The sequence below is a fragment of the Physella acuta genome, unplaced genomic scaffold, assembly GCF_028476545.2.
Source record: "Physella acuta isolate Inbredline_101_S28 unplaced genomic scaffold, ASM2847654v3 ptg001378l, whole genome shotgun sequence".
Classification (NCBI taxonomy): Eukaryota; Metazoa; Mollusca; class Gastropoda; family Physidae; genus Physella; species Physella acuta.
The window spans coordinates 120,001-177,290 of record NW_026732893.1 but is presented as its reverse complement, the minus strand read 5'-3'; the positions used below and the strand labels follow the sequence as shown (position 1 = coordinate 177,290).

Below are 57,290 nucleotides of genomic sequence, written 5' to 3'. Positions count from 1 at the left end.
AATAATTAATGCCGAGCCAATGTTAGATTTCAATGGCTAAGGTCTGCCAAAACACGCGCTAAAGTGATTTTTAATTGACATTTTTAATTTGTAGACATTTATACTTCTACCAACACAGACAAGGATTAGACATTACAAATACATTTAAAAAGACCCTCAATGATCTATACTAGGTAACTACCTCAGCTAATGATTTCGGGGTTGAGTGATTTTTCAATATTGGTGATGCTAGGGACATCGATATGAGGGTACGGCTAATCGGCAAGCACTACAATAAATCACTCGACAGGTGTGTATGACACAAAACGCGTTCTAGAACATCAGACGACATTTTGTTCTAGATTTGTTTCCGTTCGCGCACGTGTCCGTATACAGTCGTACACAATACTCGTACACAATACTCGTACACAATACTCGTACACAATACTCGTACACAATACTTTAACACAATACTCGCACACCATACTCGTACACTAAAGTCGTACACAATACTGGTACACAAAAGTCGTACTCAATACTGTTTGAGTTACACGGGACTTGGCCAAGCTAACGGCGTAGCTGACCTCTAACCCCTGCTGTCCACGGTAAGCTAATCAACAAGACAATCAAAGCTCGTCTAATTCGCGCGTGGTCGCCTTCGGGTGTTTTTATCTCCCACCCCACGGAGACAACCCCATGTTCCACCCCCTCCCTCCCCCCTCCCCGTCACGCTTTAGTTTCCTCTTTTCTTCCATCGCGGTTCTCTAACTGCGTGACGTACAAATGTCCCCCCCCCCCCCTCCCCACCTGTTGACCCAAGTCCACTACTAGTCCAGGTGGTCAAAACCTACACCCCCACCCACCCCCTACACCCCCACCCGCGTCTACCTTCACCCACCCCCAACTTCAAATTTTGACGTATCTATTCACACTATTTTTGTATAAGTCTCGCCTAAAAAAAAAAACCTACCCTATTTAGTAAAAATGAATTCCCGTTTCTATATTTAACCACGCCATTTTCCGAATCTCCCCCGCCCCCCGCCTAGACGCTGACCCGCCGGACAAAGCCGTGGCTCAAGTGCTGAGAGTTATGCATTGTTCCGCTGACCAGATGACCACAGATGACCACATTAGAGGCATATAGGTAGCTCAAGTGGCCGAGGTACGTACGCTCAAGCCTGCTTCACCCGGGGCCACTCGGCTACTTGAGGACGAGACATGACACTTGAATTGGCATTGTCCGGTGCCAACAATCAGGCCTGTCATGTCACACGCATCAACGCTTTAATCCAATCATTCAAACGTTTTGTGACGTGTTGGAATCTTTAGAAATTTCTGTCAAAATGTTGATGTAAAAAAAAAATTGAAAATAAAAATAGGATTAAGATGGTACGCTACAGTCTGACTGGACAGGGGTTGTCTATACGCATCTTGTCTTGTCGTGGGGGGGGGGGGGGGGGGGGGGGGGTGGGGGGGGGGGGTGGACACGTTACGTAAAACTTAAATCAGTGAAGACGAGACTGACGCAAGGACAATCAATTCATCCGGGCAATCACAACAATCATCAGCTAAAGAATTCTTGCGTGATATTAATCATTGGGACGGTAAAAATACTTAACGTCAGTCATTTAATCTGTTCACTATTTATTTTTAATTTTTTTCTATATATTGGGGTTAGAGTTAATTTTGTATGTCTTGGTATTTGAGGTTTTTTTTCTAACTATGTATAAAGCTAACAAGAAAATACATGTCCATTTAATAGTAGCCGAAATGATCATCGCTACACGAATCAGCCAAATACTGATGAATCAGTAACGTCATTTCTGTAGCATTTTAAATGTTTCATCAACCCCAACCCACCCATCACGTAGTTTTAAATGTTAACTGCTCAGTCGATTTGCGAGTTATGTATTCAACATCTATACACACACATGATTTAAACGTGCAACATATTTTAAGTAGTTTTTTTTTTTCTTTATAAATATATGTAGTAACTTCATTTGTTTACTTTTGTTTTTTACTCCCAAGAAATACACAAAAAGTGCTACAATTTACAACACTTTTGAGACATTTTATCTAAAATATATATTATCTAAGTCTTAAAATCGAAGCATCTGGTATGTAAATATATTTGTATTGTATTTTAAATATTTATTTACCCGTGTGACTTAATCTTTTAATCGTCTCGATTACTCTCCCCTTGAAGTACCAGTACGAGTTTGACTGTATGTAAGACTGACACGATGACTTTATTTCATGCCATCCAACAATGCCATCTCAAGATCCCGACCCCCAATTTGAGGCGTATCAACTTAACAGCGGATTAACCCAAACATTTGACCGGTGTCGCCCCTGGGATGAAAGCTTAAACCCTGGTCGATAATCTCTTCATCAGTAGATTTGTTTTGTCGCCCGGCTCTCCAGGACTTACAAGAGTGTTTCTAATCTACACCGAAACATAAAAAAATGAAAAAAATCTATTCAGTCGTGTCGTGACCTACCCGATACTTGACCCACACCTACACCTCCCCTCTCGACCAGAACAGGACATTCCACAGTGGTCAATGATTTGACGCACGCGCTAGGCTATTCAAAGGCCAGGTGTCAAATTGACCGCAGTGACCAACACCTAGGGTGTGTGGTCAACAATAGACGCGAGTTAATGGTCGGATTGAATGAATGATGTTGGTCTAGGGCGGTCCAGGCACTCGCTGTTAGGGCCCGAGTTGAAATGGTTGGAAACAAAAATGCCTTGATTTTTTTTTCGTTGGTTCTGTGACACGTGAAGGGAATGTGGATGGGGGTGTTTTTTATGTTAGGTTTATGTACATACATATATGTGGTCTGAGTGTTTTTTATGTTAGGTTTATGTACATACATATATGTGGTCTGAGTGTTTTTTATGTTAGGTTTATGTACATACATATATGTGGTCTGAGTGTTTTTTATGTTAGGTTTATGTATATACAGATATGTGGTCAGAATGTTTTTATGTTAGATTTATGTACATACATATATATGGTCAGAGTGTTTTTTATGTTAGGTTTATGTATATACACATATGTGGTCAGTGTTTTTTATGTTAGATTTATGTACATACATATATGTGGTTAGGGTGTTTTGTTCATATGATTTATGTAAGGTTTATGTAGGGGTGGCTTACATACATATGATGGTATGTCTATATGTGGTCAGAGTGTTGTGTACATATTCTTTATGTTAGGTTTATGAACATGCTAATATGTCGTGTTGGCCTTGTGTTCATGTCCTTTTTGTTAGGTTTATCTGCATACATATATGCGGTTTGTACTGATTGTTAGATGAATGCAGTGGCGTAGCGAGGTCGGGTGTCACCCGGTGCGGCACTTAATGGTGTCACCTCCCCCCCTCCCCAGAGGCGTAGCGACCCTTCCCGGGGACAAACTTTCAAATTTTTGATTTGCACCCCCCCCTCAAGTTTTCGATTAGCACCCCCCCCTCAAACTTTCGATTTGCACCCCACCCCCCTCAACTTTTCTCCATATATTTTGCTATTTTTTGCCTTGGTGTCACCCCCCTAAATGGGTCACCCGGTGCGGTCCGCAACCCCGCCCCCCCCCCCCCGCTCGCTACGCCCCTGGATGAATGTTAGATACCGAGATTCTGCTCTGGAATTCGGCAGTTGTATACCGTATAGCATCTAGACTCTAGACTTTTTTTTAAAATGTTCATGAACCTAACCAAGGCTATTTTGATATGTATAGTAAAATTTACATAAAGTATATAAATTAGAAGAAAAATGCGAAATATATCTGGGAAAATTTCTGTATAAATTTAATTTTAAGAGTACAAAAGTGCAAAGTTTACACCCCTCCCCCAGTGTTTCTTCCAGACTTTTTTCTCCGGGGGGGGGCACTTGACAATTCCGGGGGGGGGGGGGGGGGCGGTAGACTTTCTTCGGTGGGGGGGGGGGCGGACACTGTTAAAAGTATTTATTTTTTCCTATATAAATTAAATAAATTTCAAAATTTCATATCGTTCGGGGGGGGGGGGGGGGCGGTAAACATTTTTCGTGGGGGCTTTGCCCCCCCCCCCCCGGGAAGAGATGCCTGGAAGAAACTCAGCCCTCCCCCAACTCCCTGTTGGAACCAAGGCAATAACCTCCAATCACCCTAGTAGAGTGACGCAGTGGCGTAGCGAGGTCGGGTGTCACCCGGTGCGGCACTTAATGGTGTCACCCCCCCCCCCCCCCCCAGAGGCGTTGCAACCCTTCCCGGGGACAAACTTTCAAGTTTTCGATTTGCACCCCCCCCCCCTCAAACTTTCGATTTGCACCCCCCCTCAAGTTTTTCTATATATATTTTGCTATTTTTTGCCTTGGTGTCACCCCCCCTAAATGGTGTCACCCGGTGCGGTCCGCACCCCCGCCCCCCCCCCCCCCCCCTCGCTACGCCCCTGGCGTGACGTCATTTATGGACGACGCCTTGGTGTCATGGTTTAAGTAGGTCTAGAACCAGTGCTAGAGTTGAATATAAGAGTCAAGGTTGGGATAAATGTAGACATGCCAGCAGCAACGCACTAGTTGCCTGCTAATGTTTTGCGACTCTGGAACCAGCGTACAGGCAATATTGTACTCAGTGGTCGATTATGTGTTGGTGAAATGAAGAAATAGTCTACAAGATATGGAACAACAAAGATTACAAAGATGTTTGTGGGTGGAAGGCTATGATGTGTGATGTATATGGGGGGAAGGCTATGATGTGTGATGTTTGCGGGTGGAGAGCTAGTGATGTGTGATGATATGGGTGGAAGGCTATGATGTGTGATGTTGTGGGTGGAGGTCTATGATGTATGATGTTATTGGGTGGAGGTCTATGATGTGTGATGTTTGTGGGTGGGGGTCTGTGATGTGTGATGTTTGTAGGAGGGGGTCTGTGATGTGCGATGTTTGTGGGTTGAGGGCTTTGATGTGTGATGTTGTGGGTTGAGGGCTATGATATTTGATAATTGTAGGTAGAAGGCAACGATGTTTGTGGGTGGATGGCAAGGATGGGTGATGTTTATGATAGGTCAATGATGTGTGATGTTTGTGAATGAAGATCTATGATGTACTGGTATATGTTTGTTTTAACCCATCTGTGCCTCTATGTTACGACTACCAATGTATGTATATGTTTGTGCTTTAGCTGGTAGCTATTTGTTTACTTTTCCGGGCTTTGTAGCGATACACCTGTGTCTACATATTGTAGTCGTGACCAGGTTTGATGTTAGGGCAGAATCACTGATGGGTTTTTTTTAATTGTTGTTTTTTAATATATATATATATATATATATATATATATATATATATATATATATATATATATATATATATATATATATATATATATATATATATATATATATATATATCAAATATATATTTTTTAAAAATATTAACATTTTAAAAAATATATTTTTTATTTTAATATACACCACATCAATAATTAAGATGTGTAAATAAAAAACATATTAGTGCAGTAACTACCCTTAAAGTTTTCCCCGCCGAATAAATAAGATACCAAGTGTCTAGGATGTACACAATTTGTGGTCTACCTCATACAGCCATAGGAAGTTGATGGCAATAGTCAGACCGTATGTGTATGGTATGGTCTTATGAGACAGTCATAGACAAGACACTTCTTACTGTCTTAAGTTATTGACCTCAGACTGTATGTGCACGTTATGGGATTATGAGACAGTCGTAGACAAGACACGTCTTACTGTCTTAAGTTATTGACGTCAGACTGTATGTGTACGTTATGGTCTTATGAGACAGTCGTAGACACGTCGTACTGTCTTAAGTTATTGACGTCAGACCTTATGTGTATGATATGGGTTTATGAGACAGTCGTAGACAAGACACGTCTTACTGTCTTAAGTTATTGACGTCATACAGTATGTGTATGATATGGGCTTATGAGACAGTCGTAGACAAGACACGTCTTACTGTCTTAAGTTATTGACGTCAGTGCAAGTTATGGGATTCTAAATTGTTTTTAATTGTTGCTAGTTTATCATTCCCTCATACCAAGGCGTAAAATTTAGGTTTTTGTGGAGAAAAAATGCACAATGAAAATTTCAATATGAATTTGGGCGGCACTTTTTAAAATTCCCCCGGGTCTCTTAGGCACAGCTAGTCCACCCCTGATGTTGGTGATATAACACAAATATAAACAAATCATTGCATAATACCGTGTCTTCCAGCGTATATCACTAGGCGCACAAGAAGACCCCGATCGTTTCCTGTAGAAATATAAAGTGTGGGATATATTCGCCATATAATATAAAGTGTGGGATATATTCGCCATATAATATAAAGTGTGGAATAATTCGCCGTATATCACAACACCCGGCGTAGGCCTATAAGACGAAGCCCGACTTTAAAAAGAATTACATGGGCGAAAGAGTCGTGTCGTGTATACACAATAAAATACTCTAAATTAAATTAATAATTTAATTTAATGTAGGAAACTACTGTTGCGCCTAGTTTTAAAATATCGAATGACTTAGTAAAACTTCTACTAAAGAATTAAATAATTTAATTTCTAAATATTTTCATTTCTCAATATTTTAATGTTAAGCTTAAAGCATAAAAACCGGTTTAAAATAAATACACGCATTACTTGTAGATCTAATATATGTCAAACTGAACTCAAAATGAATGCAGTCTTTGTTTTAAACATTGAAGCTTATCTTACACAATTTTTCTCCGTCTGGATATTTAATTTTTTAACATGCTGAAACGTAATGTTAAGATTTTCAAAAGTGGGCTTTCAACGAAGTGGGTTTTCTGCGAAGTAAAGATGAAGAAAAAAAAAGGGAGGGGGGGGTTGTAACTTTCTTTCATTGCGCGTAGTACATTTGACGAGCGCTAATTATTAGTGAGAGAAAGAGATGTGAATGATTTGGTAAATAAAATGCTGCTAAGTCTCGGGGTATTTTGAATAACAGCGTGAAGAACGCTTAGGGTACGGCACGCTGATCGCGGATTGGCCCCCGTGAACATCACTCAACGTTGTCTCGCATCAGCCGAGCCAGACGTAGCGCGCGCGGGATGCGGCGGGTGGAAAGTGGGCGGGGCCTCAACCCAGGTCGATACGTCTTCTCGTCCACTGCGCCGGCGCGTCACGTGGAAGGCGAGCCTACCGCTGTTGTGATATAGGGGTGGCTTGGTCCGGGGAATGGGCGGAATTGCAGACGTTTTCCTTGTATAGGCGAATCTTGGAATCTTCCTAAAAAGGGTGGATTCCTACTCGTTGTTTCATCCTGAGGAACCATTTAACTGTCGTTGAAGGCTTTTGTGGCCACTGGCTTGTGGGCTGTAGGACATTTCTGTACGTCGAGTGCAATCGAAGAAGAGGCTCCTAACTCAACCTTACCCAGGCGTTGGTAAGTCCCGCACGATTGACTCTTAACCAGAACCTATCGTTGGAGCATCCAGCCACAAGGACTTGACAGAGAGCCTTCTGCTTTTTTAAAGTTTCTGTTTTAGAGCGACTTTGGTTTCATTTGTTTTTAGTTGAAAAGGACAATGATGTGTGTTCAATGAAGAGGATTTTTAGCTTTATTTTTTTTGTCATACGTGTCCAATGCTCATCAAATCCTAACACGGCTAGGGTTAAATCTCTGGATAACTGCCTTGAGTTAGGTGGATTCAAATTTTACGTCAACAATCTAAACCTTTACTAAGCAGGTAATTCATTTTTTTTTAATACCTCAAAACATCACTATTTATTAATTAAAATACGCTAATTATGAATACTATTTTACAATTTTCTTACATCGCAGGAGTTATATAGAATAGTTTATTAATCAGACTAATTAATTATTTTAAAAACTCCATTCGCTACTTTTTATAATAATTACGATGCTCTAATTTTGATTTACGTCGTTTTAAGAAAATAAGTTACGTCTAATAAATACTTCCGTATAGCTTAATTAAACCTTAACTTGAGTTTAGGATTAGTCCGGGTTGTAGATGACACAACCACAGCAACCCCCGACCTAAGCTCCCGGGACTTATATCTGTGTATCAGTCGTTAATCTCCTGCCTAGCCAAGCAGAAATGGCGGCCAACTAGCTTAAGCTACATCTTATCAAACCGGTTTACGAAAGCCCGGCGTTAATTATTTAAGTCTTAATCAACCACCGCCATGCGCAACAATACTAATTTTATAGGCGAGAATAGTTTAGTAGGCGAATCGGGATTAAATGAAGTAAAAACTACGCAATTAAACTATTATTTAGATGGATGAGATAACTAGCCTAAAAAGCTAATTAATCAGTTTTATGAATTAATAATACTAGATTTTATAATTATGTCATTATTTGTTAATTTATAGTTTAAATTACAATATAAATAAAGCTGTTCAATATATATTTACATTTTACCGTGTTGTATGCGGTGAAAAACTAACTCTACGTAAACGCGTATCTTTATATTTAGTGAGGTATAGAAGAATCAAATAGACGCGAGGAAGGGGTCTTGAGACGAACCGGTTTTCATAAGCCGCGGTATAAGCCTAGTCTTAGAGTAGCGCATTCAAGTCTTTCACAGCCCAGTATAGTAGGCTATACACAACACAATACACGATTTTTAGTACTTAAATGTTATCCGACAAATGATTTTAAAATATATTTTTTCTAGACTCATTATCATAACCATAGTCGTAATTAGTGACCTAATCCCTAACATTCCTTAATTAATTATAATTCTTTTATTAACCATAACAGCGAGCTTTGCTGGTAGGATTAAAAAATAAGATCTTTGTTACGTTTGTGAATAATTCCCCACCGGTAAAGATAGAAGTAGAGAATTGTATTCTTACTTTTAGCAGGGCTGTCCTTGAATATGACAGAATTGAAATCATATTCATATACTGTCCAAGTATGCATTATTTATGCTGTTCACTCATGCAGTTTATGATTGGAGATGATTATAAATAATTCACATTGGTTTGGGTTAATGATAATATATCGCGGTTTAATGCGCGTCATCGATGCGTAACTTTTAAACACAGAAGGACGAGGGGGGGGGGGGGTAGTAGTGTAACGTACACGCTCTGCCTGAGGTGACAGGTGTGTCACAGGTGTGCTAACACACCTCGATAAGCACCAAAATAACAAACACGCCCTCCGCGACACGCCAACGTCACCAAACACATGCCGTTACGGTGCCGGAAATGTATTCTTATTATTTTTTTGTTTTCTTTTGAACATCCAGTCGCCGTATGCCGGCAATTTTCTAATAACACCCCCCCCCCCCCTCAAACACGTCTACCTCTAACCCGTGGACCGAAACGTACACACGCGCATACAGACGGACCGGGCACACACGAGTATATACAATAGATCAAAGGGTTGAGAGTGATCGGCTAGGATTATGAAAACATAACCGTTTGTTGAGGTTAGATATGGTTCAATGTCTGGGGTATAGACACACACAAACACACGCGCACACACACACACAGACAGACACACACACAACCGTTACTTTAGAGTTGTGATTAGACATGGTTCAAAGTCTGGGGTACAAACACACACACAAACACACACACACACACACACAAACACGTTACTTTAGAGTTGTGGTAAGAACATACCCCGTCAGTTTGATTGAAGTGGGTACAGTGGTGGTTTAACCTAACCGGTAGACTAGCCTATATTTTCATAGTTTTCTTTAAACCTAACCGGTAGACTAGCCTGTATAGTACAGAATAATGTTTACACATAATCGGTAGCCTATCCCATGCTCTTATTGTTGTATATATTAATATTGTGTATACTACAGTGTCAATGAATGTGTATGTTATGAGTTGTATAGGGGTGAATAAAAGTGACAACACACAAACACCAAAACACAAACACGTAAACGCATATGTAAAACTAAGAAAGAACTCATTAAATTTAAGAAAAACGAATTGACTGACCCGCGGGTCAAAATCGGGTTGTGGGTTGGTCTCATCCGAATATAAGGTTCATTTCTTTAGGTGTTTATTATAAACATACGTATCTTATCAATAAATAAATATATGTTTAGTTTTCTATTATAAAACATGTGTATCTTATCAATAAATATATGTGTAGGTTTTCTATTATAAAGCACAAGTATCAAGACTCTAAACATTGGTGTAGGTTTTCTATTCTAAAACAGAATTATCAAAAAACTAGATATATGTGTAGGTTTCCTAATTTATATAATTGTACTTTAAACTTTACCTAATTAGTAACAATTTATTAAAATAAAGTCCGTAACATTTCTGGACAAAAATAATTCAATAAACAAAATTAAACCAAAACATTGTGGTCCATTATGCAAACACATTGAGTGTTTTCTAAGAATCTTTAATTTTTCATTCAATCAAAACTCAGTGCTTTAATGGTAATTTTTTAAATGTTTATTTTTTACATTTTATTATATTAAAACTCTATTATAAGATAATATCAAATTTCTGAACATACTGTTACATATATAATACAACATAACAAACCTACAGTTTGCTTTTCGCTTACCTGAAGTATATAGTTTTGAGTACCAGATTAAGGTTAGTTTATACAGAAGTATAGTATATGATGCTTGACTAAAGCATCGATTACAGTTAAACTCAATACATTGGTTTTCTTTGATTAACACACGTGAGCTCACAAATGGGTAGTTGGTGTACTCACCGTACTACCCTTACCTGTAAGATAACGTACATTTTATTCCCTGTAACTGGCACCCGAGTATGTCCACACAATATATTTCCACACACGTACCGCGCTCTGCAGATCTGCTGCTAATTGTGTTAAAAATAGACACTCTAGTCATATCAGTTGATATGTGTGGCCTTCGGTTTATACTAAATGGACTATACAACTTTATTTAAAAATGTAAACCTTGTTTCGGCTAAGGACAATGTGGCGAAACAAAAGATTTGTTTGCCAAAATATTATAACCAAATCAATGTAGTGAAAGTTGTAAAATGTTTTATTTCCCCATCTGGATCCGAACCCAGTACACAGCTGATTTAACACTGATCTATCACTCAACCGTTTTTCTAGAACAATCTCACAGACTGATAGCCGCTGTTGGCTACCCTGGCAAGTAAATGCTATCTGAGTTAGGTAGCCCGCTTGTGGCTACCCAGACAGGTAGATGCAGGTACCCACTCCCCTCCCCAGTGAAAGAACATTCGCTATGTTTACATTCATTTACCCGTCACAAGCCTAGATGCAACCATTTACACCGGAATGTACTCACTATATCACAGATAGTTTGGTAGTTACCAGAATTCTACTACCATCTGTTATGTGAAAACAACGATTAGTGTTATGGCCAGATTTGGCGGGGCGGTGTGGTCGACAGTAGAGCGCACGATAGCTAACCCAAAAGATTCAAGTTCAAATTGGGGGACCGAGTCCGTAGCAATTTGACTCCATCCAGGTCTGGCGAGTACCTCACATAGAACTCACCCCGTGAAGTAGGTGAGCAGAAAGCTGCACTCTTTTCACAAATTATTCACGTGTAAAGATCCCCGACGAAGATACTAAAGTGAAAAGTGGGACCATTGTATACACTACTGTTTCCACTTCTAAAAGAACATGGCTACGTATTTGGACCTTACTATCCCTTTGTCTGCCGACAGCTGAACTATTCTTGGACCGTCAGGTCTGAAAGTATAACTTTACATTGTGGTAGGACTTGGGTTAGGGTCAGGGATTGGATCTGAATGTATAACTTTACCGGATGATAGGACTTGGTTTAGGGTCAGTGATTTGGGTCTGAAGGTGTAACTAAACCCAATGGTAGGACTTGAGTTAGTGTGAGGGAATGGGTTCGCGTTGACACTGTAGAATTAGGTATCATTTTGTTATCCTTTTTTTAAAAATCAAAACAGACCCCATTAATGTGTCGGGACACCAATATGAAAATTCCCTCTGAAATAGTTTTAAGTAAACAAATGTTGTGAAAACAAATGATTGATATAAACAACGTCACTGTGTAGTCTAGGCTAGAAACAAAACAAATCAGCTGTATGCCGGCGTCATTTGGTAAGTTTGAACAATCTTTGGGCAGTAGAGAAATCTCCGATGCCTTGTGAACCAACTTTCTCAATAGTTTCACATTGGTAAAATATATATCAAGTTTTTGATGTCATATTGGTACCATATAGCTTTTGATGTCAAATTTATACCATATACATCTAGTTTTTAATATCACATCATTTTTAAAATAAATTCCTAGCCTTTCAGTTTCTCACTCAATTTCGATGGGTATTTGAGTCCACCCAGCTCTAACGGATACCTGGCTAGAGATTGGGGCTCTGTAGATAATGATGAGCTATCAGTGAATATAAAATTTCTTCAACCGATCTTCAAATCTGACATAGTACTCTTTTAAAAACAATAGCATACAATGTAAACAAAATATAATAACTTTTAAAAAAGAAAAATTACAAATTAAAACAAGCAATAAAAATACTATTTTAAAAAATAAATTACAATTAAAAAAATAAATATAAATACAATATTAAAAAAAAACTTACATTAAATATATATACTATACTAAAAATAAATTACAAATCAAAACAAGCGAAATTTGATTCAATGATAAAAACAAATAGATAATCTACACCCCACCTCGCTTGGAGAACCTATCTCTGTTACAAACTGCCAAAGTAAATCTACTTAAAATTTAGCACCATTTAGTTTTTTTTTTTAAAATAATAATCATTAAAACAAATATTTATCGAAATTTAAAAATAGACTGTTTTAATCAATAGTGAATTAAATATTTTAAAATAAAAATTTCTGTATAATTTACTAAATATTAAAAAATACTATCAGCAGTTTAAAGAAACAAAATATCAGTGAAATTAATCTCCAACAAGACTAATTATCCAAACCACCAATATTTAAAATAAATACCCAGCACCCACAATACTAAGCTCCGGTGTTATGTAATTGAAATAAATCCCCAATTAACTTAAAAGATTAATTACTATTCAATCCTTCGTCTTAAAACTGACACTTACAAGCAAGGAGCCGGGCGGTAATTGAAATCAATTGCCTGTTTGCTCAGAAAATGATGAGAAAACCGCTGGTGCCGAGATTCCTTTCCTGAGGTTCTGTCTAATCGCTGGAGAAATTCTCCTGGGGCCGCTGGGAGTATTCAATGCAATCGGTTCAAATTTCTCTCAATTTCTTCCGTTTATTTATTTTTTTTTTGTTTGGTGTGGTTGTTTCCCTTGTCGAAGTAAAATAAAATGATTGGTTTTCTCTATGGTGTTTGGGGAAAAATGTTTTGTTTTAGTAAACGTTGATTAGGGTGTGGTTTTGTTTATAAAAATGTGAAAACGCGCAGGTGCGGTAGGAGATTAATTACATTAACCCCGAAACCGTAATTAGGGTAATTAACATTTTGGTTTCAGTATATTGTAAATAAACGGCTTGTGAATTTTTGGAATATGTGAAACTTTAAAATTTCATAATATAATCTAGTTTCACATTAATTACTTTTAAATTCGATCTATTAAGTTCTTCTATATGATAACTAAAGTAATTTTACTGGAACAAAGATTTATAATCACAGTTCAATATATTGGTTACATATAGGCCTTTATAGGCATTGAAAGTTTCTTTCAAACTCTCTCACTCTCTCTACATAACGCTGCCCCCTTCGTTCAATTCAGGCTAAATTTCTTGCCAATATTTAGAACATCGATTCGGATTGTAAAACTAATTAATTTCGTTCTTGTAATTCAATTAAAAGTTTTATTGAACCCGACATTACAAGAATTTTTTTTTTCTTTGGATGGACGATGAATGTGTTATTTCTTAATGTAATATTAAAAAAAAAAAAGAAAACAACTACAATTCCAGTTTTCTAAGATAATTTTGTTCAGCTCACCAAAAACAAAATCAAAGTCACCGGGAAGAAAAAATGTTTGGTTTTGTGAATGTGCTCAGTGTGTGTGTCTAACTTGAGATCCAATGTCGCCGTGTGTTGCTGTGTGGTATATGTGTGTGTATGTGTGTGTGTCTGTGTGTGTGGATGTGTGTGCATATGTGTGTGTGTGTGTGTTAATTAGCTACGAAACCGGAAAAAGTTAATTCCCCGCTGTAAATAAACTCGTCAAACTAACCTTTAAATCAAACTCGGATCATTACGGTATGCTTTAGTTTATTCAAATAACTAAACCTAAACTAATAACGGATAGAGATAGATTAAACTCAGTACTTGTTCTTGCTACCTACTACCACAAATGATTAGGATAAGGTTTACGGTGTAAACTACTACTACTAACTTAACTTGAACCTTACATCACACTTAACGCTAATGTTTCTACATTATAAATATAAACATTATGCTTATACTTTTTAAATTTTTTGTTTTTGTGTTACTGAATACATGTTTTTTTAAGGCGGTTGTAAAATTAGATTAAATTTTATATTTCACCTAATTAAAATAACCCAGAGTATAAGAAATGTCAACATATGTCAATATGACAACATATCTTGCATAGTTTGGTTTTCTCGGTGTGACATGTGTTTGAACTCGCGCATGTTGTTGTCACACCGTGGAACAACAGCCGACACGTTATCGCCTCGGACTAACCCGAACCCCGGCCACTTATCATGCTAATCCAACGCGCTATCGTTTTAGCCAGCACATTCGGTCAACAAGATACACGTAATGTTATGGTCGGCACGTGTAGTGGAGAGGTGTGTCGGGGTGCTGATGTGTAGTGGAGGCGTGTGTCGGGATGTTGATGTGTAGTGGACGTGTCGGGATGTTGATGTGTAGTGGAGGCGTGTGTTGGGGTACTGATGTGTAGTGGAGGCGTGTGTCGGGATGTTGATGTGTAGTAGAGGCGTGTGTCGGGATGTTGATGTGTAGTAGAGGCGTGTGTCGGGATGTTGATGTGTAGTAGAGGCGTGTGTCGGGATGTTGATGTGTAGTAGAGGCGTGTGTCGGGATGTTGATGTGTAGTAGAGGCGTGTGTCGAGATGTTGATGTGTAGTGGAGGCGTGTGTCAGGAGGCTGATGTGTAGTGGGCGGGATTGGAACGTGCGTTGGTGGGAGGGAGAGGGTTGGAGTAACTCTCGGATACAACAAATTATGCCGTGCTATGCTACTACTATGATCTAAAACCTATTGCAGTTATCTATACATCTAATGCCGTGATCTATACATCTAATGCCGTGATCTATACATCTAATGCCGTGATCTATACATCTAATCCCGTGATCTATGCATTTTGACCGTGATCTATACATCTAATACCGTGATCTATACATCTATGCCGTGATCTATACATTTAATGCCGTGATCTATACATCTAATACCGTGATCTATACATCTAATGCCGTGATCTATACATTTAATGCCGTGATCTATACATCTAATGCCGTGATCTATACATCTAATGCCGTGATCTATACATCTAATGCCGTGATCTATACATCTAATGCCGTGATCTATACATCTAATGCCATGATCTATACATCTAATGCCGTGATCTATACATCTAATGCGTGATCTATACATCTATTGCCGTGATCTATACATCTAATGCCGTGATCTATACATCTAATGCCGTGATCTATTCATCTATTGCCGTGATCTATACATCTATTGCCGTGATCTATACATCTAATGCCGTGATCTATACATCTAATGCCGTGATCTATACATCTATTGCCGTGATCTATACATCTATTGCCGTGATCTATACATCTAATGCCATGATCTATACATCTAATGCCGTGATCTATACATCTAATGCCGTGATCTATACATCTATTGCCGTGATCTATACATCTATTGCCGTGATCTATACATCTAATGCCGTGATCTATACATCTAATGCCGTGATCTATACATCTAATACCGTGATCTATACATCTAATGATATGTTCCATACATCTATAGCTGTGATCTAAATGATGAACTCTATTTATTCATCTATTGGGGTGTTTCATTCACTCCTAACTGTGTTGCATAGATCTATTGTTATGTCCTATCGCATGATGCGTCCATGAAGCCTACGAACGAGCGACGTTTGGACGTTGTTTGCCGCAAGTAGTTACATGTGAAGCCTAACACAAAATACAAAACACAAGACGTTTCGGACAATCTAATAAAAGTATTTTTACCTAAAATAAAAATATTATTCTGGGCCATTAACAAAAATAATGTACTGGCCAGTTTACACACTTCACGAGCTGGCCAAAAGTAAACATAATTATCAGGCCAGTGACAAACATAAAAATCAGACCAAAACTAAATTTGGCCAACAGAAAACCCGTTTTGCTAAAAACCAAAATGTATGAGATTTTAAATTTCGATAATATAATACAGCTTCACGTTAATTCCTTTTCAAAGTCGGCCTATTACCTTCAAAAAGAAAATGTTGGTCATATTTTTCGAAGGGCCAAACTATTATACGACAAACATAGGAATTAACAGAGATAGTATTATTCATCTGCATGGGACATAATAACCACGATGAAAATAATAACATGTACGATCTGTTATGACATTGTTTCATCTTGAAGTTTCACTAAAATATTTTCACATTTTAAATTTGAAAACATAGATCTAGAGCAGTAGGCTATAGTTGTGTCGAAGCTTTCTTGCCCAAGAATTGAAAATACACTGAAGTGTAACGAGTTTAATTAATTACACCACTCTGTAATACATTATAGATAGAACGCGTTCTGTCGTTTTTCAAGGCATATCTTTGCTATTAGTTACAAGAACCATAGAATTAAAATGTAGCAACCGGAATTTTCCGGCGTATTAGACAATCTCCGTCTTCCGAGTAGTCTTAAATACGCCAGAAAATACGGTATTTCTTATACATATATTATTCTTTGTGTACTTTTAGATTGATACACTTCTAACAATCAATGTTAAATCCAGCTATTCCGAATAGGCAAATTTATCAAAGGTCAATATTTATTTTACGTCTACATGTTGAAAAGAGAACGGCTGTGTATACTTTAATTGCACGCCTTACACTGTTTTATATATTAGAGCCCAACATATCATCTTTCCTATAGCTTTTCGACACCAAACTCCAACATTCTAATTAAACAAAAGCGGGTGAAAAAAATATACGAAAAGTCATTTACTGGATAAACAAAACAAAACCCAGAGGGACGGGGAGGAGTGAGGGGGTGGGGGTGGAGATGAGGGGGGTGGGGGTGAGAAAAATAATAGTTTGTTGGTTATTGGAGGCTGTACGTCTGTTTATTGAACGCCTCTACCGTTTCGAGTGTCCCTGCAAATCGATAGCTGACTACCGTACCGATTAATTGATATTCTGAACGCACCCCCAATGAAATACAAAACCGTCCATTATTCCGGATACTAAGCAAAAAGAAAAAGTAGGGGAAAAAAATATAAATGGCTCGATGAGGTAAGACAATAGGGGTACAATCCGCCGCGCCGAATGTTACGTCACAATCGGGAATTACCGTAAAACGCGCAGACGGCGCGCAGATTTGGTGCATTGGAGTAATTCGCCTAATTGAGCTTTGTGAATAGAAACAAAAAGATATGACCATCACATGGAAAATAAGAACTATCGAGGGCGAAAAAAATACACTATTTGCATTTATTAGTCTTAGCGTAATTACTGGTCATTATGAAATCGCTACATCTAAAACAGAATATATACATTTTTATAGATTTACCTGCATATTTTATTATTACGAAAATATATAAGCCGAAGAACAATTTAAAAAATATAATTTTACTGTTGTAAAGTGGAGGCTTAAAATAAAGATGGTAGTCACCATAAGTATTCGTAATTTTAAAATTAATTTAAAAAAAAACCTTCATGTAACTATGATATCTTAAAAGTTACTTATGAAATATTGTTTGTCAATATAAATTTGTGAGGCAATTTGTTTACAATCGTCGGCACATTAATAATGTAGATTCGTGTCTTGTTTATTTTCTTATGACGCTATCGTAATTAGTGTTATAGGTCTAGACAGGATCATTCAGGACTATTGATGCTAGCAGAAAAAAAAAATCAAAACAAACTTCACGAGGTTTCTTCTGCTGTCATAGAATTACTAGTATTTTCTAAATTGAGGCCATTTTTAAATTCGATACTTGTTTACTGGTTCTGCCCCCCCCCCTCCCCCCTTCACCCCAACCCCATATGCCTCAAACAGCTGTATTTAAAATCAACCCTGTAGTCAAGACGTTAACAAGTCTGAACATGGTGTTAAACTTTACCGTTCCGATCGTTAATGTTACTAGTGCGACGACCATTGTATACAACACAGAGGCGTCTCATAGGTTTTATCTGTTTTAAAGGCTAGACATCTAACTTATCCTTATGAAATTAAAATACAGAAAACTCCGCAAATAAATACTACTAACAAATAGTTTCAATATTGTTTTAATGTATCTTCCGACCAAGTATTTCATTCGGAACATCGCATTTTGTCTATATATTTTCCAGTTTGTTTTTCGAAAAACAAAAAAAAAAAAAATAATAAATAAATTAAAAAAATTAACAAAAACAAAACAAGAATATGAAATTGCTGAATTTGTCCGTAAAACAAAACAAAACAACCTTGATGTTCTTAAAAGATTTTGATTAACAAACGAATAATTAAAATTTTGTTTGTGGAATACAACGTTCAGCAGCGATAATTAATCCCGATGAAATGTAGCTATTAAACTCAAATTTAGCACTTTGTAATTTTGTATTGTTTATAAATCTGGGTTTAGCAACGTCAATCACAAGTTTTATGGGCTTTGTACCATTTAAATTTGTACCGATTTGAAATTAAGTCTGTTAGAAGAGGTTAATTAGCTTGACTTCATTATTAATTTTTTAAAAGTCGGATTTTTGTAATTTTTTCATAGATAGAAAACATGTTTAATTTTAGGGGATATTTTTTAATGATTTTTCATTTGGTTGTGTTACTATTTAATTATTTTTTCATTCTTCAGAGTAAAAATCGGCTAAAAGATCTTAATAGATAGCTGTCTTGATAGATTAACATATAGTTTTATGTTTTGATACATTTTTATGATTTTAAGTTTGTTTACATACTATTTAATCATTGTTTTTATTTTTCAGATTAAAAAATCCGCTAAAAGAATCTTGATAAAAGGATCTTGGAAGATCTTAAAAGAGCAGACCTTCACATGAAGGCGAGCCCCAGGTGTCTTGCAGTGAACATCAATTGGAATTACGTCTCACGAGAACTACTCACCGTTCGGGACTGACGGGCGCCCCACCCCACCCTCCCCACCCGCACAGCCTCACCACCGGCCCTGGTGGTACCAGGAGATGTCATTGAGCCCCCGGCCGCCCCATCTTCACCCCCACTCCACCCCGTTCTCCGTCTCCGATATTCTCCACCCGCCGTCCGCTCTGGATCCCGACTTCAAGAAGACAGTCGAGGCCAGCATTCCACCCCTGGGTAACTACCGCTCCCCTCAGCACCAGGCCATGGGGTCCATGGGCATGGGCGGGATGGGCGGCATGGGCGGGATGGGCTCCATGGGCGTGTCCGCCAACTACAACTACGTCCCGCAGTTCTCGCACCACACCTCATCGTTCCCTGGACAATACTGTACCGGAAGTGACCTCTCGGCCTACGCCGACCCCACCGGAAGACACAGCACTGCCGGATGGTACGGACCCAGCGCCGCGGATTCCAGATTTAGCCGTAAGTCTGGCTTTTTTATTCATTTACTTTTCAGGATCTGTCACCCTACCTGTTATTTTACCTGTCATTTCAAATGTCACCTGAACTCACCGTCACGTCTGCTAATTTGTCAAATTCACTTGTCATCTGACCCATCATCCCATATGTCATTTTACTTACCATCTCACCTGTAACCCAACCTGTCCTTCCATATGTCATTTCACATGTCGTCCCCGTGTCACCTACCTATGCCCTTTTCATCATACCTGTAAGAGTGAGTTTCGTTGAGAAAAAAAGCGCACAAAGCTGTCAAAAACCTATACATTTTACTGCAGTGGTTTAACGCAGCATTGTTTTACCCTTAGTTAACCAGTGTTAATTCTCAAACAGATGGCGTTCGTACAGCTCACACATGCACGTTTGTAGTACTCACACGACGGTTGGTTCCACCCTCACACAAAATATTTGTACCTCCCTCACACAACATTTTGTACCTCCCTCACACAAATATGTGTACCACCCTCACACACGACATTATGTACCACCCTCACACACGACATTATGTATCACCCTCACACAAATAATTGTACCACTCTCACAAACGACATTATATACCACCTCATACATCTTATACCACTATCACGCACATTTGTACCACTCTCAAGCAAAGTGTTCACAGTTCAAAAACTCTAATCACAAAAATATAACCTTAAAATAAACCCAAACCGTATCTTAATTTTAAAAAACAACAAAATCCAAACCCATCTCCCCTCCCCTTTATAAAAACAATCCGCAACCCATATCAAAATTATAATGCGTAAGTTTAACAGAACAACAACTGTTTTCTAACTGATATTGACAAAAAAATATCCAGTCCATATTTCTTTCAACACAAGAGAGATAATACCGCGAGGAAGTTTTCCCAGTGGCGAGCTAGTAATCGAAACTAAATTTAAACTTTTAAGATAATCGAAAAAAAAAAAAAAGAAAAAAAAGAAATCCGACATTTTCAGAAAAGACCACTCCACGTTCGCTAAAATTCTATAAATCAGAGTTAATCGCATTTTATCGCATGCTCCCATTGCTTGGTAATCTGTGCATTTAAAGCGTATTGGCTTACGCTAGGTTACTCGACTGATGTACTAATTGCCAGGTAATCGTCAAAATTGATGTTGAACTCGAGGGTGGGATAAGTCGTAGAAGAAGCTTCTGGAAACATATAAGCATACATTAGAACAGTCGTAACACTGACATCAAAAACATTCTGAAGATATTTATAAATGTGATTTGTCGGGATTTTTTCAAAGTGGGCAATCGGTCCAGTCTACCCCACTAGTATTTCTGTAATTTTAATACAATATCAGAGGCGTATCTTTATGTATCTTTACGTTCAAAGTATGTCCCCCACCCCAGAAGCGTAGCGACCCTTCCCGGCGCCCTGGGACAAATTTTCGATTTGCACCCCCCCCTCAAACTTTCGATTTGTTTTTCAAACCCATTTTGGCACCCCCCTAAGGTCGGCTCCCGAGGACATATGTCCCCCCCGCCCCCCCCCCCCCCTCGCTACGCCTCTGCCCCTGCCACATACACCTACGTTCTTTCACTTCTATTCACTGCTCATTAATTTCTGTTCCATACTCGTTATGTAAAATTACATTGGTCGGCCACTTTTTTGTTTGTAATATGTCTTTTTTTTTTGTAGTTTGTAAAACCTGATAGTACCCAAACTTAATTTTAGCTTCAAATATGGGCGCACAAAGCCACCGATAATTTATTAAATGTCTCTTTACTCAAATAACATGTAGGCCTACTTCGATTGTCCCGTTTTGTCGAACGAGCCAATCTCAAGCCTATACGCCTACACTCACACAAACAAGCTCAAACTTCCTTATGATATAGCTCATCACTGAACGGAAACACACACGCATACACACACACGCACACACACACACACATACACACAGAGACACACACCCCTCGTAAACTCACTACGTCGTGAGTGTCTCTTAAACCTTTAACAATTTAAGAAAAAAAAATCATTAAAAAGTAAAAAAAAAAATTTGATGTAATAAATCATCGCTGCCTATATCTCAAGTTTCGATTTATCTCTCCTATTTCCTACGTCACTCCCCTTGCTCTTTTATCCGCGGCGAGCAGGTCATTTGTCGGAGGCGTAGGGTGTCCTACAATTGGTCCAATAGAACTGTTCTATTTCAACCACTGTTTTGTGGGACCTAATGGGACCTAGTTGGACCTAAAGGGATCTGGAGGTACCTTATTAGAATCTTCTGGGACCTTTTAAGACCTCGAATCGAAAGACATGGGGGTGTCTGGTGAATATTTGAAAGACCTTGTACAATTTTGTGTGAACTGCACGGACCTTTTTGTACCTCGTAGGCGACCTTTGAGACCTGGAATGACCTAGTATGGGCCTGGCGGGACCTTGCAAGACCTCGAAAAATCTTGTAAGGCCTGATGAGACTTGTTAGACCAAGTGAGACCTAGCGAGATCCGTTGACTACTATTACGATGGTGATACGTCTTGCATGACAGCTGTTTTGATGCTAATTAAATTGGATGGCGTGGATCGTAAATTTAGCTAAATACCATTTTATAGGTCCTAAAATACCCCCATCTCCTTCCATTGTCGTCCCGTACTATTCATATGTCAATCACTCGTGCATATAGACTGAAACATAAAACTCATTTGCAATATATATGCATATATATATATATATATATATATATATATATATATATATATATATATATATATATATATATATATATATATATATATATATATATATATATATATATATATATATATATATACACAGTCACACACACACACACACACACACACACACACACACACACACACACACACACACACACACACACACACACACTCACACACATACACACACACACACACACACACACACACACACACACACACACATATATATATACATATATATATATATATATATATATATATATATATATATATATATATATATATATATATATATATATATATATATATATATATATATATATATATATATATATATATATATATATATATATATATATATATATATATATATGTGTAGTCAGCCTCACTGATAGCTTAACATGTCTCCATCTGTAAAGGAAAGACAATGCAATGCATCCGTAAAAGTAAAGCCCCTGTCCCCTCGCATCATAATTTATATCGTAGTCTGTTGTCAACTGTCTCACTTTTACAGTTCTATTTCAATGTTTCCCAAATGCGACAAACAATCAACATAATACACTTGTCATTATAACAATCGTCGAAAAAGGGGAGGGGGGGGGAATTCCGGTAAAATGTATTCTAAAGACCCACATCGCGGTGAAATGGTTCAATTTTTGATGGCCGGATACGCCAGGATGATTTTTAGTGACTTGACATCCGTCACACAACGGGTGACGTTGATCAGTCAATTGTCCTGGTTGGGATCCACACGTCATACGCACACAGATGTCCACTGTTCTTTACTTAGTACTTCTAGTACATGGGCCAGGGGTGGTTTTTAATCTACATTTGTATCAAGAGGGTCGGTATAGTACATACCGTATATATATATATATATATATATATATATATATATATATATATATATATATATATATATATATATATATATATATATATATATATATATGTATGTATATATAAATAAATAAATAAATAAATAATTAATAAATAAATAAATAAATAAATAAATAAATAAATAAATAAATAAATAATATATATATATATATATATATATATATATATATATATATATATATATATATATATATATATATATATATATATATATATATATATATAATGTACTGTACTCATCATAAGTAACGGAAAGTAACACTGATGTAACGTAATATGAAATACAAATAAACATATGGGCCCTTCATGTATATCAATATGTACTGTAACGAATATGTATAACGGAACAGCAAATTTACGTAGAATGGAAACGTATGCTAGGTAGTTAGCAACACAATAATATTTATAAATTTAAAAACTCCATTAAATCTAGTACTCTATGAACTCATTAATTGACTCATACATTTTTGTCCTATAAAATAATTAATACAATGTAAAACAAAAAAAATTAAAAACTTAAAAAAAATTAATATTGACTCATGCGTCATTTTGGGCTAATGTTCATGTTACTGTGCTATCCATAAACACCGGGGTCCATCTCTCACAGCACGAGAACCGCTAAACCTGAAGCTAAGACCCTCCTACAGTCTTGCATGTTTTGTCAGCCATTTTATTTTTACTCGCGTCCATCGAGCGGGGATTACCACGTGACAAAGCGCCCTCGATTGGAAAACTAGAAGCAGCAGATGGTCAAGTACGACAACCCCCCACCCCCCCCCCCCGTCCCTTGTGTCCTCCGGGGTTAATGCGTACGTTGCGTGACCCTGACCTTCCTTGAACTTCACATTTCAGAAATGCGCATTGATATTTTGGTTTGTTGTCAATATTCACTTCGAATGATACATTGCCATAGCAAACGTTATAATAAGACCAAGGTTTACTATTACTATTAGATCTATAATCATGATGATAATGATGATGATATTGGTGATGATGGTGATGATAATAATGATGATTATTATTATTTTCGTCATCATTATATTTATAATTGTTATTAGCAGTTGTATTACTAATACTATTACAACAACAACAACTACTACTACTACTTGTACTACTACTACTACTACTACTACTACTACTACTACTACTACTACTACTACTACTACTACCACTAGTACTACTACTACTACTACTACTACTACTACTACTACTACTACTACTACTACTACTACTATTATTATTATTATTATTATTATTATTATTATTATTATTATTATTATTATTACTATGATTATTATATAAAGCACCCCCCTCCCATTCCATGCCCCTATTTTTCTTAATCGTTCACACTCTACACTCACTCACTCAGTCTCTCACTCACTCACATACACACACTCACACTTACACACCCACCCGCACGCGCGCCCACTGCCGCACGTGTAAGCGGTTTAACCGGGCAATTGTCGTAAGGGGCCCCAGGTTTCTTTTGTCCGAGGGACGGGCCATTGTCGGAGATTAGTGTCTGATTGATGCCCGATCATCGATCTCATGCTATTTCCACTGGCTCCTGCCGCCCACCTGCTCAACTGATCTAACTGCGGAGCTTTTCTTTTCATTCCGATATCCACATTGAGCACAAGTAATCCATCCTGCTCTCTGTTCATTCTTAGTTCCTTTCGCGTTTTTTCGTAAACAATGTGTTGTAATAGTTCAACATAACAAAACCCATACTTCAAGTGAGAAAATATTTGAAAGGTTAATTTTCTTTTTTTGCTAAGCTAAATGTTAATTAATTAGCTTAATTAGTTTGATGGTAAGCTTAAATAAATTAATCAAAGCCCGGGTTTTAATAACAGGAAAAGACGCAAAAAAAAAAAAAAAGAAAGAGTTTACCGTATTAGGCCGATCTACGCATGCGTAACACGGCGGATGAAGACACACCCACGTCCTTTGGATGGTTTGGCAGATCGGAACACAACGGGTTAATTTTAATTACGATATTGATATCGATCACAGTGGGGAAAAATTAGTTTTGATTTTTTTAATTTTTTTTTTGGTTCGATCGTGTGCAGGAAGTGGCGAGAAATTTAGGTTAGTGTTTCCGGTTTGTACAGGAGTGTGTGTGTTTATATGTGTGTAGGTGTGTGCGTGGAGTCTCGATGTGGTTTTGTGTTTATGTGTTTGTAGACCCAGTGTGTGTAAATGTTGTAGGAGGTGTGTGGCAGATATGTGTGTATGTATGTGTGTATCGAGGATGGACTCAATGTATGTATGTGTGTGTGTGGGGGGGGGGTGGCTGTGTGTGATTTTGTGTGGAAGGGATCTCTTTGTGTGAATTTGTGGAAGGGTTTATATGTGTGTCCGATCTCTTTCCGTTTTTTCTAGTTCCGTAATTTTTTTTTCCGTATCAATATTCCGCGTGTCGTAAATTTTTCTCGTATTAAATGTATGTATCCTACCATATTTTTTCTACTCTGGTTCTAAAATGATGTTTCCGGTAGTAATCTATTAACCTTTTAGATGTTGATATATTTCTAATAATTATTGCTTTACGGCATGAATTTCCTAAAGTTAGTATCTGATATGTGAACACTTATTGTAATACGCGCTACGCAAAAAAAGTCGTATTTAAAAAAAAATAAAAAATAAAAATAATAAAAATCCCACAATCCCGCTTGCACAAGTTGCCAGTTTGCCCTGAGCTGACGTCATACCCAGCTTCCACTGGCACGTGCGGCGCAATGACGCTAAGCTTTCTGCGGTGGCATCACCCACTTCAGGTAAATTAATACGCCGGGTAGATACCGGCTTAAGTTGGCCACTTACGGCAACGACGCGGCCAATGCCGGCCTATCACTGCAAGACGCTGCAGTTTTAATACCGGCAGTGTAGTTTCGCAAGCCAAGCTCATTAGGTCACATATGATGAGAGATTTGTAATACGTATTTAATGCTTACCTGAGGAATTAAATTTAAATACCCTGATTCTATGCTAGAATTGTTTTCTAATTAAGAAGGAAAAAAATATTAAAATTAACGTTAAATGGTACTGGGTATTCTGGAAATAATTTTTGACACGTTGAGAATTTTTTCTTCATAAAATTAGAAGTAGTTTTTTTTTTTACAACATATGTTAAATTAAGGAAATATTAAAAATAGACTTGCATGAGCAGTGTAATTATAAACAGCAATTAACGTTCTAACTACTTGCTTGGAAGATCATAGTTTTGACTTACTAATGTTATAGTAGAAATCGGAATAGTGTTGCATTCCACATATTTATATCCTTTTACCCTTATGCTACACAAATATATGATATTCAGACTTGCGGGCCCACTCACATTCTATATACATATATTGATGAGAATTTTAAGTCAGCAGTCGCATATATATATATATATATATATATATATATATATATATATATATATATATATATATATATATATATATATATATATATATATATATATATATATATATCAATGTGTGTGAATGTAATTGTGTATGCGATGTTAAGGTTAACATTCCCCCACTAAAAGCATCACGACAACACTAATAGCAGGGCGCGCGGGGTTAAGCCGAGGGCTGTAGGGGGAGGGGGGCGGGATGGAGGGGGCGGTCAAGTTCTGTGTCAAGGTAAAAATAAAACAGCCTGATCCCATCATCCCAGACAGGTTTCTGGCATCATTTGAGCAACGGGCCGGGGATTACCTGTGTGAGGGAGTTTTTCTTCCCCCCCCCCACCCCCCTCACTACCAGCGTCCCCACTCACCTCATTGCCACCCCCCCCCCCTTAACGTTGACGACCTGAGCCGCGGACTTCAAAGAGGACCGTTTATCGATCTGGTCAGACCTGTCTGATTGGAGCCTGGGAGAAGTCTGACCGGCAGATGGCGACGGTCGTCTGCCTCGACACGAGGGTCTCAGACTAAAATGGCGAGTTGGGTTTTTTTTTTTTTGGGGGGGGGGGGGGGTCATCGATAGTTTTCATAAGAGGTCACGTGACTTATAGGGCCACGGCTGTGAAGGTTGAGGCGTCGACTACTGTGTTATGTTATATATCCCACACGCGTGCCGCACTAACTCACACGGACACACATACAGGTCACACACGTATACATAGTCAAACACACTCACATACATTTTCATATACACATAGAGTGTATATATATATATATATATATATATATATATATATATATATATATATATATATATATATATATATATGTATAAATACACACACACAGTGTATATTATACACTATATATATATTCAGTGTATATGAATACTATATATATTCAGTATATATATATATATATATATATATATATATATATATATATATATATATATATATATATATATATATATATATATATGGGTCTGTGTAAGTCTGTGTGTGTACGTCTCTACACATGTAAACATGTACAACACCCGCACATTAAGATTAAAGGGAAATAAAAAGCGTGAGTTGAGCACTCGAAGATCAAGAAACTGGCGCTGAGAAACGAATGGCTTACACCAATTTGAAAGATCAAATTTCATGTATGGTACACAGCCGCGTCGCGGGGTACAATGGGTAAGACATCTGAATATCGAATGTACCCGGATATCCCGTGCGGTGAAACGTGATCTGGTGCCAGCTGCGAGAGTGATCGATACGGAGTTCGATAAGGACCAGGTGGCCCGGGGGTCTCTGTGGGTGCGGTTTTTAGGGTGTGGTAACAAAACTGAGGTGGGTGCTGGTGTTTAAAGTGGGTACCGGGGTTAAAGTGGGTACCGTGGTTAAAAGGGGTACTGTGGCAAAGATGGTACCGTGGTAAAGTGGGTACCGTGGTTGAAGTGGGTACCGTGATAAAGTGGGTACCATGATAAAGTGGGTACCATGATAAAATGGGTACCATGATAAAGTGGGTACCGTGATGAAGTGGGTACATGGTAAAATGGGTATCGTGATAAAGGTGGTAACGTGATAAAGCGTGTACCGTGATAAAGTGGGTACCGTGATGGAGAGTGTAACTGGTAAAGTGGGTTTCATGGTAAAGTGAGTACCATTTTAAGGTGGGTACTGTTTTAAAGCAGGTTTCGTTTTGAGACAGGTATCACTTTAAAGTTGTTAAGGTGGGTGCCGTTATAGAGAGGGTACCGCTTTAAGGTGGGTCCGTGCTGAAGTGGGTACTTTTATTGGACTAGCAGCATTTGAAATAAGTTACTTTTTAAAGATGGGTCCCATTCTGGACGCAGGTTTAGTTAAGATGTGTAGCTCTCAAAGCTAAATATGAACGGGTTCCACTCAACTACTAGCTTTATAATTACTGAAGGACAAAACCCTAGGTAACTTAAGAATCGTCTATCCCCAACCCTAACGAACTAACGCTTTATTACTCGCTCGTTTGGCTACAGTGGTACGGCTTTATTATAATCCTAGACTAAACCCAAACCCTGTAGGTACACATGGATTTTCCCCCATGACATTGATCCTAATACTCCTTCGACATCGGTCGCTACTGAATTCGATATCTTGGCATGGAAAGTTTTTTTTAAATTGTAAATATAAACAATGTTTTGTATGTAGGATGTTGTTGGTTTTTCTTTTATTGTTAAGCGGTTGGTGCGTGGGGTGGAGTGGGGGGTGAACATTCTAGAGTCAGCGATCCTGAGTTTAGGGCACTCATAAATGTTGGCTTATAGTTCAAGCTAAGAGTAGACAAAGCTTGTTGGTCTCTGTTTGGTAATTTAGTTAGAGGCACCGACGACGTTCATGATAACTTCACCCTAGACTCAAGGAATGTGCAGTAGTCTCTGGAAAAAATGGCGATGTCCAAGTAATATGTCATCAGATACACACACACGGAAGCACACACACACACACACACACACACACACACACACAGAAACAGACACACATACAGACAGACATACACATACCGCAAGCACCAGCATATGCCCTTTCTCGTGGATAAAATATAGATCGGCGCCGTCATAGAACTTTAAATATTTTAAATTTAATTTGTAAAATTGACGTGGTCGTAACATCCTTCACTCTCTGCTAAACCGCCCCCCCCCTCCCCACCCACTCTCGATCAATGTTTGACTTGTGTATAGAACTTTAGCCCTGTTTTTTTTATCATGTCTTGACAGCAATATTTTATATCATGTCTTGTCTTTAAGACAGCCATGTTTTATGTTTACATCAGTCATATTTACACCTGCCCAGGCCATGTCTATCACTGCGTGAGCATCGTTGTGTGCTCAAAATAATACAATCCCATATTTTACCAATCACGCAAACTCACACTCTATCACTCTCGTCCTCACCCCAAATCACACCTACACAAACACACACCTACACAAGGTTACACGCTCGTAAATCACATACAAACACATACAACAATGCCAAACGCCCCATACAGTTTCTACATTGTACAAATTTAGAGAAAACAATGAAAACAAATTCTTTCAACGTATTGAATACACGATTTTTTAAACGTAACATAACATCTATAATGAATGTGAACAGAATAATCGATGCAATTATATTTCGAACTACATATCAATATACTTAAAAACAACAACATTTTTAGATGTTGTGTTTAACATGTTATATACTCAATATAAGGAGTATGGCAAATGTTCGGTCAATTTTCAGTTGATGAGTGCACTTTTAGAAGTGACAATGTCACCTCTATTTTCAGTAACATCAGTGATTGTAAAGTTTTGTTTTAATAAAGTCGTTAGCTTTATCGATGAGATAGTATTGTCGTCGTTAGGTTTTGTACAACCCACTCTATAAGTCAAACCATAACCCACCCTCAACCCCCTCGTCAACCCCCTCGTCAACCCACATATCACCCACACATCAACCCACTCCTAAACCCACACACCAACCCATTCCTCAACCCACACCTCAAGCCCTTCGTCCACTCATCATCCCACACATCAAGCCACACCTCAACCCACACATCATCCCACACACTAATCCAATCATCAACTGACACATCAACACCATACATCAACCCCACACATCACCCACTCCTACTGACACATCCCCACTACGCCGGTCAGAAATTAACACCGTTGATGTTGAATTACGATTAGTACATCTGATTAGTACATCGTTGACTTTCCCAAGTCAACAGTCCCAAATTTCAGATATCCACTCTCCTTTAACTCGGCGTGGGGATTTGGGGGTGATTGATTAGGATTTAGCTAATGAGATAGAAAGTCGACCTTGCACGCATTACTAAAACACTCCTGTTTCTTTAATCCTAGTGGCTATTAATTATTTTTTTGCATCAACTTTCTCTTAAGTCAAGTGAGAGATTACCCCCGTCAATCGGGTTTGTACAATCCACTCCCAAGTTCACTCAATGAAAGACTTCATTCGATTTCAGAATACCAATTGACAGCTTTAATGTTTATTTGCATCCATCTCTTATTCAACTTCAGTAAATTTCATGCAGAATAACTAGATCAAACATCTTTTTGAAGGCGTCACACATGGGGGTGCTGGATGAGGGAAGGGGGTGTTTGACCTAGATTTAGCTGAATAGCCCTGATGGCGCCCTTACGGAAATTACAAATACGCTACAGCGTATTCTAATCGCAGTGACTTCTAATTGTTTTAATTAATTAGTATCATCATTCAGTTAGGTAGCGATTATTGTCACAACCCCCCTCCCCCCTCACATCAAACACCTTATGTCACGTGCATCGATGCGGCTCCTAATTGACACCGTTGATGTTTAATTGGACTAATTAGTTCAAATACTCAATAGATTGACACAATGAGTAAGTGGTTCGAAATTTCAAATATTCCTAAGCCTATAACGATGATCAAAGGTAAAAATTTCGACAATAAAAAATATTCTTCAGTTTTCAACGCCATTATTTTTTTTATCGTACGCGTGAATCTTTTTAAACGCGTGAGCCGAAGGTAAAGCTAACTTGTGCGGTCCGTTTTTTTTCAATTGATTAGAATGATTGGTAATTAGGCGTTAATGGTCCAGGATTAATCCCGTTAATAAGTGATAGAAATTACCTCTAGGTATTGCCCGGGGGAAAAATTAGCATAAAACACAAGCACAAACAGTATAGGTGCACTCAGGTGTGCAGCTTTTGGTCGCAGGTGGGACAGGTAACACCGGGTTGGCTTTGGTCGCATCTTGTCTAGAATTGGTCCTGTGCGCATGCGTGGTACTTTTTTAAAAGTAAAATTTTGTACACTGTCATTAGGATAAGATCGAATTATACATCTTATCTAGAATTGGTCGTGTTTATAGGTATAACTTTTAAGGAAAGTAATATTTGACGGGACATTACCGAGAAGACTCAGCAGTTAAGTGGTACCCGGAAATAAAGAAATTGTTATTATTTTTAACTTTCCGTTATCTTTGCGTTAAAGTCGTAGAAAAGTGATTACACACTTACACAAATACATACAACCACTTATAGACATACGCACGCACAGAAAAACACAAACACACACAAACACATATACACATACACAAACACACGGACTAGTAAAAATTGAATGAAACACGGAATACGTTAGCACGCGTTAAAGAACAACTAGCTGACACATTTCGGTTTCATTCCTAAATTTTAAGGACCTGTTATCCTCACTGACTACAAGTTCTGAATATTGTTCGAATGTATGGGCCTAGATGCAAGGACACTGCACCAATATTCACAAGTTGTAAACAATATATATAATATATATATATGTATATATATATATATATATATATATATATATATATATATATATATATATATATATATATATATATATATAAAGATTGCATATATTTATGAATGTGTGTATGTGGTCCAAGTGTTATCAACGCCGCATACAGTGTCTAACCACTGAGGTTCCATACATCATGACTCTTGCCTTGTTTTGCCCCGAGAACATTCTTCCTACCGTAGGACTCCAAGGAAAATAAACCATGCGAGTAATACACTCCCAGACAGGGGGAATTCTCCCAGCCCTGAATACCCCAACCCCAAAACCGCCGGCACAACAGCTGTAGCGGGGGAGGGGGGGGGGGGGGCGAGCAAGAGAGAGAAGAAGAAGAAGAAAAAAAAGAGGTCCCTCCGAGTCGTCAATAGGAAGGTAATTCAAAAGGTTTAAACATTTTCTCCGTTTTCTTTTGATAAGCTGAACGATAAATCTGGCGGAGCAGCGAACATTTTCTTTGCCTTAACGTTGTGACACTACTGTGTCGATACAATAACACAGGACCCGCTAATTGTTGTTTTTTTTGTATGTAAGAAAAAAAAATTATCCTTAGCTTAGTGCTGTTCTGATGTTAATCAATGTAGATCTAGACAGCATGAATAATTATATATAAAAATGTAAATAAATAAAAATTAATGTGGTGTAATTATCGTATTAATCAGTTGATAACGTGTAACAAATGTCCTTACACACAACTAAAGCTAAAACAAATTATAAAAAAATACATTAATATAATTGTCAATATCTCCTATAATAGTTTTTCTAAACACTAAACAGTTACATTGCTGGTCTTAATAAACGTACATTTATAAAGAATTCAAACTCTGTTCACAGACTGATTTTATTGTCTTATTCAACGTGTTCAAAAATTCTATTGTAATCGTTCACCGTAACTATTCAGTGGTGTTTCGAATTATTGATTATATGTAGAACGTTTTGTTCTTCGCGTGTAGCTAATTATACAGTTAACTAGTCCATATTTGGGCAGTGTTGATTAGTGTAAGAGTTGGGAAAAATATATATTTATCTTTTGTCAACGGAGTTTTTTTTTATAAGATTTAACTTGTATTTATTTCCAATTACATCTCTTATAAAGTGAGTCTCTATTGGGATTTAACCTTTATTTACTTGGCAGCGAAGCGTAGTTTATGTCTTGTTTGAGCTTTTATATTTAGACTTAATCCTTTCTAACTTCAATAATATTCTTTTAAGTTTGTTTAAAGAACTTTTAATTAAACCAAATTTATGGTTTAAAAAGTGGTTAAAAATAAAATTTAAAAAATCAATTTTTGATATTGAAAATAACCTCTTTAAAATCCAATTCGGATATTAAACACATCTAAAAAAATCGGATGTTGAAAGCAAAATCAAAAATTTATTTTATAAAATTCGGGATATCAAACACAACATCTACAAATATCAAATTCGAATATCAAACACAATCTCTAAAAAAGATCAAATTCGGATATTAAACACAACCTATAAAAAAAACACACAACCAACACTACCCAGTTACGTAGCCAGATTTTTCTCGCGGCGATGTTCTGACGTTGACTTGCCCGTGTACGGTGGCCCCGGCCGAACAATGCACCGGTTGACACGACGGAGGAAAGAATCGTCTTTTTTTACCTGGCACAAGTTCCGGTCTGGTAGCGAGCCGGCAATCAGAGGGTTAAAAATAAAAACCAAGTGACCCGTTCACCGGTTAGAGAACGGCACAAAAATACATTGGGAAGGGGGGGGGGATTGTGAAAGAGGGGAAATGGGAAGGAGGGAGGGAGGGAGGGCGGGAGGAGGAACGCGAACAAACGATCATGACCAATAAATATTAACTTTGACAAGCGTCGAACAATACCAGAGCGAGGCTGTACAAGAAAAGAAAAAAAAAATAAACCCACTATCTGTTGAATCAGGGGTGGGATTTTTTTTTTCTTAGACGTTTTTTTTTAAATACAGGGTGTGGGTGTGTAGAGAGAATATAGTACTATTTATAATTTAGGAATAATTCCGTTTCTTTAAAGGGAGGTGACTTTTTAAAGGGAGATGACTTTTTAAATGAAATACTGTAAACTCGTATTGCAATGATTGGGTTGTATTTTTATCTTTGTGAAGCTTTGGTAAGTACGGAATGTGTAGGGTTAGGTAACAATAATCATAACTGAGGAAAACTTACCATTCTGTAATTAGTGATTATCTGAGAGAAAATAATTGGCGAACTTAAAGAAGTGTAACGCGTCTATTAAAAATAAACGTTAATTTTAAACACATTGGTTTATTCTTTTGTATATAACTAATTTAAATTTACCAAAATTTTGAAAACTTTATCAGATTAAATATGATGCGCTGTTCAAAACCGTATAAATTATTATTTAAATTAATTCCACGAATTGCTTAGCCTATTGTAGTCTTACCAAGAATCCCTGTTTTAAAAATAATGTACACAAATCATAAGAGATGTTGTTTATACAAATTCCATCCCTCCTTGCTGAAATTCAAACAGCGTGTAGTATGAAACCGCACCGTTTAAGAATCGGTTTGTAAAAAATAAAAAATCATTTCTCTAGAGAGTAAACACGGGTTCAATGCAACTCTGGTGCTCTATGAAGGCCGGATCAAGTTTCGCTCAAGCACGGGTAATCCACGTTTAAAATTGCTTACTACGGGGAGAATGTCAAAAGCTTTAAGATAATAACTACCCCCCCCCTCCCCCTCTACCACCCACCCAGCTCTCTCTCTTTAAATTTGTTTTATGTATATCCGGTAACTTTGGGATATACCGCATGCAAAATCGCAGCAACAAAAAAACTCATACGTGAAAGCTTATAAGAGAATGACATGCACCTTACCGACCCCTGTATTTTACACAATACATGTAGCTATTTTTAATCGCACGTGAAATAAAAACCCAAACCGCAATTACGTAACAGGATCCAGGAGTTCGTTTTTATAATCAGAGCGATCGTATTTCAGAAGGCGAACTGTATATGACTTGAAACAAAATAAAACAAAAAATACATGCGCCAAAGTTCCATGTTACAAAGTTGTCTCCGATTCTCGTGTTTGTATTGCACAGTTGTCTCGTATTCTCGTGGTCCTTATTGTACAGTTGTCTCGTATTCTCGTGGTACTTATTGTACAGTTGTCTCGTATTCTCGTGGTCCTTATTGTACAGTTGTCTCGTATTCTCGTGGTACTTATTGTACAGTTGTCTCGTATTCTCGTGGTACTTATTGTACAGTTGTCTCGTATTCTCGTGGTCCTAATTGTACAGTTGTCTCGTATTCTCGTGGTCCTTATTGTACAGTTGTCTCGTATTCTCGTGGTCCTTATTGTACAGTTGTCTCGTATTCTCGTGGTCCTTATTGCACAGTTGTCTCGTATTCTCGTGGTCCTTATTGTACAGTTGTCTCGTATTCTCGTGGTCCTTATTGTACAGTTGTTTCGTATTCTCGTGGTCCTTATTGTACTGTTATCTCGTATTCTTCTCGTCAATGTTGTCCCATAGTCTCGTATTTTCGTGTTTGTATTGTACAGTTATCTCGTATTCTCGGAGCATGTAGACATTAACATCTACAAAACGGTCACGATTTTAAACCGGTGTCGTTTATTTGTGAAATAGTGATTAGTAAGTCGACGCTAATCAGCAATTAAAGGCAACCATGCAAGTCTATATTAAACAAAGTAAATTTGTGGACAGACGCCAAGAAGGTGTTCAACCACGGATGTTTCGGCTGTTGGTCTTCGGCAGAGTAAACAATGCATTTGTCAGAGTTAGCAATTTATAGAGTTTAACCCAACATCTTTAGACTCTTACCAATAGATTAACCTCTTACAACCAGATTAACCCAACTCTTAACATTAGATTAACTTTAACCCTTACCACGTGACTAACCTTGACAGTACTTGACCCTTTCCGACCAGTAAATCATACATGTCCTGACTTTTATTCCTAATTTGGCCTTAAAGTTTAAATCTAATTATATAACCTTAACAAGGAATCGCGCAAATGTTAATGCAACTAAGATGATGTTAATCCAATAAAGATAATTCTCATAATGGGAGACAACTTTATCTGTTATAAAAAGTTAAGTAGATCCTATTTCCCTTGTTTTATAACTCAATCTTGCATTGTAAATGCTTGATGCTAGTTATAGAGAAGAAACTACAAGTGCGTCCAATGTAGAAAGATGTTAAAGAAAGTAATAACCTTTTTATTATGAAGGGGGTCACTCTGAAATTAATTAAATTAGCATGTATTTTAGACTAGTTATCTCAACACACACTTATAGGCTTGTAATTAACAGAAATAACAAAGTTTAAGATGGGTAATTAACGTAACGTTGAGTTTTTTTTGTAATCACACAAGTAAAGTGAATTGTTTCTATAGCTCCACACTTTTTTAAAGCGCGGTGCGGACAATAAAAATCCCTTGATCTTGTGAGTTGGTGCGCAATATTGACGCGCAGTTAAGGAGTTACGTGGAAAAGGTTGCGAGCTGCCTAATTAGATCTTTGATGGCTCCGAAAGGTCTGGTCGAGTCTTAAATAGCTCCGTAATGTGTTGACTGTTATGGCGAGATTTGTTATTATTATTCTATTTTATTCTGAGTGCGGCAGATTAGTGGATAAGGGATGTGGTTTAATATTTCGTTTATTGAGCTGCAAGTAGTAGGCCTATAAACAAACTACTTAACAATGGAGGAATATAAAGAGGGTACTCAAATTAGCATTGAGGTGAAGCAGAAAAAAGTTAGGAGGATGTCGATTTTTGAAGAAAAAAAAAACCTCTTCAAAATACAGTTCCGAATATAACTTTATTTTACCAGACTTCAAGAACGTTAACTCTCGCTGTTTCAGAAAAACCCGATGTCTTAAAATAGATACTAATCACATTCTGTTTACAAATCGCGATACATCAAATACAAATATTCAAATTGGAACGAACGTCACACTTTGCAATCCCAAAAACTTAACAAGAAAACGAGCGATCATTATGGGTTAATACAATACTATCAATATACTTGAGAAGTATAATATACAAAAAATAACAATTTAATGCCTATCACTTCGGTATATTTTAATAGTCAATATTTTTAAATTTAAAGATGGTTTAAATGAGTTATAAAAAATAAAAATTAATAGTTCTAAAAAAAAAAAATTTAAAAAAGCGGATGTAGCACTGACCCTGGCAGCGCCCCCTGGGTGCCGTGTAACTGCCGCAGTGGGGTTAGAATACACATCGCCCAGGTGGGGACGGGCCTGACATGTTTGATGTCACCCTGCCTGATTTAAAACACCATTAAATAGACCCTCTGTTTAGAGAGGCTCGTATCCCCACCGTTTCTGATTTTACGGTACACCGTGAATCATCTCCCCGTGGGTAATTACTTGGTCTTTTTTTGTCTTTCTTGTTAATTAAATAATGAGTGTAATTTTTAGATCACAAAGAACAATTTTGAAACATGATGTTTTCACATAATGCCTTAATAAGAATAGAGGTCGATTTTCTAAATTGATAATACATTATTATTAAGAAAAATTACAATAATTTAAAGGCAAATATATAAATAACAAGGAAAACTTTCAATTAATAATCTGAATAATTTTCCTTTTAATGAAGTCGAACTCTCACTAGTCAACAGAAGCCTATTTTTTGTTTTTTAAAAAAAGCTACCCTTTTAATTTCGAAGTGTCTTGAATACTGCTGCCTATGACATGCTTATCCATGTTCAACATGTATTTCATAATCAAACTTAAGCGTGGCAGCTTTTGTCGTCCCCACCCCCTCACCCCCCTAACCCCCCCCCCCCCCCCCCCCACACACAGGAAATAGAAAATGTACATTTTAACTACGGAAATTTTCCTCCTCCCTGTACAACCTCAGAACGCGGGTGGCCAGGGAAAGTAACCGTCTCCGGTTTGTTTTGACCCCCGTGGGTTGACCCCACCCAGTCTCTGCCCCCCCCCCCTCCCACCCACAAGACGCCCTGAATGGAGGGAGCCCCGTGGCCTGTTTGCCGCCGTGTCACCCATAAATGTGGCCAGCCTTTAAGCGAAGAACCGGGGCCAAATAGACATTTCCTCAGAGTCAACACGGCATAAACCGTGCGTCTATTTGCTTTCAGTTCTGGGGGGTGGGGGGTAGGTTGAGGGGGGGGGGGCTCGCAACAGGTTTCTTTAGCAGACAGGGCGCGCGTCCTTTTAATTTTTCCACAACCAACTTTTCCTTACTAAATTAACTTCGTTTAAAAAAAAAATAGGATGTTATCTCACACTTGTGTCATTTATATTTCTAGGCCAGTCATCGTTGACGGAAAGAATGAGTAGGTCCTAGGTTACCAATCAAAAAACCTGACTCGCGTTTTGGTAAACGCATTAGCCCTTGAAATAAACACATCGCGGACTGGGTTTCACTAAACACACGGGGATTGTCCATCTTGAATGTAGTGTCATTTCGATGTTTATCCCCAAGTTTTGATTCCAACTGTTCAAAAGTAGGATCGGCAATCCGCGTGACGACGTCTTGTACAATTTGTTTCGTTTCTCACTGCAGACTTTTGATAATATTATTTGTATTTTATAGCGACCGATTCCCGTAACGAGATTTGCAGTGTTGTGGAATACATTTAAAAATATCTTAGTCTAAATGCTTATAAGTAATTATATAAAATCACATTTAATCTGGGATTTAATTAACTGTAATTTTTTTAATTAATGGTAAGACTAAAGTAGTTTTATAAACGTGGACTAGGCGATGACGCTGTAATCTTGTAGAAATGAGTCACACACTCTAGTTTAAAAAATAACTAAATTCAATATTTGTTCGTATATATCAACCACAAGCCTACTAGGGGAATCCCATATTTTCAGCAAACATTGAATGGCAACAGATTTGACGTCACTTCCTCCGACGTCATAACGCCTACACTGTTATGAATGGCAGATTCTCAACACTAATTAAAGCAATAGACACGCCTGTATATTCAACATTTTAATAAACCGACCTGTTTGTGTTAGCGCGTAACGCTACAAACAGTTTTTTTTTTAGTTTACTCATTTATGAGAAGTTGACATAAGCTAATAAGGGATTGATCTAGTAGAATGCTAATTGCGATGCTGAAATATTAAACGGTACTAATGTCAATATAGGCATGATTCGCCAATAGAATATAACCCTGGTAAAACACAGATAGATCGCTTGTCTTTGGAAAATCTAACCTAACTTAAAACACTCATAAAAGATAAATTCACACATACAAAAACATACTTTCTAACGAACACATAGACCGACATTAGAATTAGAACTTCCGAGGGTGAATGTTCGCCATTGCCAATTACAAGAAGAAATAAAGTCTTTTTTTTATATGAAGTATTTTAAGGGGGTTAATACAGTGTGGAAGAAATTAATCCTCTACGAGTGAACTACACAGCAGTGGGGTAGTGGCAAGACAAACATGTGTACACGTCATTAATCCGGAAGCTAATCCCTCAAGTGGGATAACCGCGTACCTCGGATGAACGCACAAAAACTCGCGGGATTAACGCCTCTTTGATGTTTCATCAAGATTTCCGATGACCTCTATTTGGACTCGGTGGAGAAAAAAAAACAAAAAAAAAAACCTCCGCTAAGTTTGAAGGTTAGAAGAAAATACGCAAGTGTAGCGGCGACAATAATCTTTGCACCACGAACTGTCATTGATAAATGCAAGTTGACTGTGGGAAAATATCTAGCAGTCACTCTTGTGGGTAGAATAGAATTCATTCCGAAGATGATATATATATATATATATATATATATATATATATATATATATATATATATATATATATATATATATATATATATATATATATATATATATATATATATATATATATATATATGTGTGTGTGTGTGTATAAAGTATCAAAGTAAGATATTTTCACCAGATTGTGCTTCTGTTTTCGCGTCTTTAATTTAAAGAACTAGTAATGTGCCCGTTGTTTTAACGAGCAAGCCAACTTTTTTAAAACGGTAGCGTTTATGAAAGTTTGGCGTGTATTTTTTGGATCTACTCAATTCAATAGTATTGCAAAAGATATCAGTAATAATTAAAGTTTATCTTCTCACCTGTTTCGATTTGTTATAACTAAGTGTAAGCAACCTGTTATGGGCCTCGAATTCTATCGAGACATATCATCAAACTACTTTTTCCAGTGAGACAAAAACACCCCCCACCCCATCAATCACATACAACATCAACCTCCTCTCAGCACCCCACCCCCCACCGGCCTGTTATCATGTTGTAAAACTATAAATCCCGACCTTTGCACCTTTGAAACACGTGTGTTTGTCCAGTGGGCCGGCTATCTTCCTATTGTTTGCTTCTTTCGAGAACAATCTGAACTTTGAAGTCCATTTGGATACAGTTATGGACAACATGACCATTTGCAATGTCATTATAATTTAGGCGTAATTTCAAGACAATAGTTCATTACATTTATTTATTTAAATTATAATACAGAAATTTAACTTACATTACTATAATTTAAACAAAAAAATAATTTTATACCTAAAATACCAAAAACTTATTATGTCCCTTTATTTTCTAAGCCGTGTTATCTCCCTTGAGTTTTAGCGTATCACCGCGCCTGTAGCTTTCCCAGGTGGCAATCAAGGTAGTTGACAAGATTACCCGGGGGATTCAGCTATGACAATATTTTGATAAATGCTTACAACAAACCAACGGATCTCCCCCCCCCCCCCCTTCACTATCCGTCCCTTCCCACCGGAAGTCAAAGTTCAGCCGCACCGTTACGTTATCACCCCTCTCCCGAACACCCCATCCCATTTTTAAAGTCCACCTATCTACTTCTCCCGTGTATCAACACGGGGGCCCACCCGGGGGCCCCGGACACCGATGGAACGGGTTCCCACAACCACCTGGGCCCGATTTGACTAATCTGAAAGTTTCGACAAACCCCTAATCCTGTATTTCCGCTAATACCGCCTGCTGAGATTTTGACCGGAAGTTATCTCCTCGCCACATAAACAAAGATTTATTATAAAAATATCAAATCTCAGCTGACCACTTTGAACCTTTTTTATAAGAAAATATTAAACCTTAGCTGACCACTTTGAACCTTTTTTTATAAGAAAATATCAAACCTTAGCTGACCACTTTGAACCTTTTTTTATAAGAAAATATCAAACCTTAGCTGACCACTTTGAACCTTTTTTTATAAGAAAATATCAAACCTTAGCTGACCACTTTTAACTTTTCTTTAAGAAAATATTAAACCTTAGCTGACCACTTTGAACCTTTTTATAAGAAAATATCAAACCGTAGCTGACCACTTTTAACTTTTCTTTAAGAAAATATTAAACCTTAGCTGACCACTTTGAACCTTTTTACAAGAAAATATCAAACCTCATCTGTCCACTTTTAACTTTTCTTTAAGAAAATATCAAACCGTAACGGCTCACAGTAAGCATGTTTATATTCTTATAACTCCCTCAACATCTTTCTCACACATTTTAAAATCATATTCTTCTATGACGAAGACCTTCGGTCGAAACATCCGTTTTTGTTAATCCGCTATTTGCCTTGGGGCTACTACCATTATATTTCAATATATTATTCACTTTGTACAATGCGATGTTACTATACATTATAATTCTTCTCTGACGAAAGCCTGTGGTCGAAACATCTGTATTCGTTAATCTGCTATTTACCTTTGTGTTACTCCCACAATTATTGAATATATTTTAACTTTGCACACATGGTGTGTTGTAAAGGGTGTGTTAATATGCATTTCGATTCTTCTCTGACGAAGACCTTTGGTCGAAACATTTGTTTTCGTACATCCTCTATATACCTACGGACTACTACTGTACTTGTTAAATGTATGTTAACAGTATGTTATGCGATGGGATATAAAATTTATGCTTCTATGTAATTAAATGCCGAAGGAATGTTAAAACAGCCATCTTGTAATGGAGAAAATATTCCTAGACAGGCTTACATGACTTCGTTTAACAACGTATGTAAAAAATGATAAGCTAGTTTATGTTTTCAACGTTTCTATACAAAAATAAAAATACTGAAAACCTAGCCTTAACAATATCGACCAGCGCCTTTGAAAACAAGCGAAACAATAGAAATGATTAGCATTTTATTTATACCGATAACGTTGCATAATGGAGACGGCTAGAATGTATTGTAGGAACGAACGGAGAAATAAACGGGTTGGTTATCTTGTACATCTGGGTTCTGTGTTCAAACATGTTGTTTTTGTTAAACGTCTATTTTCATGGTAATTTTAATTTTTTTTTTTTAATGTAACGAATATTTTGTGAAAAATATAACTTAAAGCGTTAATAGTAGTGAAATAGCGAAACAAAATAAAATTTATATCAACCTGTCTAGATCAATCTGTAAAGTAACTTAGTAGACCGATCAGAAACCACACGTTTATCATTGACCAGTTGCCTCCTATTTCATCGCTGTCGTCGCTTTCTTCATTGTTTTTATTAGTGTTAGGTCCGTTCATCTTGGATGTTATCTACCAACCTTTTATCTATTGCCTGTCTCTTTATCATTTGCCTACCTCTTTATACGTACCCTGCCTTCATCTTTTTCCTGCCCCTTTTATCTTTTGCCTACCTCTCCTTTATTTTTCTACCTCACCTCTTTATCTTTTATTCCTACCTCTTTATCTTTTGTCAACATCTCTTTCATTTACCTACCTCTTTATATTTTGCCTACCTTTATTATTTTCCAAACTCTTTATCCATTGCCTACCCCTTTAATATTTTCCTACCTCTATTATTGCTTACCTCTTTATTATTTGCCTACCTCTTTATCTTTTGTCTACCTCTCTATCATTTTCCTGCGTCTTTATTATAATTTGCCCACCCCTCTACCGTATGCCTACCCTCTTTATCATTAGTCTGGTACTTTCTACACAACATACGGAGGCTTAGTTTAAAGCGTATCTTTAACGTAAACATGAGCTACTTTACGAAACAATCAAACAATCTTTCTTGGCTGCCTTCAATACGGATAGCCGTACCCAGTGATTGTTAAGGTGGGGGTGAGACTTGACAAATTGGTCTGCCGTTTACCTTGTCGTCGGGGGAACATTAGTCATGAGGAGGGGGGGGGGGAGCGGGTGGTTCAAGTTTCGGTTAGAGCTATGAGGAGAAATATGCTAGACATCCATCAAAAATTTCACGGTTCAGTGGGCACACGTGTGTTTTTTTTTACATGTGATCTGTTATACGTGATCTGTTATACAATCCTATGATCTGTTATATATGATCTGCTCGTTATATATCATCTGTTATACAATCCCATGATATGTAATACATGATCTGTTAGTTATACATGCTCTGTTATAACACTTGTGAAGATCTGTACTCAGATATCTGGTTATCTACATACTAGCCCGTTTGGAGCTGAATTGAGAGACATTTATGGCGCACTTAACTTTAAAACAAGGGACTGTAAAGTTGACTTTAGGCTTGCTTATCCACGGTGCAGATGAAGTAGAGTTCATCTGTTTCTATTACCTGGGCATCTGAGCAAAGTGGACAGTATGACATCTAGCCTTCTGTACATACCCCGAATCGAAAGGGCTGGGTAGGCTCAGGGACGTCATACGGTCAGGTACCCATCAGAGCTGGGTGGACTCAGGACGTCCTAAGATCAGGTACCCATCAGAGCTGGGTGGACTCAGGGACGTCCTACGGTCAGGTACCCATCAGAGCTGGGTGGACTCAGGGACGTCCTACGGTCAGGTACCCATCAGAGCTGGGTGGACTCAGGGACGCCGTACGATCTGAAGCCCGGGAACTGAACGGCAGATTACAATAGAGATTAAGGTAGCCCAACCCACACCCTAGCCTCAACTAAACCCTTGAAACACGAGATGGCTACGCCGAAAGCAACCCCCGAATCAAACTCTAAACCTAACTGTTATAGTAATACGCCAAGAGGGTCAAGAGAGCTATATTTTAAAATTGTAATCATGAGTGCATGACCCAAACCTTTAACCAAAATACAACCTTATACCTCGGTTTGAGTAAACTAAACGCAGGATTTATTCAAATCCCATATCCTAGTCATGCGGTCATTTTCAACCAAAGATTCTGAAAAACAAGGTATTCCATTGAAATACGACACAACGCATCCAATCCTATAGTTATTGCACTGATTAAGGCATTTCGTAGACATCATCCGTCCTTTATTTTAAATACAGCTTCAATTAGACGACAATGTAGGAGCTCGGCCATTAACTATTAGTAAAACGAGATTTACAGATTTAAAAAAAAAAAAAAAAAAAAAAAAAAAAAAAAAAAAAAAAAAAAAAAAAAAAAAAAACAAGGACAAATAAAATAAATAACAACAGGGTTCGCGGTCTCACAACGTCTGCCTCCAACCAGCCAATCGTCTGCTTCTCGTGTGGTGCCAGAGTTGCGCCGCAGCCACTTGGGTTCTGGTAATGATTTTCTTTCACGGTAATTGCCAGGGCGCACGGAGGGACACGCCCAGCTGAAGCCGGGGGTAGAGCCGGTGCCGGTTGCTGGTCAGTCATTGGTCAGTCGTTGGTCAGCTGTCAGAGTCACAGAAAGACAACAATCGAAAATTAACGCTGATAAGTTTTTGTTTACGGAAATGAAATATGTAAACATACAACGATACGATGGTGTTGTCGCAATGGGAAGTTACTCCGCCGGTGAAAAGGGAAATTATGATTAAAACGTATAAACGTATTTCTCATGTATCACTTATTTTACCTATTTAAATTAAATGAAATGAGCTATTAGTTTAGTTAACTATGTTCCTTTAGAATTAATAATATCTTAGCTTTTCTTAAAGCCATAGAAATTGTCTTCAAAATATCAATCGCTTACAGACAGTTTCGGCATGTTTTTGTCTTTATCGAGATGATCACTTTTCTTTCATTGTTTTGTATACATGAATTATGTATATATATATATATATATATATATATATATATATATATATATATATATATATATATATATATATATATATATATATATATGCCTGTATATATAGTGTGGTAAATGGTTAATTAAAAAACATACGGACACAATTGGTTAAGTACAAGAAGTAGCAAAACAGGCCATTATAGCTGTATTAACAGAACGGTAGAAAAACTCGTGAATGTACATCAAAATATTCGGGCTTGGGGTCTGTCGGAGACTCGTGAATGTCGGAGACTTGTGAATGTCGGAGACTCGTGAATGTCAGAGACTCGTGAATGTCGGAGACTCGTGAATGTCGGAGACTTGTGAATGTCGGAGACTCGTGAACGTTGGAGACTCGTGAATGTCGGAGACTTGTGAATGTCGGAGACTTGTGAATGTCGGAGACTCGTGAATGTTGGAGACTCGTGAATGTCGGAGACTTGTGAATGTCGGAGACTCGTGAACGTCGGAGACTCGCGAATGTCGGAGACTTGTGAATGTCGGAGACTTGTGAATGTCGGAGACTCGTGAATGTCGGAGACTCGTGAATGTCTGAGACTCGTGAATGTCGGAGACTTGTGAATGTCGGAGACTCGTGAATGTCGGAGACTCGTGAATGTCTGAGACTCGTGAATGTAGGAGACTCGTGAATGTCTGAGACTCGTGAATGTAGGAGACTCGTGAATGTAGGAGACTCTGGAGACTCGTGAATGTACCTCCACGCTGTCGAGCCTAGGGTCTGTAGGAGACTCGTGAATGTTGTAGACTTGTGAATGTCGGAGACTCGTGAATGTCGGAGACTCGTGAATGTACCGCACGCTGTGGTAACTGGAGAAAGTACTGAACAAAATAACACCGTGCACTCGTTTTTCCTCGTTCGCACCGTTTCCCCATTCTCTACCCCCCTACCCCCCAAACACGCTCCCTTCTTTCAATTCCATCCGCCTACTACCACCCCCCCCCCCCACCCTCTGACACCCCCCTTCACCTAATCGGTAATTTACGGCAACGCTACGCTGTCGAGGTGCTGCGGTCTATTAAAAAACTATTACGCGTAGCCGCTGAATGCGAACAAAGAAACGTCATGAAAATATTTGAGATATGGAGCAATTCTAAAGTAAATCTCCAACTATTATCATCAATGGCCGCGCCGGGTTTCCATACTACCCCCTTTGACTTTTTTCACCGTTGACGGCATACACGGGGTGCCATAGTCCCTTCGGTGGATTTCGTCTTGAATGGGCGACAACCTGCCCATTTATAATCTGCCCTTAAGAACTCGAGTCTTTATAGAGTAAATATTTCGACCCTCTCCATATAAATAACAACACGTATTTGAGGTTTCTTTTTATATATAAACTTAAACTAGTGAAAGTTATTTTATATTGAAGTAGAAAAAAAAAACTTTTTGTATTTTTTTAGTGTGGAGAGGGAATAAAATGTTTCACTTGGGCACTTCATTACATTGGCACCTCATTAAAATTAACAGCTGAAAAGAATTATTAAGCGGACACTTTTTTGTGTGTGAGGTGTTTCAGTGTGATTTTTATAAATAGAATTGGGGTTTTCCCCAAATGTATGTAACCAAAAAAAAAATGTTTTTTCTTTATGGGAAAGTCTTTAACTAAAAAAAGATATATTAAGTTCAGTGTTTTAAATTAAATTTTTTTACGGTCGTTTTATTTTTTTCTGCCATCAGCATGGCATACCAAATATATTTATGTATAATCTTTGACTAAAAATACGACTTTTACTATTCCTTAAACAAACGTGTGAAATATTGATCAATTCTGTAAATGAACTTATAACAAAAATAAAATGTTAAAAACTTATTGTTATCATTAAAATAAACGTGGATCGGGTTAAAATTTCTAACATATAAAAAACACTTTAAAGAAAATAAGGAAAGAAACCCGACCACCGCAAAGACTTCAGCAAATTACGTCCGCTCCGTTCAGCTCTCTTTGTTTTCTTGTTTCCCAACACAGCACTTTTGTTTTTATTCTCTTTGTTACTTTCCTTTTATGAGGCTTCGGTTATAGATTTTTTTCTTTACATGAACCCCGATGAGATTTTTGAAAAAAAAAACCACGTTTATGGGAAAACAGTTTAAATAAAAGAAAAAAAAAGTAGTTTCAATTGATTATTAATGGCCCCAGAAATGTGGAAATTAACATATAAAATAGATTGGAGATCGATGTATTCAGTCGCGACAGAATAGTGAGAAATCAATCGATTGCTTTGGGGGAACTGGAATTATTTTAGAAATGGGAAGAAACAGATTCTACGTATATTTAGCATTTCGCCCTGCTTTCAAGGGGGGATTTTCTACGCCCTGTTTTTTAGGGGGATTTTACTCCCTGCTTTTAAGGGGGATTCTACGCTCTGCTTTAAAGGGGGATTCTACGCCACGTCTTGAAAGGGAATTCTACGCCTTACTTATAAGGGATGGTTTAGTATGTTGGTATGTCAGGGAACAATTCTGTTGGCCTGGGTTCAAATCCCTGGGAAACTACAAGATATCTCGGCACTAGGCTGGAGTTTGAATAACACCCAGCGCTAACGGGTACCCGATGTGAGTTAGTGCCATTTTCCCTGAGTTTATTCAGCCCAGATGTGTACTTTGATTAAATTGGTACATGTAAAATGTGTGTGCGGGAAAAAAATTACTCGCATATGCCTCAACAATCAAAGTGAAGTCACACTAATTAAAAAAAAAAGGCTTAATTTAATTAGATACATGCACATTTCTCCATTCACATGTCTTAAAACAAACTAATGCCATCACTGAGAGTCTTTTACACAGTATAACTTGCATTTTTAAAATCAACATCTGATAGTTTATATAATTTAAAAACTTATTGTTTACGATTGTGTTGATATGACCGTGGTCCAAATAAAACCCCAACCAAAACAGAGGCATTGCTTAGTACGCATCGTAAAGCGAAACCAGTGTGGTCTATAACGAATCGTCGTAACTGGCTGAAAATGTTTAAGCAATTAGCTGTTTACAAGATGTTGCAAAAATAAAATCATGTGTTAGGCGTGTTGGCTAACAGGGGGCGGGGGGGGGGGGGGGGGGGGTATGGATGGCTGTTTATTATTAGAGTCCACTTTTATTGCGCAAAAATAACGCATGAAGTTTAGAAGATAACGTTTTATTGCTTTGTACTTCTTTATTTTAATCAACATGCGAAGGATTAAAACATCAGGATTTAAAGCTGCATTATAGAAGATTAGGCCATTAACATATTAAATAAGGTAATTATAATTAACTGAACAAAATGATATACAAGAAAGTACAACGCTGGCTCGCTACATCTGTATGTGCCAAAATTATGAACATTCGATTAAGCGTATTTATGTCAATGTTCATTTAGCTTTTGTTGAACAATATTGCAGTTCGTTTGTGTGAATGTTTGTATAATTATAATTTTCTTGATATTGTTATGCTAATCAAACGTGTATGTTCTCCGATCAATATTATAATACAAATGCTATGTTTATGTGTTCCGATACTTATGTGTTTGTTTCTGATATTTATGTTTGTGTTCCGATACTTATGTGTTTGTTTCTGATATTTATGTTTGTGTTCCGATACTTATGTGTTTGTTTCTGATATTAATGTTTATGTTAAATAACACATATGTCTCTGTTACTTATGTTTATTTTAAATATCACGTATGTTTATGATGTTTATGTTTATGTCTAAAACACGTATGTGTATGATGTTTATGTTTATGTTCAATAACACATATGTCTCTGTTACTTATGTTTATGTCTAAAACGCGAATGTTTATGATGTTTATGTTTATGTTAAAAAACACATATGTATATGATTCTTATGATTATGTCGATACCACGTATGTTTATGTTACCCAGACTATGTTGAAAACAATTCCGGTGTACGATTTAAAAACTTAAGTCTGTTTTCTTCTGCTCCACAGTCTCCAGGTTTGGCATGAGCCCCAGCTCTTGTATGGCGTCCTCCATGGGGGGCATGGGCGGGATGTCCTCGGGCATCAACCCCGCCCTGGGCATGGGGCACCTGGGGGACCCCACCAAGGGCGGCATGGCCGGCTTCTCCATAGCCCAGAGGCGGAAGCGGAGGGTTCTTTTCTCACAAGGACAGGTGAGGGTTTTTTCATTTTTTCACTTATTTAAAATTAAGTTACATTTTCGAACCTGGCGGTCCCTGGTGTAGTTGAAGTAGAATTCACCTAATCCTATGACTTCAGCATATAAAAGGATAATGTAGTCAGAACTACGCCAACCCTCTTTACTTTACCTAACGTGAGTCAGGTACCCATCAAAGCTGGGTGGACTCAGGAACGTTCTACAGACTCAAACCCGGGATCTCAACTCTAGACGTTCAGGTTAGGATCCCGGTAACTCCATTCCGATTTGACTAATTACGTTTAATTAAATTAATCAGAATTATTTACGATGTGTCATCATGGTCATGTACAAAACAAATATCAGAGAGTACAACTTTCTCGTATACATCAGTTATGAGTTTGTTCTTTTTATTATAACAGAACTTGAACACCGACTCATTCGTTCTATTGTTTACCTAAAATAAAAGATCTCTATCTTTCCTATCCAATCCACGTTTGACAATATCTTCTCCATTAACCAACATTGCAATACCAACTCCCTGAGGTACTATTACTCATTCTATTCATCACGCCGACTCTGTGTAGTTGTCTTCCGTCCATTCAAACAATGACCATATTTCCTGTTTGTTTCATTCAACCGTCTGACGTCACATCAGCTATAAATAACGCGTTGTTGTCCCACGTGACTAGAGTAGTGAAAAGATATTGTTAAAAATAGCAATGGGGAAACTCTGAAGTGACTTATTGTAGCTGTTTTTATTTTGTTTATCGGAAGTTCTAATTAATGATTGCGGGAAATTACAATCCTTTCGTGGAGTTAATGAGCTATGAATGTTTAATTGCATGGTAGTGGGGAGATCATGATTACATTGCTGTGTACACTACACTATGCAATGTACAAGATAACTGACGTTACACAGTCACATTAATCTGTACACTATACAATGAATTTTATATGACACTAGAAGTTACACTGTTGTGTAAATTATACAAATCAATTTACAAAGTAAATACATCAAAAATATATTTTCGTCATGGGCACTTTAGCGTTACAAGTTTTTCTTTTGTTGAATGACATGTGCATGCGAGTCCAACAAATTTTGCTGTATGACAAGGAAGCGAGTGTGTTGTAGGTCATAGCTACAATCGTCCAGTGATCCAACAGTCATTGCCATGTGACATGGACGCCTAATGCGATATGTCATGCATACATAGACCCAGCAACATATGCGATATGTCATGCATACATAGACCCAACAACATGTGCGATATGTCATGGATACATATACCAAACAACATATGCGTTATGTCCTGGATACATAGACCCAACAACATATGCGGTATGTCAGGGCAGATTGACCCAGGCATATAAGCTATATGTCATAGTCACATCGGACCAACAACCTATGTTGTATGCCACAAGCACATCAGACCAACAACCTATGCTGCATGACATGGAAACATCAGTCCAACAACATATTATGACCCACTAGATATTATTACACCGTGCAGTGAAATCAATACACGCATATATCCCAACCCCCCACCCTTCCCCCACTGCGGCAATTATGGGGCGTGTCGCCCCCCTCCCCACACACACATTGCACGTGTTGGTTTATGAGCCTATTACAGACCTAGGGATATGCTTCGCCAGGCCTCATTGCACATATGGTGAATGAAAAAAATTACGCGCGCAGATAATAGGCCGCATTTATTTTCTAATACTGAACCATCAGAGACCAAATTAATGATAGGCGATGGAAATTAGGCGTAAAATTGCCCTTACAACCTGCCCACTTTCCTGTTAGTTTTACGCGTTCTGTTAGATATTTTGAAAATTATTTTTTTTTCCGATTCGCGTTTTAATAATGCAATAAAGGAAATAAAAAAATAAATAAAAAAAAAACGTGATTTGCGCGTGTTGGTCGTTTATTCTGATTATTAAAAAAAAAAAAAGAAAAAAGTATCCATCACATTACACAAATTAGACGCTTTGTTTTTCCTTTCTTTGATGGCCAATGACTGGTTTGAAGTGCGAAAGTCGAAGGATTGAATGTTGTTTTATATCTAGAGAAATCGACTGAGTAGTAGGCTACCACAGAACAATTGTAAAAATCACAATTTAAAAAAAAATTTGCTTTTCTTTGTAATAATGACCTGTTTCCGAAAAAAAAAACCCAATATTTATGAAATATGTTCCTGTTGATTATGGTTTTTTTAATTTATAATACACTGTGTAAAATTGATATTTTCATTTAAACATAAAAAAACGTTTTAAAATAAAATTCAGAAAACAATTGTTTGCAAATTATTTATAATACAATGGGTATTTTAATGTGATTTATTTCACATATTAGAAATACAACTGGTTTATCAAAAAGTTCAGATGGGGTTCAGCGTGGTCGTGTAGGTAAAGCTAATATTTTCTAAACCGAAAAGTCTCGAGTTTAAAATTAAAACAACCGATGCTAACACGGCATCACTGGGCGTTTGGTCCTTCAGTAAAGGTCATCGGCCTTCACCGATCGTGACCATGGCAAGCCACGTAGATAGAGGGATCAGGTTAGGCATGGAGAGGGTGGTCACCGCAGTCCGACACTTAACCCTAGACACACCACACAAATCTATTGCCACAACTACCCCAAAGGGTTAAATGATTTATTTACTTATTTATTTATATCATCATCATCATCATCATTCCTTTTGGCCCCCGGAGAGAAAATGGCTGCAACTACACATCTTTAGCGGACTCGGTTTTGGGCTGCTCTCTTAATCTGTGCCCATGTGAGACCAGCTGTCTTTGCCTCTTCCTCAACCGTTATTTTCCATGTTTTCTTTATTTATATCAGTGCGCTAATTTTTCTTTTTTTTTTTTTGCTCTTGACAACTTAGGTTTATGAACTTGAAAGACGATTCAAAACACAGAAGTATCTATCAGCACCTGAACGTGAACAGATGGCCATGAGCATCGGGCTGACCCCGACCCAGGTCAAGATCTGGTTCCAGAACCACCGCTACAAGCACAAGCGCCAGCAGAAGGACCGGGAAAAGATGGAATCGTCCAGCCAGAAGGAGTCCGGAACCGGACACAACTCGTCCAACCACAAGAACAACCCGGGCTCCAACACCTCGTCCTCGTCATCCTCCTCCTCCCCGAGGAAAGTCTCCGTACCCGTGCTCATCCGCGACGGGAAATCTACCTCGGATGGCGGGAACAACGGCAACGGGTCGTCAGGATCGTCGTCGGCGTCGTCTGCCTCGTCGACCTCCTCCCTAATCGGACACAGTCAGCATCATCTTGGGGGCGGGGTCGGCTCCCCCCACTCGGTGCTCCACTCCTCCTGCGCGGTGAACAAGAACACTCTATCCCACCACCACCACGACAACTTCCTCAGCACCCCCTCCCCCGACCTCACCGCCACCCTCACCTCCCACGCGCTGAACCAGCCCAGCCTCTCCCACCACGGACTCCACCACAGCATGGGCTACGCCACCGGCGCCGTCAACGGCAACGCCCTGGCGTCGCCGTCTCCTTACCTTATAAACGGCAGGACGTGGTAAACAATGATCTATTTCTGTCCATCGGGAAACTCCACTAGAAAACAAATTTTAACACAAAAAAAAAAAAAAATAAACAAAAAAACTTTTAATACACAAAACGTGTAACGGCTCTTAAAAAATACGAAGCCGTCATCTTCATAAACGAAACACAAAATGTGTAACGGCTCTAAAAAAAATACGGAGCCGCGATCTGCAATAAACGAAACAAGACTCACTATTTACCCTTCGTATCCATGCCATTTCACATGAAGGTTCCAACAGCACATTAGCCTGTCCTCATCTACCCATTAATGGCGCGGCCTAACACTGTCTACGAAGGGGGACCTCCACACCACAATTTCATCGACGAATTCTACGACAAAGATTCTCTTTCCCTCCCTTTTTTTCCAACCGGAAGTGAATTGGATTCAGAATTTTCCATCGGCGCTTCTGCTGATATTTGCCGACGATTTGCTCGCTATTCGGAATTTCGGAATTCAATCTCCTCCCAACAATAATAAGAAAATTAATCCCCGTTCAGTTTTTCCATTTTTTAACAAATCTATGATGGGACATAGAAAAGTGAGGTGTGCCCCATTTGTTAAACTAGATTTTTAAAGATGTTTTTTTTTTATTTTCAAGATTTTTGCATTATGTATCCCTCCATACCCCCCCCCCCCCCCCATCTATCTGTCTCTTGATATCGGAATGGACAAATAAACAAAAAAAAACATGGATTGGTAGGAATGGACACCAAATAAAAATAAAATAAACATGAATGTGGAAGGACGGAAAAAAAGTCACCAATAGTAAACTACATCATCAAAGATCGAAGATTCTCTTTGTGCAATGGCCCCCATAATAAAATGACAAACCTAATGCACAACAGCGCAACGCCAGAATTATTTTTTTTCCTTGGCCTAAAACACTACCAAAAAATGTGCTCGTTTCGTCGTTGCCTAGCAACGGTCCATGCTTTGTGACAAAACTGATTCCAAAAAACTACAATTAATTACATCAGTTCTGATGTTATGTGCATGAAATAAACAAAAGGCGAAAAAAAAACTGACAAAAAATAACAACACACAACGTATTGAATTGTCAGTTCTGGATGTATTTCTATGAAAAAAGGAGACACAATAAATAGTGTGGATTTCTGGTTATGCCAGAGATCCAAAACTCGGCATCAGAATTTAAGGAAGAATTTTCTTTTAAACATGCAGTTGTTGGAATATGGCCGTAGGTGTGTTAATCAGCATTGCAATATGTCTGTTTTTTTTTTTCCAAATTTTTTTAAAACTTAGTATCAACAGGGAAAAGCGACGTCTGCCCTGAAAAAAACATACAACCTATGCAGTTTTTAACACAAAACTCCCACACTAAAAACATTCACGGTTGTCATGGTTACGTAAACAAAAGGCATTGTCTAATTTGTTAATTTGTTTGAAATTTTTTGTTCTTCGTCGTTCTGCGTTGGATAAATCTACACAGCCCTTTAATGTTAAATATTTTTAAATTCACATTCCTTCCTGTAATTGTTTTCAATATATTTTTTTTAAAGGATGGATTTGAGCCCTTTTTTAATGTTTTTAATTTATTATTTTATGTTAATTGTGTGATGTGCGATTCTGCAATATATATAAACAAAAGAATGTTTGCGAGGAATTTTCTCAGAGTAAAAATATTTTTTTTCATGAGTAAAGCGATTGTAAATATAAACTGTTATTTCCTGTTAACAAATAGGTGAATTGTAAAAAGAAATTTTACATTAAGTTGAATTGAATAAAAAAAATATACTACATTTTATTCGGGATTTTTAAAATTACTATTTTTATCTCTTTTTTTCCACGGGGCAAAAACTGAATTCAGTGGGGGTGGGATAGTGAAAAGTGGGATGGATGGGGATTTTCGGGTGCCAATCACGTGATTACGGCATGAATGTTAATTAGTATTTCTCACCACCACTACACAAATGGCACGGGCTCATTGTTTATGTATGAAGCTGTCAAAGCAATTTCGCCGATTTTTTTTTACCTTACTTCTTCTAAGAAAGGTCCCAAGTGAGAGGGTCAGGTGGTTCACGCAGGTACACATTTATAAAAGATCGCATTTTAAAAAATAAATAATTGCAGTTACATTTAATTTTATTTTCCCATTTTATTTAGACTACCTCTAGAATATCTTTAGAATATCCTAAAAGAAATATTGAATAAAAGATACACAACATTCCGTGAAGCAAATATTAGAAATGTTTAAATGAATAATTTTAACTGACAACAAATCTTCACCTAGTCACTTTTTTCCCACCCAACCCCCCTCACCCACCAAAGAACCCAAATGGTGTCTGGCACTTGGACCCCCCCCCCCCCCCATCAAACCGTCCCCTGCTCCTGCCCCGGAAGTCACTCAGCACGCCAAGAAGTGGCTTATAAATATTTCATTGCTCGCCGTGGAATTGACTGAACTTGCATCTCCTCCCCCCGCCCCACTCCCATCTCCCCCCCCCCCACCTCTACTCCTTTCTCACTCCTCAAAGATAGAAAAAAAATTGGTTTTGAGTGTGGCAGTGTGTAGGCTACGTCTTTTTCTGGTTGTAGGTGAAACTATTGTTACACTTAGATTCTGATTCCCTCGGAAATATTGGCTTAGTTTTAATCAATTTACATTTTTATAGGTTAATTATTTTTTATATTAAAAATGCAATTATTAACTAGTATAAAAAAATATATTTTAACACATTTTTTTTTAAATTATGTAAAACAAAAGATTCTTATCAAAATTAAAATTAATTAAATTCATTTATCAATCAATACGTTCTTTATTAAAATTGACCTAAAAAAGGCGGGAGGGGGTTCTTTAAAATCAACAAATGCAGAATTTACCTATCAGAAAAATAACATGGATGTCATAACACCCATACATACATATTATGTAGACAATCAATCTAACCAAAAATATATTGTACTCAGTGCAACATACAACTTATGAATGGTGTTTAAAGTTCGATAACATTAAACATATTGATGACGCATAATGCATATTTTGATGACGTAAAACACATTTCATGTTTTACTTTTCCATTCCATTTTTCCCCCTATTTTTTTAAAGTGTGGAGGTGTTCCATAAAAATTATGTTCTATGCTCATACCTACATACTGCAGCATGATGTGTAAATATGTTTATAAGACATACTAATCTATTATTTTTTTGCAATTTGCAAAATGATTCAAATGAAGAAATCCATTTTATGTATTTAAAAGCAACATTATCTCACCAATGATTGTTTATAAGAGTTTGTTTCACATTGCCTGTAATGGTTTTTAACTTATTAAAATGAATTATTTTATTTCTTATACCCATTTTACTTCTATGAATATGTTATAAACTGAATCTGAGAAAAGAAAAAAAAATGGGACATAAATTTTTTTGTGTTGTCAAAAACAAAAGCTGCCGAGTTTTTTGAGGTTATATAAATTCACTGCCGTAATTAAACACATCTCAAAAAAAGGTTAAAAACTTGTGTGTTTGTGTTTTATGTGTTAAACAGTTTATAGATCCTGCAATTTGTGCTTTTTTTCAACAAAAAAAAATTAAAAAATGTTAAGACAATACGATTTTTTCATTCAATTATTTCTCAGTGTGTATGTGTTCAAGTCATACATTCATGTATGTAGAAAACTCACACAATCATCTATGTAGAAAACTTACACAATCATGAAACCAGGGCACACAATCATTTATGAAACCAGGGTACACAATCATGTTAGTCGATATAGAACACAGAATAAAAACACAATCGTATATGTATACAATATACACAATTTTGTGAGTCGTCAAGTTAAACAATCATGCAAGTAGAAAACTCATACAATAATATATGTAGACAACATATATAACAAATATGTATACAACTCACATAATCACGTATTTAGACAAAGCATTAAATCATGTAAGTAAAACAACTGTCACACTCACGGAGATTAAAAGAAAAAACATCAATCACACATTTCATACAAGAAGTTAATAGGTTCATGTTTCATGTTTTATTCTTAAACACTTTGTCGAAATAGACTCATCACGACTTTGTGTTGTGTGTATTCTACATCAAGTTAGCATGTTTGACTGCAGCCCGCTCTTTCTGTCTTTCCGCTTTATATATATATATATATATATATATATATATATATATATATATATATATATATATATATATATATATAATTTGATATAACCTGGAGGCTGTGACTGTGCAATGTGGAACGTACTAAGATCCTGCAGATTTCGCCACAGTGTTGCCTAGTTGAAGAATCGAACGGCGTCTTCTCCTCAGTCTACATAATTAATGAATTAGACGTCACGTATGTCTCCAGCCGGAACGCTCGTGAGTGGGTCTGTTGGAACTGGACGGTGGGGGTGGGGGTGCTGGTGGGTACTTGGAAGAAAAGCTCTCCTCTGGTTAGGGCGCGGGTGCCGGTCGGTGTCTGACACCCGTTGGGTCGAGAGAAGCCCAGGAGCAGAGACAAAAAAGTCAGTTGTGCCAGGCAATTAAACCAATTAATTAGGTCAATTTGTCGCGCGAAGGTGTGTTGCGATGG

The 57,290-nt window shown here is 37.6% G+C and overlaps 1 protein-coding gene across 1 annotated transcript; it reads left to right on the top strand.

Moving 5' to 3' along the window:
* The first annotated feature begins 7,189 nt into the window (after window positions 1-7,189).
* Window positions 7,190-52,784, top strand: LOC131927167 (homeobox protein Nkx-2.1). The gene is made up of 4 exons (XM_059282890.1): window positions 7,190-7,693; window positions 19,095-19,689; window positions 48,985-49,169; window positions 52,048-52,784. The coding sequence occupies exons 2-4, from the start codon at window positions 19,308-19,310 to the stop codon at window positions 52,714-52,716; spliced, it is 1,236 nt and encodes a 411-aa protein (XP_059138873.1). The 5' UTR covers window positions 7,190-7,693; window positions 19,095-19,307; the 3' UTR covers window positions 52,717-52,784.
* The last annotated feature ends 4,506 nt before the right edge of the window (window positions 52,785-57,290 follow it).

Excerpts from the sequence above, each read along its gene's own strand:
- LOC131927167 (XM_059282890.1), top strand. The coding sequence starts at position 19,308 with ATGTCATTGAGCCCCCGGCCGCCCCATCTTCACCCCCACTCCACCCCG. Across the intron at positions 19,690-48,984 it reads CGCGGATTCCAGATTTAGCC|TCTCCAGGTTTGGCATGAGC; the intron begins GTAAGTCTGGCT and ends TCTGCTCCACAG. Across the intron at positions 49,170-52,047 it reads TTCTTTTCTCACAAGGACAG|GTTTATGAACTTGAAAGACG; the intron begins GTGAGGGTTTTT and ends TTGACAACTTAG.